This window comes from Labrus mixtus, chromosome 3 (genome assembly GCF_963584025.1).
Source record: "Labrus mixtus chromosome 3, fLabMix1.1, whole genome shotgun sequence".
NCBI lineage: Eukaryota > Metazoa > Chordata > Actinopteri > Labriformes > Labridae > Labrus > Labrus mixtus.
Genome location: NC_083614.1, coordinates 5005497 through 5077585, shown reverse-complemented (window position 1 = coordinate 5077585; position 72089 = coordinate 5005497). Strand labels below are relative to the sequence as shown.

Here is a 72089-nt window from a genome sequence, read left to right as displayed (position 1 = left end):
GGCAGTAGCTCAGTCTGTAGGGACTTGGGAATCGGAGGGTCGCCGGTTCAAGTCCCGGCATGGACCAAGTCCGGAAGTTGGTGGTGCCAGTCCACTTCCTGAGCACTGCCGAGGTGCCCTTGAGCAAGGCACCAAACATCAAAAACTGCTCTGGAGCGCTCACTGTGGGCAGCCCCCTCACTCTGAGACCTCTCCATTAATGCATGTCCACAGGATCCTGTTTGTGCATGTGTGTGTGTTTCAGCCTATGTTTGTGTTCATGTTCATTAGACAGAGTGTAAAACTGAATTTCCCCTCGCGGGATTAATAAAGGATAAATTATATTATTATTATTATATATAATAATGGATGAATAGTGGATCGCTGTTTGTATTTTCAAAAACCTTTCACAGATGATCAGCCATTGATGATTCTGTACCCATTTAGAATTTGCTTATTTACAGACCTGTGTATGCATTTGGGGATGTGTGTATAATTCAGGTAATTCATGTATTTTGCAAATAGTTTTGCAGCAGTAATAGATTTACTTATCTCTGACAAAAAGGATCCATCTCTTCATTTGGTCAGACACTTAAAATAGAAGATCTGAGCCTTCAGTGCAAAAAATAAAAACTCTTAGTGGACCGACTCTGATCTGGTGCATTCAGATGTGTCTGCATCTGTTACACTGCTGCCAGCTGAATCAATCTGCTGGAACACATCTGAACTTGTTGTATATGTAACATGATCCTCTTTCGCGTGTTTCTGAATCTTAAAATATGTCTGTGAGTCTCTTTCAATCACTGTTTGTGTTTGTGTGTTTGAGAACCCTCCTACGACCGGTGTGTGTTTGCAGACCTTATCTGAGAGTCCACAAACACTTGTTGGAGGATTTAAGTTGTCTCGTCTAGCCTTTAGACAAACACTCAGAGTGGCTTAATGAACTCAGGCTCTAACGTCTGAGGAAGGACAAAGCAAAGGTCCTCTGAGAGAAGAGACTGACACTCTCAGACAGGAAGGTGACTTTACTCTGATATATTACAAGACATACAAAGTAATGGTGAGCAGATAACAGTGCCAGTGATGTGCCAATCTGAGGAAGATCAGGGTCATTACATTGTCTTCATTTGGGTATATTTGGGAGCAATTAGCATGGATCAGGAGCTGTGGCCACCAGCAGCCCTGTAAGAGACCTCTGACCTCCTCTACATGATCAGCCCATTGAGAGGAGGGTCTGCTTTAATTAGGAGGTCATTAAGAGCCAACCTCAACCCACCATGAGACCACATAAAGCCAGCACGCTCCCCACCTGCAATCACAAAAATCTGCACCCCAAACGCAGCTGAGGGCCCCACAAAACTGCACGTCTGGTTTCCATTCGGGGGCCTTTTTTTAACATGCAACTCATTTCAAACTGTTAATTCTACTCCTGAAATACACTCAGCCCTTCTTAAATGAAAATACAAAATCGATTAAGCTCACAGTACTCATTACGCTTAATCATCACCTCATGTAATTTGTCTGAAAGTTAAAAAAAAGGAGGTTAAACCCTGGCCGTGCTTCACAGGATTAAAAATTGAGGAAATGGAAATGAAAAGAGTGTGAAAGGCGGTTGTGCAGAGTCTAAAGAGGTGACACAACAAAGTCAGATCGGTGCATAAAGGTGAGAGAAAATGGATGACAAGAGAGAGAGAGAGTGATTCCACAGCGCTTTTATTCAGCCCTCTGATTTCACACTCGCACAAAGAGCTTTGGGGACGTTTCATCCTTTTCACATTTCTTCTGCGTTTAGTCAGTGTTATTCTGCGCAGTGCAGTGTCTCCTCTGAGAGAGAGAGGGAGCGCTGCCCCGGAGAGGAGTCAGCTCCATTCACAGCTTTTATAAATCACCTCAGCATGTGCAGACCGTGGCCAATCGGCCAATTAAGCCCCCCTGACACACCGGGGCCGATAAAGAAGGCCCCGGACAAAGGGATCACAGGCCAGATAAACGACCCTTTAATGGAGTCGCCCACAAAACAGGCCAAAACCGCGCGCCCCACTTACGTATTCCATCACGCCGTTGCCCTCACATTTCCTCTTGCTCGGCCGCAGCGGCAGGCACAGCTGGGAGGAGAGAGAGAGACAGAGGAAAGAGAGGCAGAGAGAGAGAAAAATGACTCTGTGCTCTGACACTGCTAAGCCCCCCCACCCAAGGCCCCCTTTCAGACTTTTGGCCGAACAAAAGCATCTGTTGCCATACTGTGCCGCTCAGACCCCCCCTCACACTCATGTGGCCGAGTGAGGAGCCTCGCAGGAGCTAAAAGAGGCAGCACAGTGCCGTATGCAGCTGAGGCTGCTCACCTTGTGGCACAAGCTATTGTGAGCCCCGTTCCAGGAGCTTCTCCATCCATCTTTGTGTCTGTGGGACAAACAGAGAGAGAGAGAGAGAGAGAGAGAAACTTTGTAAAAGAGAGAGAGAGAGGGAGAGAGAGAGAGGGGCAGGGGACTGCAGCTGCAGGATGAATAGGAGAGCGAATGAAGGGATGAGGTGGGTGAGAGAGAGAGAGAGTGAGAGAGAAGGGGGCAGCTGCAGGGTGGTCCCACCCCTCCGGCCCTCCACCTCCACAGTGTTGTTTGGCTTCTCTTTTGGATTCAGAACACAAACAGCTTCATCCTGCAGGAGCACAGAGTTCCTGTGAAGCTCTGAGAGAGAAGAGCGTGCTCAGAGATGAGCAGAGGTGTCGGTTCATTTTAATGCTTTCAAACCTTTTATTCACTCGATGCTGAGTACGTTTTTGTCTCACTGAATCCTACTCTGTGCTCTGCATCATTTCTCCTCACAACAGAGGGAAGATGTTTGTTTACACAGGAGCCAAACAAAAACACAGTGTGTCTGTTTGCAGAGCCATTCTGCAGGTGAAGCTTTTATGCATGACTTGTTCAACCTTCTCTATACGTTCACCTACAAGTTGTTATCTTTATAACCTTATGTTCTCTCTGCAGATCTAAAATAAAGGTTTGTTTTGAATAATGTTTGGCTGTATGGAATGACTTTATAGAGTCTGACCCACCGGCAGGCTGCTGCTTCTGTGAGTGGGAGAGGTAAAAGAAAGCCTTTATTGTCATTATATAATTAAAAAAAAGAGAGTCAAATATATACTGCACAATGTCTGTGTAGGTTGTCAGTCATCCAGGTCATTGAAATTTAAATATCTCCTCTCCTCCGAAATGCTTCTGTGGATCATTAGCATGCTAATGATCAGGGATACTACACAGTAGAAAAATATTTATTTCTACCTGCACTATTTATACTTCCTCGAGCTTCAGACAAACATGTAAAAGCTGCTCAACAAATAAGTGCAGATAATAAAATACCATCATAATGGTTTATTAGGAACACTTTGCCAGATTACAGTGTTAGATACAGAAAGAAAAACATGTACATTATTAATAATTAAAAGTTGTCATAAGCGAAATAATTTTCAGCTCAAGTCTTACTGCACGTGTGCAGAAAGAAGCTGAGGTCAGCTGCTTTTTTTTATTTTGTCACGCTCAGGGGAGATTTACAATTGAAATAAAGCAGAATGTTCAGTTACAAAGAAAACTGAATGAAAAGAAATAAAGGAGAAAAGATGGTCGGGTATGGTAGTTAATATTAACCTGGAAAGAGAGAGGAAGATGGCGGATATACAGTCAGGGATCAGCCAATCAGCACAATTCAAACTTAGTGGAGATCAAGTTTATTATACAGTATCAAATATAACTATATATATATATATATATATATATATATATAAAAATAAATGTAAATATAAGGTTGAGCTGAGGTGAGAGAGCATCAACCAAGAATCTTTACAAAAACATCTTTCATACTAAATGGATTAAATTAGCTAGATCCATAAACCCTGCTCGTCTTTAATTGTGGTCTGTATCGTTAGTGTTGTCTCAGTCTATAATCATCATTGTGTTCAACCAAAAATGTGTAATAATTATTATTTTCTATTGTCATGGATAATAGTAATTTAGATCAAAGGAAGGATTTCTTTTGAATAGAAAAAACATCTCTTCCATTAGGTTTTATTTTCCATTATATTTTCTATTGAAGTCCGATGAAAACTAAGTGTCTACATTTCTTTTTTATGTTTTTCTTTTTTTTAAGTAGTTTCAGAATTAAATGAGGCGTTCTTTTCAAACTCAATGACGCTTTTTAAAACCTTTTAAATCACTTAAAAATATTAATTTTCTTGCTCATAATGAGTTGTCATTGTTCCGCTACATTTGTTGCAAGACAAAAGCAATACATGAAACTAACATTGATTGCATAATATTTTCTATTTCCCCCTTTATTAAACTGTAATTTAAACCATGCATTAGGAGCTGTCATCAAACAGAGTAGAAACCAATAAAGAGAGAGAGTAATAATGGCAGTTTAATGGTAGAATTAGTTGTGGATTACTTCAGCTGCAGGTGCAGAAAGAGTGTCACCAGGTTCAAACCCCTCTGCCCATCCCTCCCCTCACAGCCAGCGCTCCTCCCTGGAGGAGAGTCACAGCGTTTAGAGGTCGTCCTCTCTGACATCAGACCTCCAGCTCTCCTCTGTTTCTCTGTATGTGTAACCCTGCTGCTTGACAAAACTTATTATGGATTAAAGTAAAATGACTCTTTTATTTCACATACTTCTGTGTTCCTCTGTGTGAACTCTCTTTTTGGAGAAGATCCTCCTCTGAGTGTTTCTCTGGTTTATATGCAGATCAGGTGTCGTCCACAGATGCTCCTACAGTATCGTCCTCACTGCAGAGATATCTCTCTCTCCCTGCACACAGACGTCCCTCACACACACACTTAAAACAAATTTACTCCCTGGTCCATTGTCATGCTCCAGAAAGAGACTTTTAAGAGTGTGTTTAGCATTCAGGTTCGGTCATTCACTCCCCATCTCTGCCCAGAAATCTTTGTTTGGTCCGCTCCTCTTCAAACCGTGGAGTGTCAGGAGGGGCGGGGGGATCGATTTGATTCTAATCGGACCATGAAAAGAACATGATCTAACTACTTTCAGACCGGAGTATATTTAGGCCCACTCCTCTTTACACTCTCCACTCTCTGCATCCCCCCCCCCTCCACTTTAGTGCGGCACAATGAAGCTGGCCAATCTAAAAAGCTTTGAATGTCTCGTCAATGACTTTGTGAATGCAGGGGAGAGAGAGAGAGATTTGGAGAGGAGGGATGGAAGCAGGGGAGGAGAAAAAAAAGGGCCAGGGAGCGCACATAAAAATTCCAAGAGTTGTTTAAGCGTGGGTGGGTTCATTTGCATGACAGCGCCGTGTGAATACGACTGACCTCTTGGACCGCCCCAGTGCTCGGCCGAGCTGCAGCCTGACGTGCAGGCTTTGACCCAGCTCATTGACTCTGAATGGATACTCTGTCAAAGGGAGGGACCTTCAGCTCTCAGCCGGACGGGCATCTGCAGACCTCCTGTTTGATACACAGCTACCGCCGTGCACATCCAACACACACACTCTCACACACACACACACACACTCTCACATATAGACACTCACTCACCACCAAACTGTTAGGCACACCTCCAAAAACTCTCTTATCAGAAACCCTCAGGCCTGTAAGGAGCCAAAAGATGAAGTAAACATCCATAGAAACAGCTACATTTGCTTTTCACACACACACACACACACACACACACACACTGACACATGACAGGTGCAGCAGAGCTCTTACACGTGCAGGCCCATCAACACGCTTCACTTGATGGCTCTATGATTTACTGCAGCAGGCAGGTGAGAGGACACAGAGTGGACCAGGGGGGCCGCTGGGCGATGTAGTCTGCATACAAATCTAAGTAGCTTGCCCTGAACTCTCCCCCCCCCCCCCCCCCCCCCCTCCCCCACCTCCTCACCCCCCCCCCCCGCCAAACAAAGTTGTGACTCTGTGCAAACACAAAGCTCAGACAGCTCACAAACACTCTGTCCATTTATCTGGTTGGCACAGAGCGGGGACGGTGCAGACAGGAGCTCCCGGCCCTGACCTCCTCCGTCTACGCTCGCTGAAAAGGGGAGCCCGCTGCACTTGGAAATGCAAACAGTGTGAAGAAAAAAAACACTTGTTAGATTTACATGAATGAATTAAGAGAGAAAGGACTCGCATCCTGCCTGCAGAATGACTGATGATTTTTTGTCTGAGTATCAAACCACAGAAATAGATATGAGCACTTAAACACGAGGTCACATTTACATTTCATGAGATGCAGATTACAGAAGAAATTCATCATCTCATTTCAGTTAAACTGATTCTGTTTTTATGGACTCTTCAGAGTAAATACTACTGTGACAAAGCCAGTTATGAGTTCATTACATAAAAAACTACATGGCTGTGTGGCTGTTGAAGTTGTGAACAAGGACACTTTATAAAACTGACTTTGAAATTATAAGTACTATTTAAAGTTTTATTTTTGCTTTGTTGGTGTAGTTTTATTAAGAAAAGCTTCTGTTACTGAAGGCCGACTATTAAATGTTTGATATGGAGAGATAGTTTCATCAGAATCAGAATCAGAATTGGGGTTTATTACCAAGTACATTTACACATACAAGGAATTTGACTTGGTGTATTGGTGCTAAACAATTAACAATGAAATAAAGCAGAACTAGCAACAACTTAAATAATACAGTATAAGAAGATATTACAATATATAAAATAGAATTAAAAAATGTAAAATATAAAAAAAAAAAAAAAAAATGTACAAAAGGTGCAATAGGAGCTGTGCAGTGAAAACTGAGCATGAAACTGAGGACAAGGTGGTCAGTCGTGTAAAATATCAAACTTATATTTCCTTTTGTTTAAAATCTAACAGAAAAACACTGATTACTTTTATTAAAGTCAACATATAAATTCAATATAAATTTGAAATTTTACGATTGTAATTTAACTTAAGAAATAAGGGGGATGTCTGGTCGCTCAATGTGCTCTAAGTAGGTTAAATAAAATGTTTAAATATTAAAAAAGAAAATCTCTGGATTTAGCCTGTGAGCATCTCAAAAAGTTGTACAAAAAACAAAACAGTGGAGAAGGAAAGTAATGAATAGGCCTTTATTATTTTGGCTAAATCATTATAAGCTAACATGTCTTGCCCAAAGAGGTCTTCATCAGGGCTTGTAGCCACACCACAAATGTTTGTCTACAAGCCCTGATGAAGACCTCTATGTTTGAAACATGTTAGCTTTGATTTGATTTATCATAAAATATTTCCTCCCTCACTTTTTCTTCCTCAGTCAGTCATGTCACAATAAAAAAAACACAAAAATCTATTTTAAATATATCTCAAAACAAAAACAATTCATTTTAATAGAAATAAAGTTTTTTAATTCTTAAGGTTTGGACCAAATGTTACAGACTGACCTTTTTCAGATTTATTAAAATGGATGAAATTGATCATCCTATAAAAACTAAATGCGTTAATGGGGATTCATTCACACACACACAATCAGTGAAACGTAAACGGGGATAGCTGCCTCCGACTCCAACCAAGCATGTGAATATGTCTTTAGATTGGAGACACATGATACCACCAATTATTACTCGATATCCTCAGTGGACTGTACTCCTGCAGCTTATTATAATGAATAGAAATAGAAAGTTCAAATAGCTGTAAGTAGGATTAAATCTTTGTCTAATGGGGGGTTTGCTCATTTAAACTGAATCACATGAATTAAAGAACCTGTGCACACACACACACACACACACACACACACACACACACAGGTCTGTGTTCCTGTGGAGGGCGACTCTGTGCTGCGTCTGATGACTCCCTGCCTCCTCACCCTCCAGCCGCTTCATGTGATGCCCCAAACTGCCCAGCGCACAATCAGCTGCCTGTTGTGTAAGAGGCTCTGCTGGGATTAAGACACTTTCTGACTTTCTCTTTTAATAAACCTTGTGATGCCCTCTACGGATGCCTGCTGCTGGGTTGGATGCAAACAACACAATTTAGTCGTTCTTCAGTGAGTGGATTTGTTATGAGCCTTATCCCAGACATGGTGTTAAACATGCACACAGAGAAAGCTGGTTCTTCATATCCCTGTATGATGAATAACAGTATTCTGATCAGGGCATCTTTTTGTGCAGGTGTGTGTGATGTTTATTTTTTACAACACAAACCAGCAGCAATTTTGAAATCTTAGATAATTGAGTCCACTGTGGCTCATTGCAGGCTTAGCACTATTAAATGGCAACATCGCGTTGTAGATATGACGTATCCACCTTTTATTCTAGCAACAGCAAACTGTTGGAAATGTGTTGAGAAACCGGCGTCCTGTAGCCTGTTCACCACACACTTGACTAGGTCATCATTTTAATTATTTCTGCCGTCTAAACTTTGAATTATATTTAATTCTTTCATTACTGAAAGACAAAACTCAGTTTCTTGGTCGCTCTAGAGGTAATACACTCTCGTAGCGCGGCCATGTTTGTTTTGCTGATATGCATGGCTGAAGACGCATCGACAGGTAGTCAGCAGCTGTTGGAAACCGAGGTAACCAGTATACTAATTTCTATTGGAGTGCTCCTGGTAGCAAAATTTGGGATAAGGGATGATGACATGCACAAACACAAAAACTGGATAGCCTATTAAAAAACCTGATCCAAACGGGGATACTCAAGTTCATGTAAACACACTCATTGTTTATGTACAGACAGCACCGAGCGTCATGAACTTCTGTTAAATCATAATCTTCATAATCATTCACTTTAGACAGTTACATTGACAATAATAAAACAACCTAAATAAGAATATTTGAAGCTAGCTCTTAGCATGAGCTGACAGAAAAAGGTTGTCTGTGTCTGCCAGTTCACTTATAAATCTGATAATCCTCTCATGAAGAGAATCACATGCAAAAGCAGGAAGGAACATAAGAGGAGGATTTTGATAACATGTGCTCATTTTTTTTTTTGCAGAACAGTGGAATGAATGAATAAACAAAGTCTGAAATGCAAACAGCTGTGATGATGATGACGATGAAGAGAGTGATGCTTTCTTCATCGTCCGAATGAGCAGATTTCAGCAGAGCCTCCCATCGTGACAGCTCGCTCTCTACTCCGCTTTAAACTTCTGAACATCTTCAGTTAGAAACTCTGTATTTGTAATAATTGATGGGAGAATGTGGGAATCGGCTCAATCAGGAAACATGTACGCTTTCTGGGTTGTTGGGAAAGACTCTCTGAGCAGTTAGAGCGACTCTAACAGGCAACCATGGAAATCAACATAATGAAGAAGTGGACTGAACATGACACGTTTACAAATCAATACTAAATCTGAGGAGAGGACACAGAGTCAAATAAATCAGACGTGTTATTTATGAAGGAATGAAATCACTCTGGATCCATCAACATCCAGATTTATCCTCCTCGGTTTAATTCTGGGTCTGTTGATACAGAAGATGCTCTCTTTACGGTATTTAAAATCTAAAGATTGAGTTTAAAGTCAGAGTCATTATTTAAAACTCAAAATGTAACAAATTATCTTCTGCAAATAAAGGATTCTCACTGATTTATTTTAATAGATTTGTTGTATTTAATTTTCTCTGCAAAAAAAGAACCAGGGTTTTTTTAGTTCTTGACAATCTAGATATTTCAATTTTTGTTTCCTTATTTATTTATCCCACACTGTCCTTTCATTTGAACCAAGGACAGATAATGGCAGGAGAGGTGTGATGTCAGAGAGGGCTTGTCTGAGGATCAAATTAAAAGGATTTGTTTCATAGAAATAATGTAGACAAAACACAGAGAAAATAAATACATTTTCTTCTGATAATAAATTAAAAACCCGAACATCACTCTCATTATTCTGACATTTTAACTTTGTATTTTCATTTTCTGCTCCCTTTCAAATCATAATTCTGACTTTTTTCCCTGAGCACCTTGGTGATTTTCCTCACTTGGCACTAATCGCCCTCCATACTTTCCTGCACACTGATTGGATTAAAGGTGTTAATTCAGTGGAAATTATTCTTGGATAAACACAAACATCCGTCAGACTGCGTATAAAGTGAGTGACAGGTGTAAGGTGTGGATAACTTTGATGAAAGGTTTGTTTTTTTTCTTCACAGTCTGACAAACAGACGACAGAGAGATTGTGTCCTCGTCTATTGACGCCTCTGAGCGAAGACAAAAGACGAAGCCCGGACACATTCCAGTCTGCTTCCGCTCCAGCTCACAGGCTCAATCCAGAGATTTACCCTTTCAAAGTAAGAAGAAGGGGGTCACAATATCACCTCCACCACACTGAGGCAGAGACGGGGAAACTGGGTGGAGAGACTCCTGTCATTCACTCTTTGAAACATTTCCTGATTTGAGAAGTCAGAGTCTCTCTGTGAGAAGAGAAGGGGGGGGGGCTTTCAGGGAGGAGGTGATGGCTTCAATCAATAACACACCTGTTTGTTACACAAAGGATATTTCATTTGGCCCTCACATCTATCAATATATTTATATAATTTATATGTAATTTATATACCGGTAGTGCTTTTACAGCTTTGGAAAAATAAGACACCACTCCAAATATTTTACAAATCAACATCTTTTAAAATGGTAAATGGACTTGAAGTTGTATAGCTCTTCTTTATTCTTCTGAGTCTGACTACTTAAAGGACTTTGACACCGCAGGTCACACCTACCCATTCACACACTGATGGTAGAGGCTGCTGTGTAAAGAGACCATCAGAAGTAACTAATCCCATTCAAACGCCGCTGATTGAGTAGCTGGAACAACTTGTGGTTAAGAGTCTTGCCCAATGACACGTCGGACATGTGGCTGCAGGAGCTGGGGATCGCATCCCCCACCCTGTGAGATGACTGACTCTACCACTGAGCCACAGCCTTATGTGATCCAAAGGAAGATGAATGGTCACAAGCATCAGCAATCAAACAAAGCTGAGCAGCTTGACCTTTTACACCAGGAGTCTCATAACGTCACCTCACAGTAATGTGAAAGACAGGTGGAGAGCATGATGAATGAAAGCTGTAATTAAAACTCAGAGTAGAATAGAAGAAGAAGAATTGAACTTTATTCGTCCAGAATGTGGAAAAATTGTCTTCGGCTTCACAAGAACAGAAAACAAAATTATGATGACAAACAAGACAACATTCAAGCACAGCAGGAAACCAGGAGAGCGGCTATACGCCTCAACAACATCACAGTCAACATAGTTTGTACATTTAAAACGATAATTTAGTATAATAATAATCCAGAGTTTTAAGACGGTCATTTCATAAAGTTATAGGTTTAAAACAGTCATATCATATAACAATGTGCAGTTCCACCAAATATTGATTTATCAACTCCTCACAAGTTAAAATTTTAGTCCAAACAAACAGCGAGATATGCTACCCCATGCAAAGTCTGTGTTGTCAGGTGTCGGTTGGTTGCAGGAATATACGATGAGAAAATGAATAAATAATGTGAAAATACTGAAGTGTAACTTTATAGAAAGCTTCCCCAGGTTGTGCAAACCCGAGGAAGCTACAGGGGAAACGCTTTGTCGGCTCACAGAGCTGTTGGTTAGAGATAAGGACGTTCAGTGAAAACAGCGCAGAGAAGTTTGTTTGCACTTCTTTAGGCCTATGTGTGTGTGGAGGCGAGTCAACAGGAAGTCCATTCATTCCTATGAGAATCTCCTTGATAGCCCATGTACCTGTGAAACTCCTCCCCTCAGTAATATATCAGTCCAGAATTTGCCTCAAGATACGTATAACTGTGTGTCGTCTGCATAGACATGGCAATTTATATTGTGTTTTTTTATGAATAGTTCTTTTAATAAAAGTAAAATTGGTAACACATGAATTGGCATCTAAAAAAACAGTGGCCAAGGCTTCAAAAATCCCACAGCAACGAGGCTGTAGATTTTCAGAAATCTCTGTCCTTACTGGAAATGTTGAATTCCTGTGAAGTCATGCTGAAGGCATCAAACTGGAGCCAAATAACGTCGTTAAAAAGTGAATCATTACTGCAGATAAAACAGCATCTTGATGTTCTTGGAAACCAGTGTGCTGCTCAGTAATGAGTCCTCACAGCTGATCACTCCTGCAGGGAGGACATCCACTATCAAAGTGACCAACTGTGGAAGAGCTTCCTATTACAACAAGGAGGAAATTTCAGGATTATTTGACAACTCAAGCAAGAACAGATTGAGATAAGGGCTGCAGTGTCTGTAATGGCATGTGTGTGTAGTCTTTTGGAAACAACAGAGGAGGCCGAGGGACGAACAAAAAGCTTTAATAAAGACGTCTTTCTGGGAGCTCCGGCGTCACTATCAGTCGGCGTTTATCTCATTTTCCAGCCTCGTTAATTGTGTGCAGACACACACACACACACATGCAACGTTTAGTGTGGACATGTAGACGCACTCGTTGGCGCGGGGGCACACTTCAGTCTGGAGTGTCTGGTCTGAGCAGCTCTGTGAGACTGAGAAGCGTCTCTCTAATTAGAGGCAGCCCGGTGCAGGACGTCTCTATAGGCCATCAGCAGGACCCGCGCTGGCTTTGTTCTGCAGCCTCTTCTTACTCTCAGCCTGTCACTTTACTTTTTCTATAGGAGTGAGGGCCGTGCTCCCTAACGGAGCTGTCTGTGCACAATCACACAGACACACAAACACAGCAACACAACAACCTCCTGTTGTAACACAACTTGCTTCTGTTACTTCCACCGAACAATCAAAAGAAACAACTTTCAGGAATGGGACCCTTTTTCTTTTTTTTTTAGTTTTTTCACTCAGGATTTTGATTTGAGTTATTTTACACAATTTACATGCACTTCCTTTGTTTAAATTGTGCACCTTCACTTTTTATTACAATACATTGTCTTTGTATACATTGGTTAAGGGGTAATAATGGAGTTGAAGTGTCTAAAAATGTAAATTCTGGTTGCTGTTTTTTGTTTTGGATTTTGAAGTACACTGATTTACACAAGTCTGTAAATCAGTGTTATTTGATATTTTTCCAAGCACCAAACATGCAACAATTTGAACATCAACACATGAACAGAAAGAAGACACTATATGTCACAGTTACATTAATATACGCTGCATGTATCTACAACATCAATCTCTCTTTTTCATACAACTACACACACAAAGTAGAGCTCAGGGAACTCTGAATACTCACAAAACTTACCAACACAATCTGAAATGCATAAAACAGAATATACACATGACACCTGTGCAGAATCACACAAACATGCTTTACTATAACAATAACAACAATAATAATAATAATAATAATAATAATAATAATAATAATAATAATGCATTAGTTTTATATAGTGCTTTTCTGAAAACTCAAAGACGCTTTGACAAAAACATAAAACAATATGTTTTATGGGGGGGGGGGGGGTAGTGGTAGGCAGTGATGAAGAGGTTAGTTTTGAGGGATTTCTTGAAGGAGGTGAGTGTGGGGGAGTCTCGGATGTTTTTTGGCTACCGGCTGCTAAACTGAACTTCAACTCAAAGATTTACTCCAACACTTCTTTGACAAGTCGGAAAAACAGTCTTGATACACAGAAGATTTGGAGAAATAATCAAGACAGAAAAGGAAGATGTTTCCCTTTCTCTGTAAGACAAATGTATGTAAACAAACACTTGATAATTCACAAAGCAACACATAAAGGAGGACGGAGAGATGAACTATAACTGTACAAAGGATTTATCTGAATCCTCACTATCATTATCTTTAATAATACTGTTAATCAAACGGAGCTTTAATGGACCCTTTTCAAGCTGCTCTTCTCAGAGAGGAAGTAATGCAAAGGCATTGGAGAAGAACTTCCAGGTCATCATGTCTCACCACAACCTGCCGATGTCGGAATCACCGACATGTTTTCCATGACCTCAAGTTCAAAACTTGAGAAAGGGTACAGGTTCTTCGCCTGGTTGAATGGATGTCATCATCGCTAAAATGAAGGTGCTGCAGTGAAACATTTTGAAAGTAACGCCTTCATCTCTTCTGATCACCATAAACCAGCGAGCTCAAAAGCCAACCTCCGTTTGAAAGTAGAGGAAATTACTCACAATATTTAAATTGCAAAAGAACCCAGAGTTTCCCTGAAATTAATCTCTAATATGCTATTACTTAAAAAAAAAAACAGCTTAATCTCAATACCAAAAACACTTATCAGAACAGTCTAAGTTTCATGAATATATTTAGAGTTTGCAGTACCTCAGAGCAAGAAATCTAAAATTACTACTATAAAATGTTGACGATTAATTAATATTTGTGGTTTAGGATGAGTTTTAAGAATTAAATTTAGATTCTCCTGTAGTTCACATCCTCCCCCCTCGTTTACTTCATACAGAGGCACACAACAACCACAACAACAACAACATGGCTGCCAGCATTAAAGAAGAGTTTGTGTCGTCAGTTTGTTTGAAGGTTGTTGCAACTAACGCAGCAGCAGCTCGACCAATCAAATTCAACATCTCAAACAGAGGCCGGCAGCCGAGTGGGAGAAATTACTACAAGATGCACAAGACGGCTACAGCCCACAAATCACCTTAACTGAGAAGAATCATTCTCCCATTGCATCACATATGAGAAGAACTGGACACAGTTATGGAGCCAATATGCATGAGTTTATCCACATGTCTAAATCTATCAGCCCCAGGTGTGTGCTGCACAGCCACACATATTCTCCTGAGGTTGCTTTGCCTCATCTGTACTTTTATTGTTCCCTGAAACTGCATAGAGCACTTTGAAAGACAAGTTTACAGCGCGCAACTTTTATTCATTTATTGTTTATTGATGAATTTTTCTTTTTTTTTGTCATTTGTAGTTTTATTTATTTTAAGAATCTGATATTTTATTTTCAGGCTGTATCACCCAGCCCTAGTTTGCAGTATAAAAATGCAATTTATATTTTAAAAGATCATTCACAGTCAAACCTCTGGACACAGCTACAAGTTTTCCCCTGTGACACTAAGTTTTCATAACTTATCTGTACATTTTTTAAATTTCACCTCAAAACTTCTGATCACACTTTTGATATTTAGGAAGGTCACAGTTACACAACATGTGGAAAAATGTAACAAGATGATTGGATCATATTTCGTTAACTGCCAAATGAATCAAGTGAGGATCATATCTCAGTTTCTCTCTGAATTTGAGTAACGAAGACGCATTAGATTTCAAACTATTACATTTAGACCAATTTTCTGAGCTCAGATAAACTCTACTTCTTTCTAAATGAAACTATAAAGAATATCAAATCAACTTTTTCTCACATTTTTATGAAGCATGAACCAGTTTTGATATCTTGGTTTAAATCATTCTTTGTAAATGTGTCATGTTTTTAACCTTATCAAAGACTTCATTACAGACTGAGGACTTCCTTTGCTTTTTGTTAAAGACTATGACTGTGTTATATTTGAACTTGTCACACTTCCTGATCCATATTTGCACTTAAAGCGTTAACGTTAGCTTATTAATCTTGTCCGTTGAAGTGTGAAAGCTCATAAAGCCCTGGTGCGACACATTTAAAAGGGGCTGCTTTTCATTGTTTATCCAGGCTAAGTTGTCACGGTGTTTTAAACTGCAATTATTTCCAACTCATTTTTGCATAGAAACCTAATTATTCACTGAGATATAAATTAGATTCCACATTCACAGAGACCATGAAGGCCCTGAAACTCCTGCAGGATGCTATTCAAGCGCCTTTTCTCCTCCTTTTCTGTGCTGAGCCTGAGATGGAGAGAAGCCACTGCAGCTGCTATTCACATCAAGCAGATAATTGTTAATGAAAAGTCATTGCATTATGTTGTCCACAGGATCATTGTTCATCCCCCCCCCCCCCCCCCCCCCCCCCCCCTTCACCGTTCACATCTATATGGAGGACCAGAGTGTTTCCTTTTGAGTTTTGGTATTCAGGATCTGTTGCCTGGTAACTAATAAAGGGCCAAATCATCCACTGTATTGGCCAAGATGGGCCGCAGACTGGCCCTGCACAACAATGCGCGGTTTGTAAAAAGGCGTTGATACAAGTTAATGACGCTTGTTCAACAAAACATTAATGGACTTCTTCACGCTATAATATGGCATGGGATGTGCTGTGAATGAGAGGGGGGAACTTTAGCAGAGCACTTTTACAAGTTTGTGTGTTTTTACTACTGGGCGGAGCTGCATGCACACACACACACACACACACACACACACACACACACAAACATGCATGCTTACACACACCTTTTTACCCCTTTTTCAGGCCCTTGGACACACTCTTCTACTCTTACTAAAAAAAATCTGTTTTCCTCTAAGGAGAATTAACTTAGACTTCCCAACCTCTCAGGATAAAAAACTCCTTTTAATCCCCTATTTAAATTGAATTTTCCTGTTATTGAATAGCCCTGTGATTAATTGCCCATCATGATGTGAAAGGGGGGGGGGGGTGAATGGTGGAGGGTAGCACTGCAGAGAAAAGGAGAGGTGGGGCCCTGAGAAGCTTTACACATTTCTAAGATTCTAACGTTTAAACAGTGAGTGATATTACTCCCATTTGTTGCACCGGCTTCTTAACCGAAGCGGACAAAAAGACTGCAGCCCTGTCACCCCGAGCAGAATAAAGGGAATCAAAGGATTTTTCCCTTAAATGGACTAATTTTCTCCTTGAATTATGAAAGTAATGGCTAGGTAACAGCCTGTGCTCAGTACCCGACGGCTTAATGCTTCCTAAATCCTTCCACGTGGCTCCACTAGTCCTGGCAATTAGGCCTCATTATAGCCTCATAAAGGATCTCATTTGTAGGATTACTTAATAGACAATGAAATTTTATCGTGCAGAATTATGGAAAAATAATATTAGAGCTCGCATGGTGTGATGAGGACGCGCGCCACGCATCATTCCGCTTGGTTTGCTCTCTCTCTCTCTCTCTCTCTCTCTCTCTCTCTCTCTCTCGCTCTCTCTCGCTCTCTCTCATTGCCGACTGTTATCTGTACCATAACAACACTGTGCGTCCTGCCTGTCAGACGCTGTATTCACTTTATTAGAGCAATTACTGTCTGTGTGACAGACGTGTTTGTTTTATTGTGGTTGGATTTTAAAGACTTTCTAATTCTTACAAAGGCTTAACTTTAACTCACAGCTCAGTGAGTGCTACAGTTTGAGAGAAACGCGTATTTCCGTCATAATGAGGATGTTTTTTTTATTTATAGAGTATTCCGCATCTTAAAGAAAAAAGAGGCCTGTTGCTCCTGTGTTTCTGTCTGAGGTCAGCATGATAAACTGACGCATGCCGGACCCGGAGCTGCTGCTCTCTGTCTGAGGGTCCGAGGCGTTACTTGGCAGATGAAAGCAGAAGCTAAACCCACCGGTGACCTGCCTGCGGATCAAACTCGCTAATTATCGTCACAAGATGAGGGATTAGCGCATTTCTGAAATAGCTGCCTGTTTACCCCCGCACAGACCGACCATTATAAACACTTTCTAATTGAATCCTAATCGCCATCGAATAACCTGCAGCCCAGACTCGACATCTCTTCATAATTCTTTAATTGCTGGTAGTGAAACGTGGACCAACCGGATTCAGAGAATCATGATTAGGCAGCGAGGCAATTAGTGTTTGTGCACAATTCTTTAAATCGCATTTAGGGGGGAAAATAAATCGAGCAGAGTAAAACAAGGTCTGGACCAAGTCCATTAGATATTCTAAAGCCATACTTATTACGCAAATTCTCTTTAATTCTCTGCGAAATGAAACTTAATTTTGACAATCTGAAGCTGGTCGAGCAGGTTCTTCTGTCTCTTTTTCTTATAAGTTTAAAATGCTTGTTTCATGTTTTGAAGTGTAACCATGGTGATCAGGTGTTTTCTTATTATATTTGATAGTTTGAAAGGTCTTTAAATCCAACATCAGAACCATAAATATATATTTTTAGCAGCATGTTTTCTTACATTTATTATGAGGCTTTATTTTCTAACACTGTTTGAAAATGATTGTTTAGATTATAAATATTAAATCTGCCAGAAGCAGCCAGAGCAGACCTCAGAGTAAAGTTTATTAAATATCTATAAATACGTTTTTTTTCGTGTAGCTGATTTGTGTTATTCTTGAGTCCAAGAGATTTCTAAATTCGGGGATAAAAAGACTAAATCTCCAAGTTGTGATTGGAGGCCCTTAGAGGTGTCACGTGGTTTGGGTCGCTGACAGTATAAACCCATGGAGCCGGGTGCGCACGTGGGTGACGCTGCAGGGCCAACCCTCTTCGGGGTCCCTTTTGTTGAAGCATCAAACATAAGCACCTTTGGGAGTCCCGAGGGGCTCAGATGAGAATCAGCTATCATCTTGTTCACGGAGCGCTCTATACTGATCAGCGGAGCAGCCATGTCGAGGTCTTTTTACGTCGATTCTTTAATCATCAAGGACACGGTGCGACCTGGACCGCCCGAGCATCCAGGACAAGACTTCCTCCTGCCCATCAGCATGCACTCTCCTGGCATGATGACGGTCAGTGCTCCGGTGTGCCCGTCCAGGAAGAACGGGACATTCTGTGTTTGCCCGCTTTGCGTCACGTCCCACATCCACCACTCGTCCCGCAGCGGCATCCCCATGCTGAAGAGTCAGTTTCCAGGAGCAGAGGCGCAGTACTGTCAGAGGATAGCGCACCCTGGACATACACCTGTCTGCACGCCCACCTTCAGCGTCACAGACCCCAGGAGATACCACTGTCTGTCTATTGGTAAGACACCTGTTTGATACTCTCTCAGCTCACAGCTCTACTCTGCATCTGTTCCATTTTCTTCTGTACTTCTTGATGCACTAGATGTATTTCAGCGCTCTGCTTTTACGCACAATGATTACGCACGACTTTTTGTGAAATGTCCAGCCTTGATCGTATTTAAAACTTGTATTAATTTAAAAAATGTAAACCTCAGAAATTAAAAAATATGTTTTTTTCTCCAACAGGCGCCTCAGAGAGCAGCCACATACAGAACGGAAAGAGGATGCGCACAGCTTTCACGAGCACGCAGCTCCTGGAACTTGAAAGGGAGTTTTCCACGAACATGTATCTGTCCAGACTCAGAAGAATCGAAATCGCCACGTATTTAAACCTGTCAGAGAAACAGGTGAAGATCTGGTTTCAGAACCGCAGAGTGAAGCACAAGAAGGAGGGCAAAGCCACGCAGAGAAGCGCGCACAGCGGGTGCAAGTGCACGACCGCGCACACGGACTATTCACGCTCAGAGGATGAGGAGTCTCTATCTCCGGCCTCCACCACAGAGGAGAAGGAGGTGTCACCCATTTGAGAGAGACGAGTCTCAAGTCCCGCACGTCCCGGCTGGCACTTAACTCTGCCCCTGTAACAGTCATTGGTTATGTCATCAAGCGACCTCTGGGCCGAAAATCTCTTGCATGAAGTCTGAGCAGAAATGTTGTTTTTCATGTTTCCTACTTTTATATTAAAGTCAAAATGGTGAAAACTGTCGTAAAATGTTGGGAAACGTTACCCCCCTCATCCTGCTGTTATACATACATATACAAGTTTTGATCCCTTCAGGGTGTCACACACACACACACACACGCGCGCACACACACACACACACACACACACACACACACACACACACACACACACACACACACACACACACACACACACACTAATGATGGCTAATGATGCCCAGTAGATGTCTTGCCCGGTCTCGTCAGTGCTGGCCTTACCTATGTGGAACCTGAACGCACCATTTGTAAACTATGTGTATATCTGTATTTATTGTAATAAAAATGACAAGTTGAACTAAGAAGTTGTCGGTGTAAAGAATCTCTTTAATCATCTATGTGTTAAGTGTTAATATTAAAAACCTTTACCATGAAAATAATGTATTTATTATTCTAAATAAATATATTTTTTACTCAATGCAAGCTGAGGGACTTTCAATAAACCATTCTGCATTTCAAATGCATTTAAATAAATATCCTGCAGTGATTATCGCGAGACTTTAATGGATTAAAACTTTAATCATTATCTATTTGCCATAACATTTTGATTACCAGGAAGCGCAGCTCATACAGCTGTAACAATCATTGAAAAAGATTGTGTTAGGTAAGAGTGCAGGATCTTTTACACATAAAACATTTGAACAAAGTGATGAGTGGAAAAATATAAGAATCTCAGTTTGACATAATGCAATCAAATCAATCCAGTAAACTATTAAAAATAATGTTTTATATTATATTTTGTTGCATTTATTCTTTCTTTTTTGCCAGTTTACGTATGGTTTTGCGCAATTGCACATCGAATATGAGTGCTATTTACTTCCATTATGGATCTAAGAGCACAATCTTTCAGCAGCTGTTTTTATTAAGCTGTCATTAGCGCGCTATTGGCGTTATATTTGACAGAACCAATGTTCACTGTGAGTTTTTTATTGAAACATTTTGAGTCCCATTTACATGATATAAGCTCTTTAATTCAAACTGGACCGACTGAGCTATATGAAAGTGTAGCTGTAATTTCTCCTTAGATCTGACCACAAAAGGGTACCCGATAACGCCCCCGGGGAGCAGCCAATAGTCCATTAATGTTCGCTTTTCAAAAGATTCTGCTCGTCCAAAGCGAGTTTAATTGCGTTTTCGGTCCCACGTTGGTTGATTATGCTGCTGTGGCTCGAAACCACAGAACAAGGATATATAGAAGTGGGCAAAGGCTTTGACAGGTTAGATTGTCCTGCCTTGGGACTCGCATTTAGCCCTAGACCCCCCGACGGCTGTGCGCTCAGAGAGCTTTGAGAGACAGCGACAGGGTTCCTCCGAGCGACACAGAACGATTTAGTCACTGTTTCATTAGGCACTATTTGAACCTTTCAACTCGTGCTGAATTAAAGAGGGCACGCTCAAATGGAGAGACTCTGAGGGGGGATTACGTGGGAGGGGCCACTGGAAATTAGCAGACGCCTAATTTAACTCGTTTCTGTCAGAGATTGGGATACATTCCTAATTGAGAAGGGAAGCAGGTGAAGTTTCGGTCCCACGCAGACCCTTTCAGAGCGGGAATAAATGGCCCCCTTTCACGTCCCGCTCATGATCATATATTATTGGGGGGAAAGCCACCTAATGAATATATATTGAGGTTCCTATTAATCGAATTAGAGTTCCCTCTTGCAGGTGTGAGAGACCAGTGCATCGTTTAAAGGGACACAAAAAGAATAGACCTCTGCACCACTCAGACTGTAAGATCATTTTTAAAGTTCATCAATTTGTTCAGGTCACATTTATTATCTCCAAAAAACTCCTCATCACGTTTGCGTTATAATCAAAATATAGTGAATGACGTAGTGCAGAGGGACCATGCATACCTTATAACACACAGACAAACGAATCCACTCCAAAGACGTCAGGCCACCATTGAAAAAGCGGCAATTACGCATGACAAAAGACAATTAATAAGAGCGCTTTTCAGGCGGCTGCAGCTGCTGTCTCATGCGGAGAGATAGAGGCTGAAGAAGCTGAAGTGTTGGTGTGGAAGAGAGGGGAACAGGGGCTGCACATCCCCAATCAATGTGGCCGATAGCAGACACATCAGAGTGCTATTATAAAGAGATATGTGGAATAAATTTTTTCTTAATCACTGTGATTAAGTACATTATTATTTCTAGGGGCCTGGTTGGCCCTTTGGCACCTTCTGGCTCCCTCTTTTTGACAGACTTTGAACAGTTAATGTGAATCTTATATCATTACACTGACCTGTTGTTATAACATTGGACACATGAAAACAAAAATGCAATTGATTGTGAGTAATTGGAGGGCTAATCTAAGTGTGTGTGTGTGTGTGTGTGTGTGTGTGTGTGTGTGTGTGTGTGTGTGTGTGTGTGTGTGTGTGTGTGTGTGTGGTGAGGGGGTTATGTGGCAATAATGAATCATAATGCTGACCCTTTAAAGTCATGTTAAGTGGGGAAATCTGTCTTTGTAAAAACAAGGTCAGGTACATTAACACACAGAAAGACAAGTGCATCACTCAATAACTGATTCATCTTTGTACGTATGATTGTGTTTCTTTTAACTCACATGACGTCACATGACATTAATCTTTTCTTGACATGTGATCGTCGATGATACAAACAATTTCCTCACAGATCAAAATGAACACAATAACAAGGCTCACATGAACTGAACATGACCTCTAGGTGTTCTGGATGGGATGGATGGCTGGTTCAAGGGTCACATATCATCTCTTTATGTTTGAATAAGAATGCTTCTATGAGCTTCAGAGCCTGAATGTAAAACTCTCTCAGCCCATTGTCATATTATAACACACCTGAACATGTTTTCTTGTCACAAGTTCTTATTGATGACAAGCTCCACTGGAAAAAGCTTATGTGTCCACCCATCTGGATCTCTGTTAGACTATGATTTATCTTTTCATATGTTATGGAAATATAGTATGAGCTAGCAAATGTAAAACCAGTTTCTATTCCATTTTTTATTAGAAAAGACATTTGATACTTTTTTAAACTTCACTTTTATTTTTTCTTTTGTTGCACAAACAGAACAAACAACCCAATAAACAAAACTATATATACATACAGTAGTTCATGTCATGGGGTTCATATAGTTTTTGATGCTTTTATAAAATATCTCCATCTTCATCCAGGAGTTTGAGGCGTGTCTCTGTGAAGGGCCCTTGTATGCAATCTGTTTATCCCATTCCTTCATAAATTCTGACTGTTGAATTCTCAGAACATATCAGAGTCTTTACAAGTCATATATCTCCTCAACAATTTCCAGCCACTATCTCAAAGTAGGAGGGTCCTCTTTGCACCATTTCCTGGTGACTGCTTTCTTTGTTGCTGCGAGTTTGACAAAATATCCAAAAGATAGAAAAAATAGCCTGCACACCAGAAGCTGCTCCAATTAAATTATGGAAAGGAAAATTAACACCTGTAACGTTTCGGGCCCTCGCCCTTCATCAGACATGACCATTTAACCAAATACCAGTTTTTATATTGAAAGATATCCCTTGTTAGAGTACTTACTTACTTACTTACCACAGATTCCTTTGGTCATTCATAACCTTCATCATTACCCAAACATCTTCACACTACTTTCTCATTTTCGTACATTAACAGAAAATACGAGTGTGAGTTACATCTCTTTCCCCCCCACAGTCTCCAGCATGTCTGTTGTGTAGTAACAAACATATTTTTAGTCTGTGGTGTGATGAACTGTGTGTTTCTGCCATCACAATTCTTTACACATCCTGGATCTGTATGTTACATATGTTATGCCAAATCTTCTGTGGATATTTTTGTTCCACTTTCTTTTTTTCCATTTGTCTTTGATAGAGTGTGTCTCTTCTGTTTGTCAGTCCTTCATACATCACTGATATTACTCTGCCTGTTTTATTTGTACACGCTTTACACAGTGTCAAAGTTACTTTCTTTGGTTCCTTTGGGTGATCTGCAGTTTGGCACTTTTGTTTTTCAGTTTCTCTATCATTAACTTCCTAAATCCTTCAACAACTTTTTTCACAGCAGATCTGTTGATCTTCTACACAGTCAATTCTTCAGAACCATCCTCTGCCAAGTTTTAATCCAGTCCAATCATGTGGGAGAGTCTTTCTGCCTCACTTCACAGTCACTCTTCTATTCTGGGTTTTAAAAGAGATCTTAACATGGACTAAAGCACTATTGTAATGCAATATGTTACAGTATATACAGTTATCTTGTCTCTTCCTGCTTTTGGACATCATATGCAGAGGTGCTGCTTGTCAACAGGCAAGGCAGGCAGCTGCTTGGGGCCCCAGACCAGTAGGGGGGCCCATGCGGGCTGACAAACTTTAAACCAAACCAGTGGCCCAAAATGTACAATTTTTGCAACGACCTCAGTTCTGACAGCTCTCACTCTCGTTGCCCTGCTAAGCATTGCATCCATTATTACTGTGAAAACCAAAGTGTGTCAATAAAGAAAAATTAAGAAGAATTATCCGTCTTTAGGAGAAAAAAAAAGAGGAAGAGCGTCGGGACACTGGCAGACATGATGGTGATGAACGCCAGTTGGGGGGGCCCCCCAATTAATTTTTGTCTAGGGCCCCGACAGACTCTAGCATCGCCCCTGTTCATATGTAAACCTCAATGTGTTTGTATTTTGTGACAGGACTTTGCAGATGTTTGAATTTCACTGTTAGGTGAGTCCCCTATACACTGTACCTGTGCATGTTGTATCTTCACGTCTTCTTCTGTCTTATTTTATTCTTCTTTCTTCTGCACAAAGAAAAAAAACTAGAAGAACTTAACCATTAGGGTACACATGTTGTACTTTCTATTGCATGAGCAGTGATGGCTGACAGGAATATATGCAGGATGAATCATGATTTCCTGTAAATAAACAACAGAGTCACTCAGAGGAGGCATATCATCACTATGCACCTTGTAGCTGTATTTCACTTATAATGTACATTTTATGTTTGTTGTAGGAATGTTTTCCAGTGACAAACTGTTAATTTAACTTAAGCTTTTTCTTTTTCCGTGTCAGAGGACTCGTCCTGTGCTGCTTTCAGAGAGGTTGAGTTGTAAATTAATAATTTATGTTGGTCTATAAAGAACTGAATGGTTTAGGGCTAAAATACTTTAATGACCTTCTGATACTTTATGAACCATCCACACCACTCAGGTCAGATCTGCTTTCTGTCCCCAGAGTCAGAACCAAACATAGAGAAGAAGTGTTGAGTTTTTATGCTCCATATATCTGAATCAACGTTCAGAAACCTGCAGGTCTGCTGAGACTCTCAGTTCCTTTCACCTGTGCAGCTGCCTTTTAATAAATAAAGTGATCTTAATACCCATTTTAAGTATAGAACACTACACTGTTAGTTTTACTCTTTTGTTTTAAACTTTCCTTCAATATTGTGATCAATGCGATGATCAAGTATTTTCTTTTGTTTATTTTAAGGTCAGTAAGGCAGCAGTGCGCTCTCCTGGCTTTCTGCTTCTTATTCTCCCTCTGTGTTCTTTTTTTTGCACTTAAACTCAAAGAAAAACCTGTTTGAAAACCTACCTGACAATAAATCATCTTCTCATTATTTAACCTAATTTATTTTTACTCTGGAAATGATTACATGTTAGATCATTGACAAATATTGTGACACAAAGATCCATGATGAAAGCATCATGAGTCATGCATTAGGTCAGCACTAACATGACTTGTAGCCTTCCTGTAAATTATCACTGAGAGAGAATGAATGTGTTCATGGGCTCAAATATTTTGTGTGATTTTTTTAATCAACGAATTTATCACTGTTTAATAAGCTTAAAATCAGACAGACAGACAGACAGACAGACACACAGACATACAGACAGACACACAGACATACAGACAGACATACAGACAGACAGACAGACAGAGTTCAGCACGCTGGACAGCTCCCTGAGAGACCTCTGCCCGGAGGCCACCGACAGCCTGAGGAGTCATTATCGATCATCACAACTTTAAACACTGATCACATCTATGTTTCAGCAGCACGAGTTCTGAGGTACGTCCTTATTTTTATCCAGAAATAAAAATGAAAAGCTCTTAAAGTGAAGTTTGTACGCTGGGAATCAAAGTGCTGTTACTGTCGGACTTTGCTTAGTTTGCTTACCACTCAGGAAGGACGAACTTAAATGCAAAACACGCTCCATCTATTCGTTTTGATTTTTAATTTATTGTGTTTTCTGTTTGATATGTCTCATCTTGGAAGTAGGATCAAACGACGACTTTTTCTTGTGGATGTATAGATGTTGTTTTCCCAAACGCCCCCTGCTGGACAGTTGAAGGGGTGACGCTATGAAAAAAGATGATTGATAGTGTGTGCGTGTGTGTGGGGGTGCTGATGGTCTCAAGTGCTGAGTGTGAAGGTGTTAAGAGTTAAAACATCATCTTGTGAAGCCAAGAACAAAACTATTTATGACTTTTCACTGAAGACTTTCTGAAACTATCTGAAGACGATGATTGTTTAATGCTCTATCATGTCACAAGTGAAGAGAAAAGGGAACACGTTGTTGTCTCTTCAAATTCTAAGTTAAGAAGATATTTTACATTTTGTCATATTTCATTTATTCAAAACATTTAAAATATATATATATAAATGTATTCCCTCACATAAAGGCCCTAACATCGCCTCCAGGCTCTGGCTTATTTTCTGCTTCAGAGCTTTTTTGAAGCGAAGAGATAAAAATCGTCAGAAGTTACAATCCCAAACCGGTTTAAGGTCTTCCGAAGTTACGATCCTTTGTTTGGAGAACAAGGACGCTGTTCTTTTCTGCAACATGTGGAAGTAATTGCGCCAAGCGGCTGCAAAGCTGAGGGGAGGGGAGGGGGGGGTATCATGGACCCCGGGGCTGTGCTGCTCCATGCAAAGACACCGGTCTGATGCCCCTCTCCTGTGTGCCCACAGAAAGGTGATTCATTGGGGCTCATTACTCTTCTGCTGCGCGTCAGGCGAGCCCCGGGGTAAAAAAAAAAAAAAGGGGGCAGGGGTACAAAAAAATAAAAAATAACGGACTCAGTAGACAGATTACGCACGTGTGCCAGTAAACATGAGCCCTATTTGTTTCTGCAGAAAAAAGAAGACACCTATAAACTGATGGTGCAACTTATGTGACTAATTGTTGAAAGAGATGTTCGTGTGTGTTTTTATGTGACTCAGTGAGAGAGAGAGAGGGGGGGGGGAGGGGGGGGGTGGTGTGGTCGGTGATGATATGGTGGTGTTGGAGCGCCCTCTATGAGTTACGCTCTGCCTGGCTGTTGCATGTGTCCATTCACTGAGTGCATCCTGCAGAAAAGCATTTATAATGGCACATAAAGGTATTTGAGCTGAGCTGCTAACATTAAAACACAATGGGAAAATTAGCACCTGTGCGATATAAGACATTGTAACATCATCACATACAACACAAGTTCTTCTAAACACCGACAAAACTTCTCCAGTCCTCCAAAAAGTTCTCAGATCCGAATAGAAATAAAACAACAATCCGAATTCATGCCCTCGTTTCGGCGGGATAAGCGTCCAAGAAGAGACTCTTACTTTGAAAAAGGGGTCCAACTCTGGAAGGGAGAGGGGAAGGGGGGGTCATTTCCTGAGAGTTATTTACTTTGAGCCAGATGATTTTTCGGAGGGAGGGGGGTTCAGAGGAGGAGGCGGAGGGCAGCAGCAGCAGGAGGAGGAGGAGGAGGGTGGACTGTAACATTGAATCAGTTACAGGTCGCTTGGTTGGAGCGCAGTTGTGAGGACGGTCGCGGACGCGGACAGAGGGTCGCACATATGCTCTCACAGCGCCGCAGCTCTGAGGATTACAGCCGCAGCAAAGGACCCTCACTGCGCCTTTTGGAGCCAACAATTCACTGTGGATATACTTACACCAAAGGAATATAAAGAGGGGATTAGGAAAGGTAATTGAACGGTTGTTGAAGTCCACATTTTTGTGAGTCCTTGAAAAAGTTTTTGGTGTTTTTTTATTTGGTTAATTGAAGGGAATCTAAAACACAAATCATTCTCTAAAGGTCTACAATGAGTTTAATTGCCGGTTTGATTAGTTTATCCAATTAAAAAGTTGAGGTAAGTTTCAGAGAAGTTTCTTTAAAAGTCGCATTCGCTTTATAAGGGATTGCTCGACTACCCTGCAAGTTGGTTGCAAACTTCTGCGTCTTGAAATGCATCATATTTTTTAACGATGAGATTTCTTGCTCCTCGTGCACCATATGGTGTCACCGCTGGACGCCGCGCGGGGAGATGTCGCTGACTCTGCTGGATAAGAGGCGCTCAGGTTCGTCCTCACAGCTGGAGGTGTCACCCCGAAGACTGAAGGCTGCATTGAGTGGCTGCCTGCCACTTAATGGGAAACACATTGGAAAGTGTACATCTCATTGTTTCCTACGTCTGGTCGCGGAATGTGAGGAATTAAAATGGAAAATCTGCACCGGAGGCGCAGGAATGAAAGTCCGTTTGATGGATTCAGGAGGGGGAAAGAGGAGCTGAGTGTTTTTTGGAGCAACGACGCATTCTTCATTAACCACCGACCCACTGGGTCACCAGGGGGACTCTGTACAGGATTACTAACTATGGAGGAAAAATCACTCAAATAAGAAGACTTTAAGATGTTATTTTTGTCAGTAACTTTTTGGATTCACTTTTAAAAACGCTTTTCATGGATTCGACCTTTTTGGCTGGGAGATGAGTTGAACCACTTCACTATCCGTGCAGGGCAGAGAGTTGAGACAAGCCTTATCAGCTGTTGCTCAAATGTTTGCAGCCCTGCAGAGCGATGATGCATTTGTTATCTGCCACATTTGTCGAGTCTCGGTGTGAGAAGAGCCGGACATGCAGGCGGGCCGAGCGCGCTCCAGGCTCACTTTAGATTTACGCGCAGCGGCTGCAGGACCCGGGCCAAACGGAGACAAAAAATCTCTATTGGAGATGTTTGAGTCGAGGCGTATACACAAACACGTCAAAGCAGATTATGCATTTTGTCAGCTTATTCCCACGCAGTTGTGTAGTTTAGTGCGGAGTGGGTGCTCTAATTATAGAGTTAAACAAACCCAGGTTGCCCAGGGATCATTTAGGCCGTCTCGGATGAGCCACAGGAAGCGATGCAGGGGCCAAAAGTTTTATTGTTTGAGGAAACTGCATGAAAGATGGATGTGGAATATCCATAGCACGCTAGAAACAGGAAAATACTTCAGGTCAAAGTAGTAAACAATGAAAAGAGGAATATCTGCTGCTGGAGTGATTATTTTAATGATGGTGTTAGAACAACTCAAGTTTATGGAGGAAAAGAAGCGTGTTTTTTTTTATTTCATTAAAACGACTCTGAGTGGCCCCTGATACAAACCCAGATCCAGAGAGACCAGGGGTCTGCAGAGCTCCGTGACTAAACTAAACCTGACAGGACGAACTGTGACGAGTCTGGACTGAACTTCAAAATGTCTTAATTAGGCGTCCTATAGAGCCTTTTGTCATCATTGTTTTTGAATTGAGCAAGAAAAATTACTGCTTTTGTTATGTAGTTTTAATATGTAGTTATTTTTATTCTTATAAATTATTGTTTCTTCAAAGCAGTTAAAAAAGAGAAGAAAATGTTACAATCAGACAAAAGAAAAACTTGAAATGCGAGAGATGGAGACGATGAGATCCGCGGAGGTTTTTAGTGAGCTCAAAGTGTGGACTGTGTCGCCCTCTACTGGCCGTCTTTATGTTCACATCATGTGAATACTTTTTAACACTTCGGAATTTACAGTCCTGTTATCTTGACCCTCATTCTACAATGAATAATTCATGTAATCCTGTGATGAATCGCCCTTTTTCTGCTTGTTGGAGGAGAGACCACACGTGTTGCCTTCAGGTTCCCTCTGTAAATCTGTGTGAGGATTATTTAAGCAAGAGGAGACAGTTTGACTGCACAAACTGTAGTTTGGGCTGGAGACGAGATTAAGAAGCCAATAAGAAATGGATTTATTGATCAAATCATTCTCTTATCAAACTGGATAAATTGCAGAGACAGTGGATTTATATCAAGGAAAGGACAAAAAAAATCAAAGTGTTTGCTTTAGTTGTTGACTAAATTCACTTTTCTGTCTTTACAGGACAGAACATCCATCATCATGGATGGAGTAAAGGTGTATGTCGTCCTTGTGGGAATCCTGGTGGGGCTGGTTTCAGGTAATTTTTGCAGTAGAGCATAATGGTCAGGTGTTACTCCTCATTATCTGTCAGTTGGTGTAATGTTTCTAAAAACTTATTTTCAGTGACCTGTGGACTGTTACCACCGACCATCGTGTCCAATCAAGACGAGTTCATCCTGCAGCCAAACTCTGTGTTCAACATCAGCTGTACTGGGAAGAGGAATGTGGTTTGGGCTGAACCCCTACCCCAAAACACCTTTGTTTACCCGGGTTATTACACAGCCACACTCTTCATTTACAACGCCACCGTGGAAAACACAGGCTACTACATGTGCGCCTATCAGAGCCAGGAGGGAGAACCTGAAGACAACGAGGCGGGGATATACGTCTTTGTTCCAGGTGAATAGGATTTGTACACAAGGCCGTGCAGTCATGGATTTACTTTATTAGGACATTTGAAGAAGCTTTTGGTGGATAAGTAGCCAAGTTGCCCAGTATGTATACCATTTATTACTTAAAACAACGATCACGCTGCCATGTTAGAGCAAGAAATATGTCAAGAAAGTGGAATATATAACCTGTTTTTAAATTACCATCAAATCATTAGCTAAACCTGAATAATACATTTTGACTGTTTCTCTGCTAATGACATAAACAAAACAGGAAGTGTTCAAACTACAAACAATAGATCCACTTTGTGCTTGCATCAATTCTTGGTAAGCTTGTAGATACTTAAACCAAGAATTTGTATCAGCTTTATCTATCCTATGGGCTCAATCTGCCCACCCCTTATAGACAGAGGTGATAGATGTCGTCAGCAGCCACAGGATGAGATAATGAAAACCAATATAGAACAAGTAGTGCTGGCATTGTTTAACACCAGGCTGCAAGCTTAACACATCAATTCATCTTTTGGTCAGTAAAATGTAAAAAAAAAAAAAAAACATGTGGAAAAAGCTCATTAAAATGTCAGAAAATGTCAAAGTAAAGTCTTTAAATATGTCCAGCTAACAGAAGACCTTAAGACTCTTCAGCAAGTATCTTACATGACAAAGAAAAGCAACAAATTAAGAACCATCAATAGTTTGACTTTTCTGCCATTAAGGCCTTGATTACTTTTCTTTCAATTGACAAAATGTTCCACTGAAAATACATTTCCGTTCTAAGCACGATTAAAGGAATACAAAACAGAGAAGTAACAGAGTTAAATAAGTAACACAGCACCATCTTAAGTGATTATACATAGACCGCAGCAGAAAACATCTGAGTCTAAACAGGAGGATGTGTAGAGTTGTTTATGAATTCAACTTAACATTTAAAAGGAGAAAAACTTATTTAAAAAGTTTCAAAACATCCCTTTAAAGAAGTGTCATAAAAACAGAGTCATCACTGCACTAGATGTGGGAAACATATCCAATGGGTCATCATGGTGCTTTCCCTCCCTCAGATCTGCAGGCTCCATTTGTCCCCGAGTCACCTGAGAACCGCGTCGTCCCCATGGACGATCCTGGAGTCCTCATCTCCTGTCGAGTGTCCGACCCGAACACTCTCGTCGTCCTGAGGAGCGTCCCCGACGGGGAGGAGATGCAGGCTTACTACGACAGCAAGATGGGATTCTTTGGCAGCCTGATGCCTGGACAGTACCACTGTGAAACCAGCGTGAACGGAGAGACAGTCACATCTGTGATTTATACCGTGGAGCTGGAGGGTGAGTCAGGATGAACATGAAACCAGAGACCATGCTAGCTTAGATTTTATTCTCAGGATTTATTTGATTGAAGAATAATGAATTTATCTGGATCATCACCCTATATCCCTTTTTTAAATGTAAAAAACCTTTAGAAAGCAGGAGTCAATTAAGTCAGTTAATTTCAAGTATGTCTCTTCAAAAACAAAAATTCAGCTCTTTTAAAATCAGCTTTTAGTGGAACAATATAAATATTATTGGCAATCTCCAGAAAAGAGCTTGTAACAGGAGAACTGTCATTTTATAATTCAGGTAAAGGGACTTGTTTGAAATGAAAAACTGACTGTTTAATATTGAGCTTATACACATCCTGTTCTGTTTCAGCTCTTCAGTAAAATAAGGAAATTTGGTTATTCAGCGAGTCATCTTTAAGTAGCACCTACGCAGCAATGCTCAATGTAATAACTATGAAATTCACAACAAAGATTTAGAATCCTGTCGAGTATATGTTCGTAAAACTTTGTGAGAGGAGGTGAGTTTTGAACCTGTGGTGTCCCTGGAATCACAAAAACTTGATAGCATAGATCCAGTACAGAGTTAAACAGGTATTGATCAGATACATATTTTAAATCTGCACATCAGGAAAACACTCCCCGTGTGTGTTTATGGTGAGAGGGCTGCAGGGTGATCTCACTGCATGACAGCTGTGATATGATGTCATTATCACACGGGGGGATGACTTAATAAGTGTGTGTGAGGAAGTAATGACAACATACTGAGCCACCACTCTGCGATAGATGAGCTCATGGGTAATCAAACTGTCACTGTCTCTGGACCTGTGAGATGATGGTGCTGATATCTCCTCTCTGGTGGTCCCCCGCAGCCCCCGCAGAGATGGAAGACTTTAGCGTGGAGGTAAAAGCCAGCGAGGAGACGGTGAGAGCCGGACAGTCCTTCAACATCACTTGTGTCGCTCCAGCAGGACCGGGCTTTCAGCAGCAGTGGCTCCATCCGAAAAAACAGGCAAGAAGGAATCCTTTTTTTTATTTAAATTTAGTGTCCTCTTTGGTTTCCTCCTTAATCTGCTTCTTTCCCTCTTTCCTTCAACCTCCCTGTCATATTTCCATGTCATTTCCTCCCCGGCAGAAATGAGCCTTAAATTAGTGAGTAATGGTTTTTGGAGCAACCAGCAGCAAGTGGAATATAGCTCTAAAGACGGCCCTTAGTGGTTACAAAGTATGTGTTAGAGAAACAGGACTGGATGTTGTGTCTTCATTATGAGGACATGAGCCAGAATGCTCCTGCTGCAGTTAAAGATGAGGAAGTTAAAGTTCAGGACAAATGGCTGGAGGGGAGCAGGCTGTTCAAAAGAAGAAGAAGAAAGAGGGATGGTAAATCCTTTGACCTTGCTGACCTCAGACATGTAGGACAGATGCTGTCTGCACAGGACAGCCACATAAACATTTAATGCTTTTGAAGTGTTGGCTGCAGGGATCAGAACAATTTACATTTGTTTACATTCATTTTCAGTCCTTAATCTATGCAGCATGTTGTCCGTTTTTTTTCTAAATATTTTTCCAGGAAAGTTCAGGGCAGAAACACAGACATTTTTGACTCCTGGTTTTGGTCTCAGGTGCAATTACAGACTTTTAAAAAGGCTCTGTGGTCCTGATTTATCTTCTGTGGGTCCAGCAAGTGTTTTAAACATTATTTAATTTTTTATTTTTTGTGTGTGTTTTAAACATTAGCCTTCAGCAACACAGCACACACATTCTTATATGTTGTACCTGTAAAATAGGAAAAAAAAATCTTACCACCAAGATTTCCTTTTCTCATCCCACAGGCTGTAGATGCAGTTCAGATGAAACACACTCTGCCTGACCGGGTCATCTACAAACTCAGTGTCCCACAAGCCACCTCTCAGGACAGCGGCACCTATGAGTGCTCCGTCACCAGCGAGATCTGCGGAGAGGTCAGAGTCGGCAGCGTGGCTGTCACTGTCATTGGTAAGTCTTTATCTGCTTGGAAAATGATTTCTGGATTACTTTTAATGAATTGTTATATCTGTCACGTTTAAGGGATAAGCTTATAGGTAGAGGACCAAGGTGCAGTCAGCAAAATTATTTATTTGAACAAAAGACAAAAACAGAGAACTGACCTCACAAAGTCCATAAAAAGTTCAACTTAAAAAAAATCCAAATGCAGGAGAGTAAAAAAATCACTGGAAGTGGGATCAGGAAAGTAAGAGAACTAACTGAAAACAAGAAGGAAGGTACACAGAAACTAAATACACAGGAGCTAATCATCCACGGGTCTTAGAAACAACACACAGGTGAAAATACTGTGGAGGGAAAACACACAAATGGAGGATGTAAAACTAGACAAGAGCAAAGGACTACAAAATTAAACAGGAAGCACAACTCAAACTCAGAGTTATGACAGAAAAACCAAGACTCCAGCTCAAGACTTTCATCAATATCGAGGAAACATGCTCGGACCATTCATTCATACCCACTAGGGGTATGCTCTAAGCTCCTTATACTCACTTACCCTAAATTCAATAATCTCTTCCTCATTTTGGTACATTTGTGCTGCTCTCATATTCATTATGTGCATGAAGCGCTTTGGTTGGTGTGTTAAAGTCATTTTCCACCATCCGTCTGTAAAGCTTCACCTCTGCTTTCAACATCAGCTGCTGTGTTTTATGGGATGACTCTAGCAGATGTTGTGTCAGGCCTTCATTTTACCTCAGCCCTCTCTGTTTCTCTTCATTCATCTCAATCTTCTTGTTTACCTGTTTTAAATCCACAACAACCTGCTCATTCATTGCTTCTTCTCTGTTTTCAGAAGACAACTCCTTTGTGGCTCTGGATCACAGCGGGATTTTTGAGATAGAGTTTGTCAGCCTTTTGGAAGAGACAGAGTTCACCATCCTAATTACCGCATACCCGGCTCCTAAAGTTATGTGGATGAAAGACGGGAAAGCCATCCCAGAGAGCTACTACGTCCTGACCAAAACCAGCCACATTGAAGGGAATCGGTGAGAATAAGACTTTGATTCTTCAAAATATACCTTTTCTCAGTTTTACTTCTGACATTTATGAAGTTTCAACACATGTTTTTTTTAACTGCTTTTACTTGCCAAGAGTTTGATGAGAAGGAAATGTCTGTTTGGAGCCAGGAGATGTTAGCTTAGCTTAGCTTAGCTTGGAAGCAAGAGGAAATAGCTAGCTTGTCCAAAGGTAACAATATCTGACTTCCAGGTCCTTTAAAGCTCAAAAATTAACAGGCTACATCTCACTTATTGAATCTGTGCAAAAACCAAAGTGTTAAAAAAACAATCATGAGCAGGACAAATTCTTGTCTGGAAGTGCTAACTTCCTGGAGAAAAAGCCTGGCTCAAAACTCCCTGCAAAACTGCAATGTGACATTTTAAACCTTTCTGACTAAAGAAAGATACCACTGAGCTTAATATATATATACATATAGTAGAGGTTTATTTTCATTCCTTAAAAAAGGTTTGGATTAACTGTTGCCCCAGGTCCTAGACTACATGCTAATCTAGGCTAATCGCCTGCTCGCTCCAGTTTAACATTGACACAACAGGCAAAGAATAAACCGTCTTGTCTTTTTTATATTTTCTTCTCACAGGTATCAAAGCATTCTGACGTTACGGCAGCCGCTTGTAAAAGATGACGGGAATTACACAATCACAGCTGTCAGCGGCTCTCGCACCACCCAGTTCTCCTTTAACCTCAAAGTCAAAGGTAAGATGGATGGATGGATGGATGGATGGATAGATGGATGTGATGGATGTGATGGATGGATGGATGGATGGATGGATGGATGGATCTAAGGATGGATGGATGGATGGATGGATATGATGGATGTGATGGATGGATGGATGGATGGATGTGATGGATGGATGGATGGATGGATGGATGTGATGGATGGATGGATGGATGGATGGATGGATGGATGTGATGGATGGATGGATGGATGGATGGATGGATGGATGTGATGGATGGATGGATGGATGGATGGATGGATGGATGTGATGGATGGATGTGATGGATGGATGTGTTGTGATGTGATGGATGGATGTGATGGATGTGATGGATGGATGTGATGGATGGATGTGTTGTGATGTGATGGATGGATGTGTTGTGATGTGATGGATGGATGTGATGGATGGATGTGATGGATGGATGTGATGGATGGATGTGTTGTGATGTGATGGATGGATGGATGGATGTGATGGATGTGATGGATGGATGTGTTGTGATGTGATGGATGGATGGATGGATGGATGTGATGGATGGATGTGATGGATGGATGTGATGGATGGATATGTTGTGATGTGATGTGGGTGACTGATCTTGTTGATGTCTCTCTCTTCCAGCCCCCACCTCGGCCATGTTCCCCCCGTCCTCAGCTCCCGTGCTGCTGCCTCAGGTGGAGGAGCTGGTGGTGCCCCTCCACGCTCCGTTCACCCTGACCTGTCGGGGGGAGGCAAAGCTGGCCTGGGAGACTCCTCTGGAAGTCCCACAGAAAACCCAAGAGGACAACAGCGGCCTGTTTGTCACCACCATCACCGTGGACAATGCCACCGCCATGCACACGGGCTACTACATCTGTTTCTACAGCAGGAACGACACGGACGCCGGAGAGGACAGCAGCATCTACATATATGTGCCAGGTAAGAGCAGACAGCAGCTTTGTGATTTTAATTATTTGACTTTATTATCCGGTCTAAGAGACTAAATTTTACTTCTGTTCAGATCCCGACGTCCCCTTTGTGCCGTCCCCGGTGCCTTTTGGAAACCATGTCCTCTCCGACCATGAGGAGATGGAGATCCAGTGTCGAGTGTCTGATCCCAGTGCTAATGTGACCCTGGTTAACGTTGACACACTGGAGCCTGTGCACAGTGTTTATGACAGCAAAAGGGGCGCCCTCGGAGTGTTCACAGCTGGAACCTACGTCTGCAAGGCCCTCATAAACGGAGAGGTGCACTACAGCGGGGAATACATCGTCCACGGCTGGACAGGTGTGTGTGTGTAAATCTGTATCAGTCGAGTCGTGATGCCACAATTTTAAACTTAAAGGCTTTATATGTGATTTTTTGATCCAGTAGATGTCGCCCTTGAGCACCAGCATGAAACCAAAACAACTCGTGCTGCATTGTTGTGTTAGCATGCTAATGCTAGCGATCTTTATTATGCTCGTATCTTCACACTGCATGTAAATTTACCTGAAATGAGTGTGATCTAGAAACACAGTTAAGCAGTGAGTACAGTATGTTATTCTTCTTTTCTCTAGTCCCTCAATTAAACAACTTTTATACACGAGGGGAGGAGTCAGCCGGCCGTCCTGGCGATGTAAACAAAGTGAAGATAGGACTCTGAAAACTCTGAAAGCATCACAGACAGTGGGACTCGGGTGTTACACCCATTGTAGACAGTCATGACTCACAGAGTTATTTTCAGAGGATATACTTGATTTATATTATATTTAAGTGTGAAAAATCACATATAAAGCTTTTAAATACAAAATTAGTAAAATTCAAGCGATGGACATAAACGGTCTGTCAAAGAATAGATTTGTAATGGCACTTCAGTAAAGGGAATGTTTATTCCAGGAAATAAATGTAATAATACAAACAATGGATTTAGATTGCAACTAAACAGCAAATAAATTTCCTCTCGCACTTCTGCAGCAGCCCTCACAGAGCACTCATGCAGGAATTTTGAACTTTCATAATTGCTGTTTTTGTAGGTGGTGCAGAGCTGCATGTGGAGCTGACAGCCAAACGCACCGCTCTGCTCGTGGGAGACATGCTCACAATCACCTGTGTTGCTCGGGGGTCCGAGATTCTGGAAGACCACTGGAAATATCCCGGAAAACTGGTGAGGGAGCAAGTCATCTTCTGCAGCACAAAACACAAATGACGCAGGGTTTGTTTGAAGCAAAAAAAAAAAAGCCTGATGTTTCTTTTTGTTTGCAGTCTAACCGTGCAGTTAAAACCGTGCATGAGAACAAGAGGGACCAGGAGATCCTTTACACACTCACCATCCCTCAAGCCTCAACCAAAGACAGCGGCATCTACTCGTGCTCCATCACTGATATCATCAGTAATGAGAGCCAGACAAAGCAGCTAGCTATTCAGGTGTATGGTAAGAAAGCTGTATTTCATTTAATAGCATATGTAGCATTTATTTGAATCTCTTTATTTGAGCGATTGCTGATTTCCGTCTTTCTTCTCTTTCCTATCAGCTGGTGAGTTCCTGTCCATCCGACCAGAGTTCAGAGAGTATGAATCTGCCGAGCTGGACGAGGTTCGAGAGTTCAGGGCTTTGATCAGCGCCTTCCCCAACGCTCAGGTCACCTGGCTCAAAGACGGCGTCCCGCTCAGCGACGTGACGGCAGAGATCACCACCAGCCTGCGGCAGCTCAGTGAGACCAGGTGAGGTCTGCAGCAGAGCTAATGACAAGCTAAAAGGCTAATGTTCCCACACATTAGTCTGACCTGTGATTATGGCTGTTAACTCGTGTGTCGTCTGTTTGTGCAGCTACGCGAGTGTTCTCACCCTGATCCGCGCCAAGGAGGAGGACAGCGGGAACTACACCATGCAGGTGGAGAATGGAGACCAGAGGAGCAGTGTGGGGTTGATGCTGGAGGTCAAAGGTCAGCGAGAGGAATGCCTCAAGCCCATCATTATCTTTAATCCTCACTTTACTGTCTGTCTGTTTCTCACATGTTTACACACTTTCCTTCACTACGTCACAGTGCCTGCAGTCATTGTCGACCTGATGGACATCCACCACGGCTCCGCCTCAGGACAGTCTGTGGTGTGTATCACCAGAGGGCAGCCCACTCCTGTGGTGGAGTGGTTCATCTGCAAGAACATCAAACAGTAAGTTCAGTCTGCTCGGTTAACAGCCGTCAGTACTGCACACTTACCATCATATTTAAACTTCCTCATCAAACTGGTACAACAGTCATTATCTGACTTGTTTAGGAGATGCTCCAAGCTGTCAGTGCAAACACTTAATATACTTCTTTAAATGTTTGTGCTGCACATTTGGAATATTAAAAAACACAACACATCACTCGTTTTCTTGTTGGTCAATTTAAAGCCATGATTACAAACAGTGGTGGTTCTAGACCACTTTTACTGAGGGGGCCAAACTGGGGCCAGTTGTTTTGTCAGAGGGGAACATTAAACCCAGGTGAAAAATAGACAAAGATGATCGCTTAAAAAAAAATATATATATATTATTCCAAATAATAGCACTCATCATTAAATACCATGATTTATATTTGTTTCAGTAACAGAATTTATATCTAGATTGTGAGTCTGGTTGTTGAGTCAAATACTAGTGGGGTTCTTCCTTTTGGAGGGGTGGCCACAGGGGGGGCCAAGCTCAGTGTTACAGGGACACTGGCCCCTGTTGGCCCCTGTCTAGAACCACCCATGATTACAAACCACTGCACTCTTTAATGCAACTGTTTGTAACCACTCATCTGCTTTCTCTGTATGTTTGCTTTCTTTCTACTTTCTCTTCCCTTTTAACTTTGGTTCAAAATGTTCATTTAGCAGTAATTAAATTAGTTGTTGCCCTCAACTCATAATATTTAGACGCTGGCAATTTTGCCCTGATGTCACACTCAAGGGGAGAAGCTCAAATGCTCTTTTAATTTCATATTCTTCAAAGGTTTGTAATTCTTTTTAAACACTGAAAAACACTGGTAGCTGTGAATGTTAATTAAAAGTATTCAGATCTCCTGGTTGAGGCAGAGTGATTGAAGTCCCAGTGATGTTGTTCTCAGGTATCGTCACTCATGTGATGCCTCTTGTCCAATCAGATTGCCTGATCAGAACAGACTGTCATCGATTAATCCTTTGATCAATCATAAAGTAGTGAATGGTAATGATGTGTCGTTAACCACACAGCAGTATGAAATTCTAAAAGCACTTCATTTTCTGGCTCTTAGCGTGAGGTCATACAGTAGTAAAACAGTGTGTGTGTGCGACTAAGGTCAGTGATTCCTCGAGATTTGAATAAAGGTGAAATTACTCAATGAATAAAAAATCAGAAATGTAAAATAATAATAATGATTTTTCTTCCTTTTCCCCCCTTAGTTGCGCCAACGACACGTCTTCCTGGGTGCCCCTTCCTGCCAACTCCACGGAGATCACCGTGGACTCCCACATGGACGAGGAAGATAACCTGGAGAGTCAGGTCATGTTCGGTCACCTGGAGAAAACGCTGGCTGTGCGCTGCCTGGCCAGGAACGAGATGGCGGCCGTGAGCAGGGAGGTCAAACTGGTGTCCAACGGTACGAGAGTGTTCCCTCTCTCTTTTCTTAGATCTTCACTTAACGTTGAGTGTTGTTTAACACTTAGTTTTCCTCTACTTCCATTTCTGACGCTGGGAGTGTGACTGTGTTAGTGACCGTATGTTGTGATGTCAGTGTAGCAGCAGCTGTCACACAATGACTTCTCATTGAAACAGCTGAAGGGGAGGGGCTTATTATTCTGACAGCTATTTCAGGGAAGCAAGAGATCGTTAGGCCATTTGTTTGTTTTTTACTGATGAGCTTTACACCCCCATCCTCCCCCACTCCCCCTAACCCCCCCCACCCCCACTCTCTCTCTCATGTTATCTTCCCAGCATACCTTCTGGTCCCACTTATCTGCCCCCCCTATGGATTTAACCGTCTTTCAGCTCTCTCACACAGTATTTCTTATAATGCAACACATGGAGCGTATTTCACATCATTTTTCATGAACACACACACACACACATGTTGACTCGTGTGATCATTGACACTGGCTCTCATCCCCCTGCACAGGCCCCCACCCCGAGCTGACCGTAGCCGCTGCTGTGCTGGTGCTGCTCGTCATTGTCATCATCTCACTCATTGTGTTGGTTATTATTTGGAAACAGGTAATGCTGCATTCATTGTTCATTCACACATTATTCACTCACTCAGCTGTGCTTTCTGTTTCTAACGTGTTTGTACTTTTTGGGAAAATCATTTTTCAGATGCAACTTTATCCTTTTAAAACTAATCCTAAAAGTAATGTGGGGGAAAAAAAAGTGGAGAAAAGTAAATAGCCTTCAGTTAATTAGCTGTTCTCTGTCAAAGATGCTAATTACATGGACAAAAGATGTTCAAATAACTAGCTTCTAGGACAGGCTCTTGCGTTGCTAACACTTTGATAGTTGCTCAGCTTGTATATTTTGTATATTTTTGTATAAGTGAATTAAGGCTTTTTACTTTTTGTCAAAGAAGAGTGTCGTCATTTATCACTTCCAATTAAACTTAAAAGCCCTAGTCCTTTCTCCCAAAACATATCTTTTAAGATGAAAACAAAAGCTGTAAAATGAATTATATTTATGGTTTTATGAAGCAAATTTAAATCCTGATTTTCAAATGTGCACTACAGTATACTTTGAATTCTTCTCTGACTGGTTAAAGGCTTGTCCTTTCAAATGTGATGTTATTGTGGGTATCACACCAAATAAAAAAACTCAACTAGACTCATAAATTCAACAAAACATGTGAGCAGACTTTGTAAATAATCCTCTAAATAATATTGCAATCCTTCTGCAAAATACTTATTTAAGACCTGGTACAAGTCCAATGAATTAATGCATTTCCTAATATCTTTTGTCCTGCAGAAACCCCGCTATGAGATCCGCTGGAGGGTCATAGAGTCTGTGAGTCCAGACGGTCACGAGTACATCTATGTGGATCCCATGCAGCTTCCCTATGACTCCAGATGGGAGTTCCCCCGCGACAGACTCGTCCTCGGTGAGCTGCGAGTGATAACCAGTGTGATAAAGCTGTTAGTCCTGTGTCTCCCTGCAGAGATGTTCTGCTGCTCAGGATGTCTCACTCTGTCTTTGAAGTGAGGCCGTTAGGAGATAATCTGCTGCTGGCAGTGGGGGAGTTTGTAGCTTTGGGTTTGGTTTGAGTCAGTGATCAAGAGGATATTCAGACACTGAGGGAGTCACAGATGAGGAATCAGAGGCGTTCAGAGTGCATGGATGTGTTTGTGTTGTTCTTTGTTGATAATCGATCTTCTGTCTCTGTGTCTCTTTGTCTCAGGTCGTATCCTGGGCTCCGGAGCTTTTGGGAAGGTTGTGGAGGGCACCGCTTATGGACTGAGCCGCTCCCAACCGGTGATGAAGGTGGCAGTGAAGATGCTGAAACGTGAGTTTAACAGACTACAGGGGGACAGCAATTAAAAGACCTTAAGGTCGGGTCGCTGGTGGCGCAGTGGTTAGAGTGTGCGCCCCATGTATGGAGGCTATAGTCTTCCAAGCGGGCCGCCCAGGTTCAAATCCAGCCTGTGGCTCCTTTCCCGCATGTCTTTCCCTGATTTCCGACTCTATCCACTGTCCTATCGCTCCGTTAAAGGAACAAAAAGCCCGCCCCCCCCCCCCCCCCCCTAAGGTCATCAAGCCATCATCTCTGTTATTAATCTGCTGCTGTAACTAATGAATACATTGACATATTTTATTCTAATTTTGCACGCAGTATGAAGTTGACTGTGATGACTGAGGGGTAATTCTGGTACCTTGAGACCCTGAGCGTCAAACTGCTGCAATGTGCATGAATATGATGCTAATGTTTATTGATTTAAAAGTCAAATCTGAATGCATACACAGGATACATACTTATGTAGAGTCTGTGTTACTTACACTTTCAACAATATCATTATCTAAGATAAGTGCATGCCCATTAACCTGCTTAGAAATCAGATACAATGTGGCAGTACTTCCATTCAGTTTAAATCTTCCTTTCATGGTTTTCTGTACTGCCATTAAAACAAATGTAAAACAGGGAAGCAAATAGCTAATCGCAATTACTTTTATAGAGCTGAATTTAAAATTGGAGGGGAAGAAAGTGGGTAGCTGATAGAAGTATATCCCCTGATTTAATCCTACTGGTGCTGAACTTTTCACCTGTGATAAAAAACAAAGATGATAATAATAAAGACCCAGTTTACCAACAACAGATTGATTGATAAATGAGATCTTGGCTGATTTTGTTGGCTTGTCAGACAGTTTGATATTCACGCTGTTGTACCTTGTTGCAGCCACAGCACGCTCCAGTGAGAAACAGGCCCTGATGTCTGAGCTGAAGATCATGACTCACCTTGGACCACATCTCAACATCGTCAACCTGCTGGGAGCGTGCACCAAGTCAGGTAAAAACACAATCACAGTCACAGGCAAAAATCCCACTGATTCAGATTAGCATCGCTGTTTTGCTCTTGCAAATTCAGGAAGGTACACACATTAGCTCCCACTTTTTTTGCTGCCAAAAATGTGCTCACACAATCACACACTCGTGCAGATTTGGCGTTTGCGCACATTTTCATGTCTAACGGTCAGCTCTGCAGACTGTCTCGGCTCGTGGTGGGTGTGGTATTTTAACAGGCTTTTTATGGGAAAGTGCAGGCTTGCCCTCCTGACTGTGCTTTTAGTCTTTACGAGCTCTCTGATAAGATTAGCCTGCAGACTGACGCCGATGCATAACTTTTTATCTGCTGTGTGTTCTCTTCCAGGCCCCATCTACATAATCACAGAGTACTGCTTCTACGGAGACCTGGTCAACTATCTGCACAAGAACCGGGAGAACTTCCTTAGCCTGACCCCGGAGAAGAGCAAGAAAGAGCTCGACATCTTTGGTATCAACCCTGCAGATGAGAGCAGCAGGAGGTACAACATGTTTCTGAGCTTTTGCAAAGTTTTTTTTTTCATTTAATTCAGTCACTCATAATGTTGCAAACATTTTAAGAAAAGCACTCCCATTCCCCCTTTGCCACTCCCAAATGCTGCAGCCATGGTCACAACAATAACACAACCATTTGTGCAGCTGTCTCATATTCCCCTCATCCCTAATCGGTAACTCTACCGCTGTTTTCTCCCTGGCTGAGGAGATTGTCTGGCGTCTTCACCAAATCAAATCTCACTCTGAAGTGGTTTCAGCTTCCAGCCTAATTTCATTCTGCGTGAGGTACCTGTTAATTCTGTCCGCCCAGACGTTCATGGTGAGACAGCTCTCTCTCTCTCTCTCTCTGAGGCTGCTGCGTGGTGATGGATGACTCATAGTGACCACACCTCGAACTGACCATAACATGATTTAATCCTGGCGACCATGTTTCCCTCGACCACGTCTTCCTCTAAAGCAGCGAGAGGGAGGGAGACGATTTAACACCACAGCTTCCTGGCAGCAGTTTTGTTTTTAAATTTTGCCCACGTAGCCCAAAAACGTTTTTTAAATAAAAACAATTTAACCATAGGACTCTGACTTTCCCAAAATATGAAGATATTTTATTCTAACATTGCTACATCGATTAAAATAACAAGATGCAAAAGGTATTTGAGTTGTTATACCTAGAGCGATCACTAGTATAGCCATATTTACCTATCATGGATCATTTCAGTGTGTATCTCTTTTCCCCACTTTAGAAGATGAATTTCAGAGACACCAAGAATCCTTTTGTCTATTTTATTTATGTTTTGCAAGGATACAAACTAGCTGAAGGTTTGAGATAAAAACCAAGGTGGAAATTGCTCCTAAAACAAATCAATACATTTTACAAGCGATCCAAATTATAGGAGAATTATTTCCTTTAGATTTTACATCTGAAATGTTCATTATTTTATTTAAACATGTCTTGTACACAAAGATACTATTTCCCTTTAAAGAAGTTCAAAGGCCTGCTGAATTTGGCGTTTTCTGATCATTTTCCTGTAGTGGTCAGTTTGACTTTTTCTGGTGTTTTACAATTTAACATTGAAATATACATCTTTAATCTTGACGTTAATTCTTACCCTTTACGATGATACTGCAGATCGTCATATATTTGTATGAACAGTCAGAATGATTGCTACAGCTATTCTAGCATTTATAGATTTTTGGTAGTTTGAGACACAACATTTGAAAAACACACGTTTGGATTTTTTTTACACATTTGAAATACATTTAAAATCATCGTTGTTAGACTAGCAGTTCAACGCTGCTCGCTGCCTTCATATTGCAAAAACAAGGACATAAACGACAGGTGATCAATACATTAAAGTTATACAAAACCAAAAGAAGTGAAAAGGTTCACAAATGAGGATACGGCCTCACCCCTCACAGCGTCCCTCACATTTTCTTTCTTTGTCTTTGCAGTTATGTGATCCTGTCGTTTGAGAGCAAAGGAGACTACATGGACATGAAGCAGGCTGACAACACTCAGTACGTCCCCATGCTGGAGATGAGCAACTCCTCGAAGTACACAGACATCCAGTCGTCCGAGTACGACCACCCCCCCTCTATGAAAGGTACACAGAGTTCACCCTTTCTCTTAGTTATTGGTGTGTGTTTGGCTTTAGTGTATGGTGTGTTTGAGCCAGTGTTGGTGGGGTCCACCCTCGTCAGAGTTTAGCACTGGTACAACCCTGTCATTACATGGAGAGGATAATTGTAGCACATGTATAATAATGCCCGGTTTCTTCCCTGCCATTAGTAAAAGCCAGGTTTATGCAGCCATAAACTATATTTACAAAAACATGATCACTGCGTCCTCATGTGTACATTTTCTGTGTGTTTTCCAAACCAGAGGGAGAGATGGATGACCTAATGTCAGAGGACATGAACGAGGGCCTGTCCACCACCGACCTGCTCAGCTTTACCTACCAGGTGGCCAAAGGGATGGAGTTCCTGGCCTCCAAAAATGTAAGCTGTGGCGCCCTCTTCACTGCTGATTGGCTCTCTGTCTGAAGAGCTGCAGTTTTACTTACAGGGCAGTTTATGAGCAGATCTCAGCCTGGCTGGGTCCTGTTCTCGTCTTGCATCTAACTCATGAACTATATCAGTGGAGGTAGCCAACTTTACCTCATCCATTAGCTTTTAAAGCCCCCGTTTTAAAGATTTGGCTTTTTTATCTTTTTTTGTCCTTACCATATTGTTTTGATGGGATCAAGAGTGACCATAACAAGTTTGATTTGATTTGTAGTTTTAAGACTTGACAAGTGCTAGATGAATAAGTTATTTTTTACCTGAACCATACATGTGGTTATGTCTCTGTCCTGACTGACAGGACGCCACGTACCATCATTTACTTAATGAACATAATGCTATATTTAAGAAGACTTGAAACTAGAGATTGAGACCATAAACTCATGTGAAATGTTAACTGAGGGAATAAATGGACTGAGAAGTTGGCTGATCCCTCATACAGTAGATGTCTGTACAATAAGACTCATATTTCCAACAAGTTGAATTCAAATGGACTTTGACAAGAAAGTGTCCCAATATTTGATTAAAAAAAAAAAAAAAAAAAAGTTTTACAGTGTGAATGAAGTGTGTTGTTGATCAGTTCACTCTTGGGTCATTTCTCTCCCAGTCCCTGAGCCAGGCTAAGACAAAATTCAGTCCACAGAGGGATGATGAATATGCTGAGCTGCTGGGGTTTGCAGACCACACAGTTCCTTCTTCCCACTGGTTCTGTATTTTGCACGGTATCCTGTATAAAGACATCAGTGCAGTCCAAAGAGGAGGTCTGAGATCAGCACTTTTTGTGATAAGCGGTCCTGTGAAGGCTGCTGAGCCCACTCAGGAGACAAGGCCAAGCAGCTGAATATAGGAGCAGCAACGCCAAGGCTAGAATTAGCAGGCAGGGACACACTGCAGCCAGAGGCTTCATAGTTATTATCCCTAAATATCCAGTGGTCACAGCCATCCCTCCAACTGGCATGTTTACACAAAGACCAGCGCTTCATAAAGCAAAATGAAACAGAATTAAAATGAACCTCGGGGCTGAGATGAACTACGAGCAGAAATAGATGCCGAAGCTGAAGCCATGGGAGTGAAATGTGTTGGTTTAGAACTGAGAATTAAAAAATGTTCATTGCACTGAGCTGCTGATCACCTTTCCTGCCTCTCTCTCTCTCTGTGTGTCTGCAGTGTGTGCACCGGGACCTCGCTGCAAGAAACGTCCTCCTCTCTCAGGGGAAGATAGTGAAGATCTGTGACTTTGGACTGGCCCGAGACATCATGCACGACAACAACTACGTCTCCAAAGGGAGTGTAAGTCTTGATTTATGTCCAATTAAATGTTGTTTTTTTCAGAATCAGAATCAGAATCGGGGTTTATTGCCAAGTACATTTACACATACAAGGAATTTGACTTGGTGTATTGGTGCTAAACAATTAACAAGGAAATAAAGCAGAACTAGCAACAACTTAAATAATACAGTATAAGAAGCTATTACAATATATAAAATAGAATTTAAAAATGTAAACTATAAAAAATAAAAAAAACACAAAATGTACAAAAGGTGCAATGTAGGAGCTGTGCAGTGGACTATGAGAAAAAAATGAGAAAAAAAACAACAATATATATATATTTTTTTTTTTATAATTTTACAATATTTTATCATGTTTTTGTATGTATGACTGAATGTGTCCTCTCTTATCATCACACAGACTTTCCTGCCCGTGAAGTGGATGGCACCTGAGAGTATTTTTGACAACATGTACACCTCTCTCAGTGATGTTTGGTCCTACGGTATCCTACTTTGGGAGATATTCTCTTTAGGTGAGTCCCCTGCAAACACCTATCATGGAAAAGGTAAATACATGAGAGTGGAGTTCAGTACAGTAAAAACTCATGAGACTCTTGTTTGTGTGTGCAGGCGGGACCCCGTACCCCGGGATGGTCGTGGATTCAAGCTTCTACAACAAGATCAAGAGTGGATACAGGATGTCTAAACCAGAGCAAGCTCCTCATGACGTGTACGTGATCGTTCACATGTTTGTGTGTTCAGATTAGGAATGTGTTTGGCTGTAAACTCAGAAACTCTGAGTCTCTGACAAAGGTTGTAGAAAATGTTTGTGTGTTTCAGGACAGGGCGTACACTTCTCGATGGTAATAATGCCTTTCTTTCTGCCTTTTTTAGGTATGAGATGATGATGAAGTGCTGGAACAGTGAGCCGGAGAAGAGGCCGACCTTCCTGGGTCTGAGTGAGACGGTAGCGTCTCTGCTGCCCTCCAGCTACAGGAGGGTGAGTCTCAATGTGACCGCTCATCTCCACAGACCTCTCTGGATTCTTAACTCTTACTTTCTTATTACCCACCCTTCACTTCTAACCCCACAGTGGTACGACACCTTTTAGGGCTGGTTTCACAAAGACAGCTTGACTGCAGCTTATATATATTTTAAAAAAAAGAGAGAGTCAAATATCAGATCTTAAAAGATTAATTTCTGTTGCACAGAGCATTTTCTCAGAACAGGACTACAGTTCAATAAATGCTGGGTTAAATTTGAACTTTTACAGTAAGAAAAGGGCTAGCAGAATTACAGCATCAAACTGCTAAGCTCCACGTGCTCAGATAGAAAGTCTATGCTTTTGCAAGAATTTAACAGTTATAAGCTGTTCACATACAGCGACAATAAGGAAATGAAACATGATGTTGAAAAATTGCAGCAAAAGTTAACTGTTAGGAAAGTTAGAAAGACAATAATACAGGATACAAAACCAGACATATTCAAAGCAGATTAATCCTCACACTCTCCACGGGAAGAAGTAAAAAAAATAAAATACAAAAGAGTATCAGTCACCAAGTGTTTGTGGGAAAGATGGAAAAGTAAGCAAAGTATGTGTGTTACCATGGCAACATTGGTCATAAGACTGAGTTAGTCTGGGGATAAGGTGTCTAATATGTTGGGCTTGAAGTAAAAATGTTTTTTATCTTCATGGATTGGTTGATTTTACATTGGACATATTCCCCAACAAATGAAAAGCCTGGTCTCAAATTAGTATTTCATATTTTTGTGAAATCAGTCCTTGTTCTTCCTTTATTTTGCATTTTTATGGCTGGTAATTTTTTTTTAGCAGTAATCAAGATGTCCTCTCATATCTAAAAGCCTGTACTTTTTGCCAGGTTAAAAATAATTTTACTGCACTCTTAAAGTGGCAAAGTTATCATTTCAAAGCCCTTCCACTTCCTCTGAGGCTGCATTAGGAGTGTGTCTGCACACTGTCTGTAAAACTCAAACTCAGGAGTGATTAGAGTGCAGAAGCAGCAGCTGGCTGTCAGAGCGGCCCGGCCTCAGTCTGGGTAATGACGCAGCCTCACTTCTCGCCTCCACCACCCCGACCTTAATTACCCCATTAAAGCCGGTGGCACACATGGCACATCAAAAACAGCCTCACCTCTGCCTTCTTCACCGAAGGTTTAAGGGCCGGGGGCAGAGGAGGAACCCACTCTTGTTTTAGCACCTCGGGCGTGTGTGATTTTCAGTTTGGAATTGCACCATCCAGCTGGCAACACAACCAGTGATCACACTCTTCACCACAGTCCTCCTGCAGCTTCATAACACTGTGTTTACTCTGAGCAAACACTGCTACTCTGCTAGCATCTGTGCAGAGAACACAAATGCTGGTATGCAGTTTTCTCTTGTATTTTTTTGCTATCTAACAAGTCTAATGTGTCCGTGTGTCTGCAGCATTATGAAAGGGTGAACCACGACTTCCTGAAGAGCGACCACCCCGCTGTGACCCGAGTCTGCATGGAGAACGACGACGCATACATCGGCATCACCTACAAGAACCAGGGCAAGCTGAAGGACCGGGAGAGCGGCTTTGACGAGCAGCGGCTGAGCTCTGACAGCGGCTACATCATCCCCCTCCCAGACCTGGACCCCTTATCTGACGATGAATATGGAAAGAGGAACAGACACGGGTAAATGGAACTAAATATTAACCTTTACCCCTATTCATGAAGGATGTTTGATACAAACACCAGAACTGAAAATGCCTCCTGTACATATTTTAGCCTCAAAAAGTAACTAAATATATTTGTTTTATGGGTAATAAATCTTTCTTTCCATTACAAAAAAATCTGAATTTACAATTTGTAAGAACAAGAAGTGATTTCAGCTGATTTATTACTTTACCACAAAAAACAACCACAGTTTTGTTTCATTAGACAGTCTAAGGTTAGTGACAGCTTCACTGAACATTAAGATTCACTTTAAAAGTTGTTGTTTCTCAGGACACAGCAATTGCAGAAACGTTGTGAGTGGAGCTGCCTCTTTAGGAGTAGTATCAAGACTACATTTTAGCTTCATATTCCTTCAGTGTTCAGGGTTCATTAGGTTTTTAACTCGAGCTGAAGGTTTGCTCCTCTTCAAAATAAACTAAACTGGTTTTAAAGAAACTTAAAAACACTGATAAAGCACTTTTAGTTTCATAATTTGAGTTGCTCCAAATGCAGCACTACCAGAGGGGCTGCAAGCTGAGCTGCAGCTAACTACAGTCGAGTTGTGTTCTTGGTACAGAGTCGTTTCAAAGTTTGGATTCTGTGGCACTGGTAGCCTGGTGGCTAGTGTGTGCACCCCACGTTCAAAGGCTCACTTCTTTGAAAGTGGGCAGCCCGGGTTCAAATCCGGCCTGTGACTCCTTTCCCGCATGTCATTCACCATTCTCTCTCTCTCTTCGATTTCTGACTCTATCCACTCTTCTGTCTTTCAAATAAAGTGATTAAAGCAAAAAAATGAACCTTTAAAAAAAAAAGGATTACCCCGATATCGCTCCTGAAGTTTTAAACCTTTCATAAACTAATCTAGCTATCTCCTTTTCTTTTTGATAATAAAAACGTATATAAAACTTGATAAAGTCCTTTCATATTATCTTGAAAAAAGTCCTTCTCTCTCCAAAGTAAAAAAATCTTCATAGAGTTATTTCTTCCTTTTTGTTGTTGTATTAATGTTCTGAATAAAACTCAGACTGGAGTGAAAAAAGTTCTGTAGTTATTATTCTCTTTTTGTGTCAGTAAATGTTTGACAAAGAGGTTTAACCTGAGCCAGCCCTTAAAATGATAGAAATCATAAAACAGCTCTTGATGTCTGCTTTTAGTTAATTCAGCCGTCTGATACAACATGTTAAAGGAAAGAGTGATATAAGAACATCTCTCCGTCTCTATAGTATCTTTGATTCAGTGCAGACGTCATTATTAATCTGTCTACTTCTCGTCCCTGCAGCTCTCAGACGTCTGAGGAGAGCGCAATCGAGACCGGCTCCAGCACCTCCACTTTTGCAAAGCGTGAAGGCGAGACTCTTGAGGACATCACACTGCTGGACGAGATGTGTCTGGACTGTAGTGACCTGGCGGAAGACAGCTTCCTGTGACGTCTGCCCCCCCCTGCCTATAGAGCACACAGAACAAAGACACAGGGACGCAAGGACTCAGGAGACTAAGACTTGTAAATCTACCAAAGACTCTGCCTGCCTTGCCCCTCCTCAGAACAAAAACCACTTCTTCACTGTGTGGACAGGTCTGTGGTAAAGTGCACGGTACACCCTACACCTCCTGGACACTGCCCCCTGCTGGGCTGGAGGACGAAAAACGACACATAAAGGACTCAGAACCATCGAGCCTGGACCGACGAAAATGGTTTTCGTAAAGCTTTATTCTATCGGGCATTCTTTTAACAGCAATATAAGCAAGAAGGGACGGCTTCAACATGTTGGTCAGAAGCTCCAAACAAACACCTGCAGGATCTTTCATAAGATATTTAACCACTACAGTAAAAAAAAAATGAATCCAATACTAGCAACAGCATTGACAGGAAGACTCACCTGCTGCGAGAGAAGTGCCCTGACGCTGGTACAATCAGAAGCAATAAGCACAACATCTGGACTGTGTGCATTCCTGATGTGTACGACCGTATCATGTTTTCAAATGACTTAATACGTGCAGTTATCAAATTTATTTTTTTACTTCATCCTTATGTAAACATGTATTATTTGTGAATAGATGTCGAGCATAGCTGTTTGAATGGTTATGAGAGTTGCATGCATCTCCGCAGTGTCTCACTTTTAGCTCAAACACAACGTGATGTCCTCAAAGTCGTCCCTGTTTAAGACTCAAGTCGTATTTGCCAAATGAAGCATGATTGTATTGTAAATAGCTCCAGAGTTGTTTTATAAGAGGATTATTGGGATAACAGTATTTTTATAAAAGCACATTTGAAGCGCCTGCGCCCTCCTTTGACCAAGTGTAGCTGATACTTTTGGATGAATCCATCACAAGTAAATTTGTAAATTTGAAAAATTTGAAAACATGTGCCGCCATAAAATACAGCACATTGTCTTTGGCAATATTAGTGGATGAGAAACAATCAGATTTTGTGAGGGTTTGGATGTCCGACATGTAAAGTTTTAATATTTGGCACCTATGAACGCAGCATCCTTCACACTGTGGTGCGTTTATGAGCTTAAAATCAAAATATGAAATAAACAAGGTCCCTACTCTAAAGTGATTTAGTTTGCTCTGCATAAACAGCAACAAATTTGTACAACCTCAAACAGTAAATCAAGTAAAAACTGAGTCAAACATTGTGATTTAATTCAAAGTTTTTGACCATAAAGTCAACGTTTGCTTTGGACCTCAATGCTTCAGCGTCACTTTGCGAGTTGAATTGAAAGATTTAACAAGTTTTTCCAACTTCTACAAACTTTAAGGAGCGAGGGGCACTTTTTTTTTGTTTTCAATTATTCCAACACCAGGTGAATGCAGAGTTAGCCACATCAGAACATTTGTGAAAAAGAAAGGGATAAAAGAGAGAGTTTGGAATCAAAAAGAAAATTGTATCCAGTATAATGCTTCTTACTGTACAAATAGTTTGTCCAGTCTCATATTGTATCTACTGTCCTGAAGTCAATTAGCAGGTTCTAGTTACACTTAGACATTAGAGGGACTAGATTCATGTGATTCTGATGTTATACATCAGTTACAGTACGTGTCGACTCTTTGAAATCCTTGTTATTATCCACCAGCTGATCCACTGCCTCCGCCTCTCTGTCCACTGTGATTGAATCTGCAACCAGCTGCTGCACTTTGCTTTGTTTTCCTGTTTGTCGTGGATGTTGGTGAAGAGTTGAAGCTAGAGAAAAAAAAAAGGATGGGAAAGGAAGCTTGCTTGATGTTTAAAGCCGTGTGGATGTGAATGTTTGTGTTGTCGACGGTACAGCCTCTCTGTAATCACACCCAATATGATGATTTAGTATTCCATTATTTTACAACATGTACATTCAGATGATTTATATTTCAATAAATGATTTATTATGTATAAAACATTGTCTCTCTGTATGATTGTACAATCTTACACAATATCACAGGAGTCAAAGAAAAGATGAACGAGGCTCTTATCTGTTTGGAAAAGTCTGCGGGGATATTAAGAACATCAGAAGATGAACATCACATGTCTAAATATAGATTAATGATGCTCATTTTCTGTATCTGGCAGCAGAATACATTGGTGTTTAGATTTATCTAAATAATGCAAGATAGGCAAAGGAAATGCACGTATAGATGTAGATAAGATAAGATAAACCACCTGAATAGAGTGTATTATGTTTGTGTTACTTCCCTCCCTCGTTGTTCTCACCTGTGTCTTGTTAGTCTCACTCTCTCACCTTTGTTTGATTGCCCTGTTTTCCTTCCCTTCTCAGCTCACAAAGAACAGGAATAGAATCAGCAAATAACAAAAAGTAAAAAAAAAATCAACATGTTTACTTTAATTAAATATAGGAAGAAAAAAATACAATAGAAAAAAAAGCTTTTGTTGGGTTTGGAAAGAAACAAGCTTTACTTTGCCCTTTTTATTTAGCTTATATTTTATGAAGTCACAGATGGGGGGATCTGTCCAAATATTGAAAATGCAATCTGACATACAGCCACTAGAGGGCGCTCTTCGCTCTGCAAGACTACCATTGTTGTGAAAACAGAGAAGAATTAGACATTAAATAAAAATAATTAAGCTGTTAAAATACACTACCTGGTTTCTCAGTGTTCATGCTTAGACTTCTTGAATATAAGATTGTGTTCAAATGTTTTTTAATCCCCCCCAAAAAACTTCACTCAACGGTTACTGCATACACTAAAAACATGTCATTACCGTTATATTCCACTAGAGGGAAGTATTGTCTAGATAATGCCAAGGAACACATGAGGAGGAGATGCAGTAGAAATAGCAGAACTACTTCCCCTGACCGTGTGTGTGTGTGTGTGTGTGTGTGTGTGTGTGTGTGTGTGTGTGTGTGTGTGTGTGTGTGCGTGTGCGTGTGTGTGTGTGTGTGTGTGTGTGAGACAGTTTTATGTTCCATCAATCGCACCACATCTGAAGGCGTTTAATAAAACCAAACATCTCGATTAAAAAGAGATGACCTGCTGTTTTGCTGCAACATGAAGTTTGAGTCATAAATTAATTAATTACATGAAAGAAAAGAAATGTTTGTCCCCTATCAAATGCACTATTTCCTCTTATTCTCACAGTTTGTAACTTTCCCTACATCTGCACAGAAACACGCCGTCAACAACAACATTATTTACTGACTAACCCAGTGTTGTACTGGTTTTCTTTTGTTTTCTCAGAGTGTGGAACCCTCCAGGCTGAACTGCACTCGTGCAAAAAACGGCCTCGAGATCGTCTTCAAACTGCAACTGTTGATCTGAAGCCCAGAGCAACCTGCACAGGACTGGATGGACAAGACGTAATACTCATTGTAAATGTGCTCCAGGCTCCTGGTAAACATAAAAAGTGTACTCAGAACTAACAGCTGAAAGTTTGCATGCAGCAGAAATAAGCCACAACAATAACAGCTGACATTCGGCTACTTCTGGATATGTCTGATAAGTCTGAAAATGACATTCATCACAACATCTGTGTCAAATATGACTTTTATTTAAAGAAGATAATTGCGCAGACACTGAACCTGCAGGTGATTCTGAAGATTAAGTCTGTTATGGAGGAATGATATCTTCAGAATGATAACAACATGCACCATTCACTGACTCCTGTGTTTAACAGGAGACATGCAAAATGCTGCGGTGAACAGACAGCAATAAAATAACTGCTTGTGTGTCAGAACTGCTGCATTTATGGAAATATAATTTCTAGAGAAATGTGTCTGATGGGGTTTCATTTTCCTCCAGTACTTTCACAGAGGCAGCTTTACTTCGAGGAAAATACATCTCTAGGACATGTACATCTCTAGGAATCCAAGAAAACCAGACAAAAAGATTTTAGGAACTAATGAAGGCAGCATGGTTAAAAGCACGGCAAGACGCGGGGGCTCAAGCTGTGCCGTGAGCAAATGTCAACTTGCCTGCATGCTGATGCAAAACAGGAGTTTTACATAAGTAAAAAAAAAAAAAAAGTATTATCAGTTTCAATTCTGATCATGCTACTCTTTGCACCAGAACTGGTCCGCTACATAGAGAGCTGTTGCAGCAGCTTTGGAGCTGTAAGTTCTGTCTAAAGTTACAGTGTTGTGTAAAGTACACACTAAACTCTATGCTGAAACTAGTTAGTTTATTACTCAAGTTGTGTGTCATTGTTTGGTTGCACAACAGAGACATAAGGTTCATCTTAACTTGTAGAGCATTATGTCCAAATGAACCAAAATATTGTTGCAGAAATGTTTGAACTTAATGTGACCAATCAGTGAATGAATTGTCCCCTCAGCCTTTGTCATCTGTGCAAGTCAAAGTTATCAAAGGACATGTTTCATTCATATAAATGCTGTGCAGATACAAATTTGCAATCTTTTACCACAGACATGGATGGAATTAATTAAAATGCAGGAACGACTGGTATAAATGTGCTAGCAGGGCTAACCCCTCCCTTTCTTATCCAACAAAGATCAGAAAACTAGTATCATTTTTCAATTTCGGTTGAACCTAGAGTTGCAACAAAACCTGATATTAAAATAAAAAGCTCACAGTATATCTCTAAAGCCCAAGCATTGTAGCATCTTTTTCCTTTTCTTTTCTGTAGTGTAAATAGGTGACATGGCAACATACACTTTATGTGCTTCCCCCCTGGTAAATAATTCACCAGCTGCCACTGACCAAATGGATTGATTAGTCTTAAAATAATCCACAGATTTACTGAAAATAATCTTTGGTTGCTGCTCTTTTTGTGTCTTTTTTTAAACATAACAGTATGTGAATAACCACAGTATGATGAATGTGCAAGGCGGATTAAGCTGCTGATTTACTGGAGCTCTGCGAGGCCTGCGGCTGACTGAGCGTTTCATTTGGTCGTGTCTGGAGGTGAGCTGAGGTCTGGCAGGAGGTGATATGTTGGAGCCCCCGGCTACAGACTGCTAGCAATTTTTCAACCTGACAGTCTGACCTGCCAGCCAGCCGCAGAACACTGCTGGGACACACAGGCAGATCTCCCTGTAGTGTGTATGTGTGTGTGTGTGTGAGTGTGGCAGTGATGTTTGAACACCCAAAGGAGCCAGGACATTTTTAGTTTGGCAACATGCTGGGTGTGGTTTGTGAATTTGACAATGTTATTATCACCTGATAAATTTACATACAAGTTTATGCACAATGGCGTGTAAAAAAATCAAATCAAATAAATGAAAAAGGTGTTGCATATATAAAATATCACCGTGGTCGATCAGATGCACACAAGCAGCAGCGACAAGTCTTTTTTTATTTCTGACTTATTTCTGACTCATTTCCAAAATGAAAACTCAACCACATTTTTAATCCGAGGTATTTATGAGAAGATACAGACTCACTGTGTGCTCTGAAAGGGAATTAAAAAGAGCTGTTATCTCTAGCTGCTGTAATCCTGTGTCACATTTAGTTTGACTGAAAAATTGACATGTTATGTTGCTCTGTAAACTACATTGGAATTTAACTCGGGCTACCTAAAGGTTCTCTGAGTTTCCCCATGGAATTCCGACTTAAAAGGGGGGACGTTCCTGATGAGGTATCAGACCAGCAACTAGGAATTTCCAACTACCAAGATGAAAAGGAACACACCATAATATACAACATAAAGGTGTGAGTGTAGTTTTGGTGACTGTTCTGTATTCAAAGCAGACGTAATGAAGACTCTTCAGCAAAATGGATTGTGCCACATTCAATTTCATACTTTCATTTCTTTGTCAAATTCATTCTGTAAAATGTTGCATACAACTGTATTAAAGATAGAGACAGACAGACAGACAGACAGGCAGACAGACAGACAGATAGGTAGATACTTTATTGATCCAGGGGGGAATTCAAACCCACAAATCCACCAAACTCCTGATGTTTGTTGTTGTGTCCTGTGATGTTTCTTTTTTTTAAGATTTATTTTTGGGCCTTTAGTGCCTTTAATGGAGAGATAGGACAGTGGATAGAGTTGGAAATCAGGGAGAGAGAGAGTGAGGAATGACATGCGGGAAAGGAGCCACAGGCTGGATTTGAACCTGGGCCACTCTGTGATGTTTCTTATTTGATCTTATTGATGTTACAAAACTGACCATGACAGAGTTCAAACATCTGGAGGTGAGCTCGGAGTACAGCTTCTTTCTCCTCCTGCATTCAAAGGAGTCAGCTGAGTTGGCTCCTGCACTTCTTGGGCGTCTTCCTTCCTTTAGAGATTTTCTGGGCACATCCACCTGGCCGGCGTCCTGCAGGGGTAGATCCAGAAGTCATTGAACGGATTATTTATCTCATCTAACCTGCGCACGAGGAGGGCTTCCAAAGGATGAGTTAGATATGTCTAAGCTAACCTGCTGACACCGAGACGTGACTCCTGATCAGTTAAAGAAAATAGATGGATGGACTTTCAGTAAACTATTGTTTTTGTATTACTCCGAGCCATCTGTTTTACACATTAATCCATTGCTTTACTAACCAGTATTGTTTTATCTGTTACTTGGCTAACAATTTCTTGAGGCACTTTTCAACTTACCTACCTGTCTACTTTTTTATAAGGCTCTACCTGACGGTTGTGACAATATATTTTGCCAACGCTTCTTTGTGTGATCAAATTGTTTTTGTACATGTACAGTGATCAAACCAGTGACAGATAATTGGCAACATTTCCTTAAGGCCAAAGTGACACCATATCATTGCTTATTCTGTCAAACCTGCAGTTCAAAACCTAAAAGACTCTTCTTTCTTAATTCTCTCAAATGCCTCAGATGGTCCGGCCTAAATATCCATTATCAGCAATGTACGGGGGCCAAGAGTGAATTAATCAAATACACTTTACAAAGAACATGAGAGTAGTTCAGCTTGTCCAATGAAAGTGGGAGTGTCCACGCCCTGTGGGAAACTTGAGATAAATCAATAAAGTTAACCAGTTTGATTTGGAACCTGTTTTTTAATGAATGCTGACAGGTGCTGACAGACTACTAGGTGCTTTGTACGCATTATCTAATTAATTTATGTCTGACATGTTTGAGTAAACTTTCATTATTTGAAGGTGGCGGCGCCCCAGGGCCCCTTATTAACAAACCACCAATGTTACATTTAATATCCTGTTAAAAAACTTGACAAATATTGAACAAACAATTAATCTAATTAAGCACACAGCTCTTTTGTTTCACTCACACATGTTCAGGTGTGTCTGCTGAGTCACTGTCTGAGCTCTTCCATCATTTTGAGTCTCACTGTCAGTCTTCAGCAGGTTATAAGCCCCTCTGTCTGGCAGTTACTGCATTACAGCTTCAACAGTAAACAGGGGGGGGGGGGGGGTGTGTGTTCAGGCTTCAGGCTGTTTCTCTTTGACCTCAGTGTCCACACAGTCTGACTGTCTATTTGTCTTACTCAGAAGATTTTGGCCTCAGTCTTTATCAGATCTCAGAGTCACCTACAGGAAGAAGTGAATGCCGTATACCGACTTTTACATGAGCCAACACGACCTCCATGATTTGTCTCCTCTCACATGGAAGTTCAAGAAAGAGTCTATCTTAGGAAAATATAAAACAATCTAAACCTAACATTATTTGTGACAACAACATTTTAATGGATGTCTTTTCAGTTGTTATTAAAATATGTCTTCTTTTTCTAGGCCAATCTAATTGAAAAGCAAGACATATTGCATGCCATGAATGAACGACAAGAGAGGGGAAAAAAAGGTTACTGTTTCTATAACTTTAAAGACAACAGAATACTCTGAATGAAAAGGTTGAATACCATGATTGACTGTTCAGGAAAGATATCAGGAAGAAGAATGTTTTTTTTAATGAAAATATTTGTCATCATAACTTACCAAGAATTCAAGAAATGTTGCATGATGGAGGTCCTGCCAGGCAGAAATGCTAAATGGGGGTCCTTGACAAGGCAAATGTTTGGGAAACCCTGGCCTTAACTGAAATTACTGTTCGTTTTCATGATAATTAGTCAAAAATTAGTTTACAGTACGGCACAGGTGTATAAGCCAATGATGTGACCTTCAAAATGTTGAATAGAAGCCTAAATCCAGCTGCGTCTTCTTGGGGACGTTGCTTGTCAACAGGCACAGTAGGCAAATGCTTGGGGCCGGACGAGGAGCCGGGGCCGGCTCGAGCTGGGGTGGACTAGTAGTGTCGGTGCTCTCACTGTTTGTCTATGGACACAGACATAGAGTCTGTTTTCTGACAGGAATTTCCAAGATCAATTCTGGAAGAAATCTCTGAATCTGTTGAGGAAATGGTCGTATGTGTTGAAGTAAATATGTCTGGAAATGTTTTCATTACTATATTTCTACTGCTATACTGTATATTTCCCTCTGGGATTAATAAAGTATTTCTGATTCTGAACTAGAGGACCTTAGTAGGAGTTGCCTGCAGTGCTGTGCATTCTGGGATTTGGTGTCTTTCATCAACATGAGCCAAAAAGACACTTTCTGCCTTTTCACGGCCAAGAAGGCACCAACTTCAAAATGTATTTCACATTTCTACATATATGACCCAATGTCAATACAGATTCATGTTTCAACGGGTGAAGTATCCCTTTAAGCATCAGACAAGCGTGATAAACTCTGGTTGGAGGGCCAATGGATTTTTGCCACACAGACATGTCTTCCCCGGTGCCAATCAGATAAATAAGTGATCGATCTCTCTGTCAGAAGCAGGAAGTGAACAGCTCCCAAACCCATCCATCAGTGTCTTGTGTGAATCAGTTTGACAGTGAACGTCTGAGGATCCTGAATGCCTCACAGCAGTTCCACTCAGAAGGGGGAAAAGAAACGGTGAGCGACATGCCTGTGATTCCAAACTACAGAGGAGAAGCATCAGATGACTAATTTGGGTGCAGGTGTGTAATAACTCACCCACCTGACAACAGTTCTCCAGACATCTGAAAACACACAGTTGAATTGAGGTCATAATTTAACTGACAAGGCTCCAAACCGGCTAACCGCTAGATATGCAAACAATTCATAGTGTTGCTATGAGCTGCTGTAAACACAGACTTTATTGGTTTACACTCTGAACAGTGTGATTAAAAGCAGTGAAAATATACCAAGACATAAACATGATGTTGTGTTGTTGAATCCTTTTATTAAGCCAACCAAACACACATCATAATAACAATAGGAGGTGTAAATTATGAACTTACTGTTACGAACGGTTGGAAAAACAAGGGAGGTGGACCCAAGTGCAGAAACCAAAAATATTTAATTAAACAAAAAGGCCAAAGGCAACAAAACTTAATTTCAAAACTTCAAACCCTAACCCATACTAACATTCATACAACATACGTACATATAAGGGAAGAAACACAGAGACTAAATAGACAAAGGGGTAATCAAACACAGGTGAGACTAATGACACAGGTGAAGACAATGAGGGTAATCACACTGGAGTGAAACACACAGAGAAAGGAATGGACACAACACTGAGGACAACTACAAAATAAAATACATGAAACACTGAAGACACACAGAACTCAAGAATGAAACAAAACACACTAGAACATAAAGAAACACTAGGATATGAAGTTACAAAAATAACACATGAAACACTAACCTAGAAAACACACAAGGGAAACAACACCATCAGACAAGAATGAGAACTAAAAACAACAAGAAAACCTAAACTCTGAAAATAAGAAACCAAATCATGACACTTACACTACATCACTTTATTCTTTTTTTTTACATCAGTTTTCATACAGCTCTGCTTACACTCGATTCCTGTTGTATCTTTATCCACCATTGCACTATGATCACTTTATTCATTCAGTATTTATCTTACAGCTCTTGTATATATTTAGTACTACTTGCACATATATATATTTATTTCCCGTTTGCATACAGTTCTGTTTACATCTGTTTACTACTGCATTATTTCCGTTTACATCTGTTTACATCTGTTAGTCCAATCACTGTCCACTTATATCTCTACTCTTTTAATCTATTTTGTATTTTTACTTTTGTATTTAAATTGACTCTTTATATATTTTTGTTTCAATGTTTAGTCTACCTGCACTGTCATCAATTTATTGGAGACAAATATATATATTTTTTTTAATTGAATTGAACTTATGTTCATGTTTTGAAAAGGAAAACAGGAAATGGTTTGGGTTTAATATTGATCAAAATAAGGAACAGAAACTGGCATTATATGAGACATACAATCATAAATATTGACTTGTGTTTCTGTTGTTTCAGAATGACAGCATTTTATGATTACAATAGTTCAACTTTATTTATATAGGACCTGTCATAGAGTGGAAGTCGAATAAGGTGAAGGAACAAGGCCAAAACAATAACACATCAATAAAAATGACTGCAAATTCTGCTAAATAAGTCTCTGCGTAATGAATTTGTTTTCATTACTTAACGTATGGACTTTAATATATTCATTATCAGGATTTTTTTCTTATAGCAGATTTATTGATGATATATTAATATAGCCTTTTCGTTCTTTTTTATTACAATGCTGTGGGCTGGGATAACAGTATTTTGTCTCTTTTATGTAAGCAGATCTGTAGTGACCAATTTGAACAAACCCAATATTGTTGTATCAAAGTCACTGAGGAATGAATAGACTGTTTGTACTCAGTGATGATGTGTTTTGTAGTCGGAGCCAAACTGGTGGCAGAAAGTAAGCTGGCGGTAGCTTGACGCCAATTCACATTAGAATGTTATGGAGCATCAGAGCTCCTTCTCCATTTATTTTAACTGTTTTCAGAATCAGAATCTTTTTAATTGCCAAGTACATTGACACATACAAGGAATTTGTATTTCTCAGCGGAAGTTCTCTCACAGAGACAAGCTAATCCTTAGCAATGGGGTTAGTACAGTGGACGGTAGGCGTCACACACTCAGCAACTGATGAAACGACATACATTTAGAAAAACGAGCAGCTTATTCAGAAACGCTGCACATTCAAAAAGCAAATGCAAACTCCCAAAACAAATGCAACGGCTGAAACGCGCTGCGAAGACACAAACGGGCTGCAAAAATAGCAAAACAACTACTTAAGCATCAAATGTGCTGCAAGTACAGAAAAAAACCGTAAAGGTCCCATATTATGCTTTTTCTGATTTTATATTCTCTTTAGTGTGTTTTCCATGTGTCCTGTGCATGTTTAGGCACATCTATGTCCAAAAATTCAAAGTCCATGGAAACACGGCTTCTCCTACGTCCTCCTGTTAGCTGTAGCATTAGCTGCATGTAACGCTCGATTCTAGCCCCCCTCGATAAGAATTTGCCAGTGTGACGTCTTGTCTGTGTGATATCACTGATCTAAGCCCATTGGCTCGTTGTGGCAAGCCCAGCAGCTCATGTTGCACGCCCGTTAACTTCAGTGGCACGCCCACGATATGCCGTAGCCTGCAGTAGCACAGTAGTGCTAAGGTGCTAATGTTTATGCTCCCCTCAGAGCCAAAGTGGCTGCATTCCCAATATGGTAAAAGGGGCGTGACATTTCCGAGAACCATGCTGAGCTACTGACCAATTACAGCAGAGCCGACAGGCCGACCAATCAGATCAGACTTGGCACACGTGGGGACTCTGAACGTGAGTACATAGATTAAATATACGAACCCCATAAAGGGCATAATATGACCTCTTTAAGTCAAAAATGCACATACTCAGAAAACAACAGCAAATACAGAAAGGCTGCAAGTTCAGCGGAAGTACTCCCGGCCTGTAGGGGCGCTGTGGAACTGTTTATTTACAGTAGAGAGTAAGAGAGACAGCTAGGTACAGAAAGTTTTGTTTAGATATGAAGTTGTATTGTTGAAAGACAGAATAACATAAATATTACAGAAACACAGAGATTAGCGTGTGACCCCTACCGGCCACCATAGTTTAGGCTTCCTGACCTGTACTCACTGTCAAGTCAGCGGGTCAGAGATACAATTTAACAGCCGAAGTTACAGTTGCATTATCATATAGGTATATGTTGTTGAGAAACTAAAGGCATACACATCCCTTGGCGCATATAATTGTCCGGTTTGCAGTCTTGTCCAGTACAATGAATATCGAGGAATAAGGGCAAATATAAAAACAACATATTTGCCTCCTCAAGATATAAGGAAAATGACAAATCAACCAAATTTAGAATCTTGAAATCAAAGGCAGGGTTGGTAATTTTTGAAAACTAGCATGATTTTGAAAGTAGCATTCCTTCAGTGCGCTGTCTGCACCCATCCCCTCCCCTCTGGTATCCCTCAAAAGCCCCGCCCCTCACTTACATGCACAAGCGCCATTGGTCCAGAAGCGGACCTCAGCTCATGCTTTGAGCGTGGACTTGTGCATGCATGGGGGGTAGAGAATGAAAAGGGCGACAGGGAGGCGTGATTGGTTCATCAGATTGGTACCTCTTGGCAGACATTGGTCAGAGTCTTTATATGCTTACAAATGATGACAGATTTTCTTTGTTCCTTTTTCAAAGCACATGAGTTATTAATGTCTGTCAGGACCTTAAGATAATTTAAACCAAAATCTTAAAAAGTGTATCTGGAGAAGATGACCAACCCTGCCATTAAATAAATAACCAAGACAAAATTATCAAGTTGTAATATAAGACGAACGTTTTTGAATCAGGGCTAAAATGTTTAATGTGTGGAATCACACAGAATAAAATCTAATTGTATAATTTCACTAATTCCATTATTGTTGGTGTTTAATAATCCGTATGGTCCCGATGAAAGCATTTTTTCTCCTTCAGTCATGATTTAATTTTAATTAAATCCATTAAGACCAAGAGAGTGAATAAGACCATGAATGCAATGAGGAAGTGCAAAAAACTGCAGTTCCTGGAGTGTCCACTTGACACTCTTCCGTTTTAATTTTATGTTTTTCAGGAGGCTTCGTCTTTGTAAATCCACAGAAGCTTTTTGTGGTGACTCTGAATTGGGTCATGATTTTTTGAGTGTGGTAGTTACTGTTCTACTTGGTGTACATTTGCTTTTGGTTCGATTTGCCAGTGTTGTACTGTACATCTAATAGGAGGGAGCAGGGTTGTTAGGTCTGTGTGACAAAACCAGCACAATGGACAAGCAGAACCAGCACAAGACTAGCCCAAGAGCTATAAAAGCCAGCCCAAACACAAGCCCAATGCCAATGAGCCAGCCCAACGCCCACAAACCTCTGCCACACCATACTATTGCTTTTAAAGTACAACAGTATTGCTATTGAATATCATAGTCACATGTATTGCAATATTTACAAAATTACTTCATAAATGGTCATTATACCAGCACTGAAAGCAGGTATCCCTAGTACATCGGTCAAAATGGACTTAAATTATGCTTTGCTGAATACTCCAAGATGCTTAACGAAGAACAATTGTTTAATCTAGTTCCCAGATTTCTTAAATTATTAGATGTGCAGGTAGCATAGCACATACACTATAGCTTTGTGAATGTGTATAATTCACTGAAGCACAACTTACCTTGCTGCTTGGTCCCTTTGATTCTTTGTCTTCTCGTTTTCCTCTTCCTCCCTCCTTGACAACATACTGTTTTTACTTAATATTAATTTAACTCATTAATTTCAACCAAAAAACCTTATAATGTTGCTCCAATGTATTTTTAAACTTATACTTAAAATATGTACAGGTGTATATAAAGGCTAACTTTCAACCATTTGTTTATTTCAGCTGACATACCTTATCCTGTTCATTCGCCACGTTTTGATAATATAATTAAAATACCTTTATTTGTAAATATAACAATTCAAATTATTTCAGCAGTTGTGGATGCCTTCGCTTCCTCCTTCCCTTCCCAGGGTTGCCAGGTCCAATTGGTCTACTTTTTAGGTGCTGTTGCAGGTAGATATTATTGTCTGCAGGTCGAGTGGACCTATTTTTTATATCGAGTAAATTAATAATAAAAATCCATATCGAACCACATCAACAAGCATAAGCTTACACATGGAATATGTCACACAACCGAATAAAAATGCACACATAGACACACAGTCATTTTAATATAATAAGATGTCTAGTCAGAGTTCTTTCTTTCTCAGGACAGAAAATATGAATGTAATGAAAAAATCAGATGAGTGGTTGCATCACAGTGAATTACACATGCTTATTAACTGTGGCAGTAGACTTTAAGGAGATCAGTTCAACACAACTGTATTTAATTATACAGATTTCCTGTGGTACTTTGTACAACACTTTGTCAGTGTGGTGTAAGAGTACATAACATGGCCGAGCTCCAGACTGTGAGTGTAGCTCTGCTATCTGCAGCTGCTATCACTTCATGAACCAAATGACTTTTACACAACTGCACTGTATACTTACAACAATTGATTGCACAATTATCCATTATGTATTTAGCGCCACAGGATGTGCTGCGTCACCGTTATTGTGTCTCACTGTCGTACAAGGGGGCTGAAATCTGCAGAGGCAGATAAGAGAGCTGGCCGGACTGTCCATTCACAAATTTCTCATGAGGTCACTCAGCTGTTGGATATTAAAAGCAGGCGGGTGGGCTGCGGTGTACGGGGGCGAGAAAGTCATAACCCTCCAGGATGTTTTTCTCTCTGTCATGATAACACGGCTGGTTCCTTCCTTCAAAAAAGGAACCTCCGCCTTCAGTGACAGGGCTGTGTATCAAGGAAAGGAGAAGCATCTTTGATACAGATACTTATTTGTGTGTGTGCCCGAGTCTTGGGTGAATAATTCATTCACAAGTGTTGTTGTGCTGGTCAAGTGCAGCTGTACAGGAAGGAGACCCTCTCAGGTTATCACTGCTCTCACCGGACGCTCACGTCATGCTTCACACACACTGCAGATGTGTGTTTTCTCTTCACTCAGTGGGGAAACTTGTTCAGTGCCAGGGACACTTGACATGAGAGAAAAAGTCCAGAGTGATGGTGTTGTTGCACAATTCCTTAAATAAAGAAGAAAATTAAATTAAGAGACATGTTCCATGACAACATAATTACATTATAATTTCTTAATGTTTTTAAATCACATTGAACTCTTGAAGTGGCATAAATACCTTGGGGCAATGACTTTCATTATATTTTGAGGCATTAAGTGCCTTAACCTGTCCTTCATGTCGCAAGTTATGACATGCCTTCAGGCAAAATTGGTATATTGGAAAACTAGTAAAATTAGAAGTTTAAAAAAATTGCATCATAAAAATATAATTTCTAATAGAGGTGAAATAGAAGAGGTTAGCTTTAGATTATTATGAGATGCTGATCATCTCTGCAATTAAATCCTTTATGTGGTGTCTCCTGTCATGTGTGAGGCATTATTAGGGGATATAATTATCTCTCCTCTTGAGGAAGACAACAAACTTGAACGATTTCTGAACGCAATTTTAAAGAATGATGTGTTCTTTGGCTTTCAACTAATACAAGAATAATGTGTATCTTATTGTACACTTATAATTCTTTCAGGTGTTTGGAAGGAAATTAAACTCTGAAACTAGCCAGCACAAGTCAAAGTCATTCTACAATTCACTTAGCAGACGCTTTTATCCAAAGCGACGTACATCAGAGAGTAAGTACAACACAAGCAAGGATCTAGAAAAAAGGGAACAATGTCAGTAAGAGCAAACGATCAGCTTTGAGTCTGATTGGACACACAGGTACTGACAGGAAGTGACCAGAGGCAAAGCACAACATTGACGGCAGTTCTTGAGAGCTCTAATCAGTATAGAAACCATCTTATAAGTCATCGTTATCAAACAAAAACCATCGTCATTACCATCATCATCATCAATAATATGGAGACCATCATCATTAAGTTAGTAGGTATTCATGAAAGAGCTGGGTCTTTAGCTTTTTCTTAAAGGTGCAGAGGGACTCTGCAGATCGAATGGAGTTTGGAAGTTCATTCCACCACCGGGGGGCGACAGAGGAGAAGAGTCTAGTCAGCGTCTTAGGACCCTGTTGTGAAGGTTGGATCAGACGCCTTTCATGGGCAGAGCGTAGTGGGCGGGAGGGAGTGTAGACCTGGATCAGAGAGTTAAAGTAAGGAGGAGCCGTATGTGTCGCTGTTTTGTAAGCGAGCAGCAGAGTTTTAAATTTGATGCGAGCAGTAACTGGGAGCCAGTGTAAGGAGATGAACAGCGGAGTGACATGTGCTCTTTTAGGAAGGTTGAAGACCAGTCGTGCTGCTGCATTTTGTATGATTTGCAGAGGTTTGATAGTGCATGTAGGAAGACCTGCCAGTAGAGAGTTGCAATAATCGATGCGTGATATCACAAGAGCCTGTACCAGGAGCTGTGTAGCGTGTTCTGACAGGTAATGTCTGATCTTCCTGATGTTGTACAGGGCAAATCGACATGACCGGGCAATCGAGGCTACTTGAACCTTAAAAGTTAGCTGGTCATCAATCATGACACTCAGGTTCCAGGCAGACTTTGTGGGCATGAGTTTGGTTGTTCCAAGCTGGATATTGATATGTGGTTGCATAGAGGGACTGGCTGGGATGACAAGGAGCTCAGTCTTTGAAAGATTGAGTTGAAGGTGCCGTTCATTCATCCATTTAGAGATATCAGCAAGGCAATGATGAGATTCTTGCAGAGACTGTAACATCGTCTGGCGGGAATGACAGGAAGAGCTGGGTATCGTCAGTATAGCAGTGGTATGAGAAGCCATGAGAGCGGATTATTGAACCAAGTGAGCTTGTGTACATGGAGAAGAGAAGGGGACCAAGCACTGACCCTTGAGGTACCCCTGTGGATAAGCTGTGCGCTTTGGACACTTCTCCCTTCCATGACACTCTAAAGGATCGCCCAGAGAGGTAGGACACGAACCAGCAGAGGGCAGATCCTGAGATGCCAAGTTCAGAGAGCGTGGATAGGAGGATTTGATGGTTAACTGTGTTAAAGCCTGACTGATTTGGGTCAAACAGATCGTTTCTGGACAGGAACTCAGAGACTTGCTTAAAGACTGTGCGCTCAAGTATTTTTGACAGAAAGGGCAGAAGAGAAACCGGTCTGTAGTTTTCAACCTGGGCTGGTTTTAGTGTGGGTTTTTTGAGCAGAGGGGTGACCCGAGCTTGCTTGAATGCAGTGGGGAACACACCCGTTGACAGAGAGGAGTTGATGATATGCTTAAGTGCAGCATTAAGTGGAGAGGAAATGGTCTGCAGGAGGCTTGATGGTATTGGGTCCAGAGGACAGGTGGTGGGCCGAGAGTCTAGCACAAGCTTAGATACTTCATCCTCAGTCAGAGAGGAGAATGAGTCGAGTGAGGCACTTTTGGTTGGTGTCTTTGGGCTGAGTTGGTCAGGCTCAGAAAACTGGTTACTGATGGTTGCAACCTTTTCAGTAAAATACGAGGCAAACATGTCTGGTGTGAACAGGGCAGAGTTTGTTCAGAGAAGTCATGAGTTTAAACCATAGAATATCAAGTGATATCACCCATCAGGGGGCTTTGGAATCCCAACCATGGTGATCGCCATGCTGAAAATGCTGTCTCAACCTAAGACAAAACTTTCTTTCAGCCTAATGACAGACTGAGAGCCGGAGCTGAGGGGGGTTTTGAGCCTCTTGACAATCCGTTAAACTGCCCCACCTGTCAATCAGGTCAGCTACGTTTGTTTATTGTGAATTAAGCTTATCCTGAATAAAATGCAAAAGGACAAGTTATCAAAAACATACACCCCATGTACAGTGTGTGCCAATACAGATATGAGCTAATCAGAGCTATTTCATTTTGTTATTTTTAACCAGACTGTAAACCTGTTAATTTCAGCTGTAAAAACGGTAATTTTTGGCTGGTTGTGTATTAGGGTTGAGTATTGTTTCTGTTTTGTTTTTTTTCAATTGTTTTTTTTTCAGTTGCTACTGCTGAAAACACCTCGTTTCCTGACATGACATCATCAAATTAAAAGCATTCCATTGACGTTACAAAGGTGGACTTTTATTGTGAAGAGCTTTCCGGAAATACTATGTGTTTATCATCAACTTGACTTTAGCGTTGTCATATTCTGTCCAGCTTGACTCGAACCTGCAGCGCACTCCGTCGACAATAGACTCGCAGCGTAGTTAAAACGCAGCAGAGCGTATTGGCGCTGGTGGTAAGCTCTGGAGACGGACCACGGCGCTCGCTGTGGAAACACAATGATTGAGTAGACTGGCAGCGAAAATACAAACGCTGCTTTTTCTGTTAAACTGACGCACATAAATTCTATAGAGGTGAGAAAGAGGTTTTCACATCTTTTCTTCCTCACGAGGTCATAATCATGCATTTACAGAAAATGGGGGTATATTGTTCCGTAAATAAACCTTGTGGAGTGCTCTTTTGATTGAAAGAGTCCTATATTAAAGTTAAAGAGTGACCAGCGGAGTCGGGCCAGAGAGCTTGCTTTTTTTTTTAACATATACCCTCATATACCGTATACCCCTGCCCGGTACAATGGCAAGACGGTATGATATTATGAAGAAATGGATTCCGCCCAGGCCTACTAGGGAGTTACAACACTTTCACTTATTTCAATCTTGGACTTAGGACAAGTGAGACATCATTTTAAACATTCCTGAAGTCAGAGTGTGCCTTGTTTTGGATGGCAGCTACGAGCTAAGCTAACTTTAAGCAGTTAGAGCATCTTTGTCTCTGGTCAGGAGGTACTGGATGTGTTGGTTCTGCGACCAGCCTCAAACAGACACTCGACGAACTGCAGGATTTTGCACTTCCACATCAACTTCATTCAACACTGCGAGGTTGCCGCTTGGTTTAAACAGAAACAAATGTCTGCTTAAGAGGTATAAAGTTAAATGTCAGAAGAAATGAAATTGTTTTTGGTCTTTTATGATGAAATGTTTGTTCTGGCTTGAACATTTGGCTTAGGTTGTTTCATCTGACAGAAAATGGCTGCAATGGCTACAATGTAACATTTTCGGGCTAATTTGGAATAATTTAGGCTCTGACATCAGGGTGCGGTTCTCACTGGATGTGTCGCCTCTGTTACAAGCAGAGACACATTGAATTGATATGTCTGTGTTCATGCTGAGAGAAATTGCAGACCGAACCACTCACCCTTAGCATCGTGACTGTGACAGTTTTGCATGTTGTGGCTTTTTTTATGCCAAGGGCGGATGCTTCGACCACCTGACCAAACGCTCCTGGTCCCAGCAGGTCATCTTTTATAAAAAAAGTTGTTGAATGGCACTTTCAGCAGCTGCAAACAGGATGTAATGGCGGAAACATAATATCTGTGGACCAATGTACGAAGGTACTTACATTGAAAAAAGATCTTGTTTTTGTCACTGACAGGCTCAGATTGTTATTCCAAGTGTACTGTATGTATACAACTTTAGAGAAAGGCTACAGAGATGGACCTTTTTGTTAATGGGAACAATTATTTTTCAACCAAAATAAGCTGTTTCATTCAGCAATTGCTGATCTACTATTGCTCTGTGAGTCAGTTTGTTTGTGTTATCAGGGTATAAGTGATGGTTAATGTCCCTCAGTCACTTTATTTTGCACCCCTAACAGCAGACTGTTACGGCCTGTCTGACCCATCAAATGCATCAGTTCACAGATGGCTATTGAGAGTCCATAGATGACCTGATGATAACCAATTGGCCTCGTCTCCAGGGGAATCAAAGTCTTAGAGGCAAAACTCAACAATTTCAACTTGCATCCTCATGTGACCTGAGAGCTCACAACGTGACTGAGGTTGTTTTAGGTAACTTTAGCCCCTTGTTTAAATATCCTACAGTATCTTCAAACGTCTTTGGTAAAGAAAACCTAATTTTGACTCTTAGAGTAAGTCTGTGCTTAGTTTAAATACTCATTCCTAAGGCAAAAAGCCTTAACAGTCAGATAATATTACAGTGTCAATTTGTTCTGTTCATCGTACTTCTCCCCAACTTAAGCCTCAACAAATATTTAAACAAAGATGTCAGGGTCTCTTGAAACTTTTATAAATCACACATCCACAACTCTATCACATCTGACAGAGTTTAATTGACTAATGAGAAAAGTATGTTGATGGAACTACTTATTTTTTCTCTGGTCGACAGCTTTGATTGTTCAACTCTCAAGAGTGATGTTTATTGACGCATGGGGGGGGGGAAATCTTGTGCTTTATGAATAATTAGGGATGTAAGACGTGTGTGTGTGTGTGTGTGTGTGTGTGTGTGTGTGTGTGTCCGTGTGTGCATGTGTGTGGATGTTTATTTAGCTGCAAACAGCTCAGATTGAAAAGGAAGGATGACTGATATCCTCAATCTTAAAATACTGAAAGCAGCAACAGGATGTTGTGTGTTGACTGTATCATGTGAGGAGATAACAGTGTTGTGTACAGCCTGAAAAAAGACCTTCATACCAAGACTGAAGTTATTTCAAAAGGGGAAATTTAAAGACATAAAAAATATGTTTAAAAAAATATCCACCCTATCCAAGAACTTAATCTGATAAAACAGATTTATTAGTCATAATCTGAGGGTCAAAGCAAGGAAAAAATAAATGTTTGTAATAAGTACACTAAACATACACAATCCCTGAACATATGTTTAATATCATGTACATCTTGATGTTGTCTTCCTACTATTGTTCAGCTTGCGTTTTTTCTATTGTCTTGAAAAATGTTTTTTTATGTAAAACATCTGCTATTTTCTCTAAAGAATCACTGAGTTCCTACATGAAAATTACATTTTGAAATATTTTGTGTTTTCCAAATTCTCAACTAAATCCAAAATAAAGTTGAGTAACCTGATGTAAACAGTCTTAAAAACATCACATGGGGACTGCTTTCTCTGCTCAGTGAACCTCAAACATAATGAGTTTCAGCTTTAGCTATGGATCCCTAAAATACCAGAGACTATCCTCAGGAAAGTCCGTCCCCAGGGATATTAAACCTCATAATGCTCACAGTCCTCTAACAATAACATCAGAAATGAAGAGAAAACATTCTCTTACAGCCTCACAATCAGGAGCAGGTGACAGAAATCTGCAGGAAACCAAACATACTGAAGTACTGAAAAAATGAAACCAGCCAATAAAGAGCCTAAAACTGCATTCCTCCCTCTGATGTATGGCTCAGCATTGATTTTGAGATGACTCTGACCTTAAATGTTATTTAAATGAATGGAACAGGAACCTTCTAAACAGAGATTAGTTTGATTCGAGGCCAAACGTCCTGGGGTTATAATAATGTGTAGAGGCTATACTTGAGGTGAATTTTAAAAGTTCAAGTGATTGGTTTCATTCAAATGAAAATAAATATCTTGAAATCAAGTTCTATTCATGTTGAAGAGGGTAAACCAGGTCATAGTTTAGTGATCAGAAAACACGCACATTAATGCTGAAATTTTTTTATGAGTTTTTCTTTCTCAGCAAATCTAACAACGGGCACATTTTACCTGCAGATCTGCCAAAGGCTCAATATTTCCCAGCAAGCGTGTGTTCTCTCGCTTTTTATGGAGATAAAATCTTACGATGACACTTGAGTTATGCATTTAAGCAGAACTCACCTCGTAATGAATCAATCAAAACCACAAAAGAAGACTTGTTAACTGAAAACAAAAGATTCTTATCAAAACATGTTTTGAAGAGTAAGCTCATTGTCTTCTGTTTAC

General features: G+C 40.8%; 2 protein-coding genes across 2 annotated transcripts; both read left to right on the top strand.

Annotated features, from left to right (window-relative positions):
- Positions 1-18151: 18151 nt before the first annotated feature.
- On the top strand, positions 18152-19467 carry gsx2 (GS homeobox 2). Its single transcript, XM_061034992.1, has 2 exons — positions 18152-18680; positions 18908-19467. The coding sequence occupies exons 1-2, from the start codon at positions 18326-18328 to the stop codon at positions 19246-19248; spliced, it is 696 nt and encodes a 231-aa protein (XP_060890975.1). The 5' UTR covers positions 18152-18325; the 3' UTR covers positions 19249-19467.
- Positions 19468-27184: 7717 nt separating this feature from the next.
- Positions 27185-51614, top strand: pdgfra (platelet-derived growth factor receptor, alpha polypeptide). Its single transcript, XM_061029015.1, has 29 exons — positions 27185-27367; positions 29558-29633; positions 29720-29995; positions 31044-31304; positions 32167-32306; positions 33127-33289; positions 34131-34323; positions 34935-35050; positions 35686-35982; positions 36065-36331; positions 37060-37190; positions 37289-37457; positions 37558-37747; positions 37854-37969; positions 38072-38198; positions 39429-39625; positions 40142-40236; positions 40975-41107; positions 41405-41509; positions 42399-42509; positions 42870-43023; positions 44486-44637; positions 44916-45031; positions 46262-46384; positions 46784-46895; positions 46993-47092; positions 47257-47362; positions 48808-49043; positions 50344-51614. Exons 2-29 carry the CDS (start codon positions 29576-29578, stop codon positions 50489-50491), a joined length of 4392 nt encoding a protein of 1463 aa, XP_060884998.1. The 5' UTR covers positions 27185-27367; positions 29558-29575; the 3' UTR covers positions 50492-51614.
- Positions 51615-72089: the final 20475 nt, after the last annotated feature.

Excerpts from the sequence above, each read along its gene's own strand:
- gsx2 (XM_061034992.1), top strand. The coding sequence starts at position 18,326 with ATGTCGAGGTCTTTTTACGTCGATTCTTTAATCATCAAGGACACGGTG. Across the intron at positions 18,681-18,907 it reads ATACCACTGTCTGTCTATTG|GCGCCTCAGAGAGCAGCCAC; the intron begins GTAAGACACCTG and ends TTTCTCCAACAG.
- pdgfra (XM_061029015.1), top strand. The coding sequence starts at position 29,576 with ATGGATGGAGTAAAGGTGTATGTCGTCCTTGTGGGAATCCTGGTGGGG. Across the intron at positions 29,634-29,719 it reads CCTGGTGGGGCTGGTTTCAG|TGACCTGTGGACTGTTACCA; the intron begins GTAATTTTTGCA and ends ACTTATTTTCAG. Across the intron at positions 35,051-35,685 it reads CTTTAACCTCAAAGTCAAAG|CCCCCACCTCGGCCATGTTC; the intron begins GTAAGATGGATG and ends TCTCTCTTCCAG.